Source organism: Nannobrachium achirus (genome assembly GCF_963921795.1).
Source record: "Nannobrachium achirus genome assembly, chromosome: 2".
Lineage (NCBI taxonomy): Eukaryota > Metazoa > Chordata > Actinopteri > Myctophiformes > Myctophidae > Nannobrachium > Nannobrachium achirus.
In genome coordinates, this window is record NC_137811.1 from 32,619,990 (window position 1) to 32,680,167 (window position 60,178).

Genomic DNA, 60,178 nt, shown 5'->3' on the forward strand with positions numbered 1-60,178 from the left:
CGCCCGTCAGTCAACAGTGCCGTGTTATGGTGTTCCTCTCGCTCCGCAGAGCTGTAAAAGAATAAAGTCTTGGCACTTCAATAAAGCCGTACAAAAGGAAGCAAATATACACTCACCAAAGGCTTGCGTCTATTTATGCTTTCCTTTGTCCTTCACGGAAGCCAGAAAATCTAATCTGACACCTCAAAGTGTTATGACTTTGCAGAGAGGAGGAGGAAGGTCACAAAGCTGAATCTCTGTGAGATGTCTGAGTCCAGGCACGTGCACACATAGAGATCAAAGGGGGCTTGAGCCCCTGCCCTTTTATCCGTCTGTAAAAAGTGCCCTCACCAGACCATGAAAGCAGTTTTTACTATGATGAAAGAAATGCAAATGCCCTCTTTCCATGCCATAGAAGGCAGCGTTCAAGAGAATTGCCTTGTCCAAATTCTCCTGAACTTGAATGCAGCATCTTATGTTGAAAGAATTGTCCTCTCTGTTGATTATGCTTATAGTTCAGTGTTGTATCACGCACAGAAAATAGCCGACCTCCAAGCTCACAACGCGTCGCGAACGCGACGCGTTGTGAGCTTGGAGGTCGGCTATTTTCGATATTTCCACCAAAAGGCCCTTTTAGAAATGTCAGCCCCTGCCTCTCTAACATTCTCTGAGTCCTCAAAGCCCGCAGTGTGCACTGTGTGCTGCTGTTGAAGCAGACAGCATTTCGGTCTGCCTTGGGCCCTGGTCTGTCCTAAGACAGAGGCCTCTGTGAAGTCTTCTGTTGAGGTCTAGGCTAAAAAACCCTTGTGTGGTTATAGGCTTTGACAAATCAGCAGTGTTGATAGTTCAGTCTCTTTGAAAAAGACATGTCACTATATTTGTATAACCCTAGTGTCTGGAAGGAATCAAAGGACCCTGTGCATTTCATCATGCCCTCTAGTCAATATTTTGAACATCCTTGTCATTTGCAGAATGTATTTAAGGCAGCTAAGTGACATATTTTTGACTCGATAATTATGCAACTATCAAATAATACACAACGGAGGCCACAAGAACGTTAACATCAGGGAATTCCAATTAAGGGAAGCCGTACTTGAGCACCACAACGTGGCGTGGGAAAGGTCCCCACTACCATGAACATCATAGATGGGGGTAAGACTGTAATTTGTGGTTCTCTGGCTGATCTGGGAAAACACCACTTCATAAATAATTATAGCTACATTCAACCACTGCACTGGTCTCCCCCTTTAAAATGTACACCCAACAACATGGAATTCTGTTGACTAATGTAAGGGCCAAATATGCAATTAAACCCAAACTGGAATTATAAAATGGCACCATCCAACATGAGTTCGAGTTTGGGTATTGAAAACAAGGAACCCCGGGGTGCCCACTGGCCTACTGGTCCAGGCCCATACCACTTAGGCCACATAGGCATAGGCATGGATGCCTGACGGTGTCGCCGGTTCAATTCCCGATCCGGACGACCTTTGCCGCATGTCACTCCCCATCTCTCCCCCTGTTTCCCGTCAGTCTACTATCCTATCAATAAAGGCATGCCCAAAAAACAAATCTTTAAAAAAGAAAACAAGGATCCCCATTTGCTCGCTGAGAGTGACCTGGACTCAACCAAAGGTGAACCTTTAGTTTAATCTTCCGCCCAACCAAGGGAGATATGCCTCTTCACATGAACCCTAACGTCCCAATTCTGGGAAGCATCCCTATTCTGGTGTGAACATTCAGCAAAAATAGCATATCTAGATCAGCTATTTTCGGCAAAGATATTTACCAATTAGCATAGAAAGGGGGGAAAATTAGCAGACTTAGTATAGAGTCCTTGAGGACTCAGCTAAATATAGGGTTTAAGTGCTTCATTTATACTCTATTGTACAATGTAGTATATCGTTGCTGCCGGGTGGAAACCTTGTATGTCTAAAACCGTTAGTTTTGTATTTATAATTTAAAAAATGATTTAAACTAGTGAAAATAGCTGATCTACAAGCGTGCAGTCTTGTATGATGAAGCAGGGCTTTACTTTATGAAAAAAGGTACAAATTTGAAACTTGGAGCTTCTACCCGATAGTGACGATATACTGTACCAGCAGTGGCCTTGTGGACTACAAAAATGGTATTGATGACGTTATTCTGGTGTAATACTGACCATGACACTGACACAATACTGACCATGAAACTGACATGATACCATGATATTGATATGAATATGATACTGACATGATACATGGAGTACAAATTAGACTTTACTAGTCTTTCCAGAGATACCTGTACAGACCCTAGACCCCATTCAACAGTAACAAATCCAGCCAATGTTCAAAAAATTGCGTACCTAGTCCCTGTGGGACTAAACTATGGGTTTAAGTGCTTAATTTATACTGTTGTACAATGAACTATAGCAGCTCACTGTGGTTAGTGTCTACCATGCACATTGGGAGGTCGGAGTTCAATACCCCCAGCCAAGTGATGACTATAAAATGGTACCCAATTCCTTGCTGTTTGCTCCCTGTGACATGCTAGCATCATGTCCAGGGAATGTACTTGTACATCAAGCTGCCTAATGCTATACAGACACAGGAGATAGGCTCCTTACTTATGGACTACATAGCTCAGATGAAGTATAAATCAAGCTTTGAGCTTCCAAGTTTCAGGAGAGGGCACTCTGCTACAATAGCACACCAACCATTGAAAGTCTTAAAGGCCCCTTATCAGTGTGGCATGATATTAAATTATAGATAAGTTTTCATTTCGGTCAAAGGTCAACCATGCAATCTAACTTTGCATCTCCACCCATTTTCCAAGACAGAAGACTGTTCTGTTCTCATTATTTCTATTTTTGGCTATTTCGTACAGCAATCTGACCTCTCACTTCCTACATCCTTCATTTTTTGGCTCCCTGCCCTCCCTAAAGGGCCGATCCACTTCTTTTAAATTCCTCCTCTGTCACAGTGCTCTTGTATCTGCTCTGCTGTCCTCCCAACAAAGAATAAGTCAAAAACGACAGGTTGAACAATGCATTGAAAGCAACTGTGACCATCAATGTGATTAAAAACCAGCTCAAATGTAAAAAGAAAAATACCGGTAAGTGAAATGCTCTCTTGTTCGCAGAGCCTTCAGGATAAAGCATGACTTTTTAATGTGACTTTCAAAAAGTGCTGAATGTGCTACAATGTCAACTGACTGTGTTTACTTACTTTCATTTATTTCACCTCACTGCTGTCAAAGAGGAAATATGCCCTCCATAAGGCATAGTCCATGCAGTTTTTAAAAATAGCATGTTCCCATGGCAGTTTCAGAAGCCCCCCAACTCTAATGAGCTCCAGATGTTGTCCAGATGTGTTCTACAGCGTGCAGCGCTGGTATAGGGCAAGACAGAATGTCACCAACCTTTGCACCAGCAAAGAAATCTATAGGCAACAGGCTTTGGAGAATGCAGGGTCCAACATTTCTAAAATAAAAAGGTTTTATGGAGGGCGGAATCTCTCATTAATTTCCTTCCCACATTCTCTATTTCCATCGAGGTGAGTCACGATGTTTTCAGTTTCATAATGAGTCATATTTTTTTCCAGTGTCACAAGAATCCTGTTTCTTTCTACTTCAGTTAACCACAGACTATGGTACCTTACAGGGTGTGGATTTAAATATGGGTTTCAAAGTTTGAAACAGCAGCGTCTTTGTGCATTTTGCAATACATATTAAATACATTTCCCCCTATTTGCAAGTTCTGCAAGTTGACCCCCAACTTTTTTTTCTGAGCTAGAGATAACAAAGAGATAAGTATCATCAATCTAGACCAGCATGTGCAGTCAATGGCAAACAGGTTGTTGCGTCAACCATTCACATTTGTAGACATACAATGCCCCCTAGTGGATCAATGGAACATTGCCAATTAGTCTAGTGAACTTGAACTTGAATAATACTTAACACACAGCTATTTCCATTTTAATTGTAGGTAAAACCTCTTGATTAGAGCTCCTAAAATCATATTTATCTATTTTATTTGAAAAAGTTACATCAAAATATTTCTGGCTATGTACAATTGCATATTATATATATTATCCTTGAACCTTGGCTCTTCATATACATAACTCATCATAAAATATCATGGCATAAAAATAAGACAGGCAAAAAAACACAATCCCTTGAATAGAAGTACAACAAGACAAAATACATACAACCCACTTAACCCCAAATATTGTGACCAGCATTCAAATAATGTACAACCGTATAAGTGCAAGTTGTTGAATCTAAAATTCTATGATTATGCTGTTCCATCCTGTGCATGGTTAGCTTGCTGCGCTGTCCCGTTGTTCTAATGCAGCCCTTGGTTCTGTGTCCGCAGCAGGAGGGAGGGGTCACTGTCTGCCCCCCTCCAAGGGCGTCACAAGGGGGGGGGGGGGGGGGAGTGGGACTGAGTCACTAGGGCCCAAGGTGGAGGGGCCCTAATTATTTTATACTTTAGCTAGAGCTGACATAGAAACACAGGTTTTCCAAAAAAAAACCTTAGAAGGATTTGAAATATTCAAAGACTTGCACAAACGTTCACGATTTTTCTAAAATAGCAGATCTACAAGCTCGCAGCGCGGCACTCGGTGCCGCGCCGTGAGCTTGTATATCTGCTATTTTTCAATAGTTAAAGCACAAAATAATGCGTTCCCAGTCTAAATGGGTTAAACCCCCTCCCCCTATGAAGAACATTCATGGGGGGGCCCGCAGTGAATCCTTGTACCCGGGGCCCAGAATTTGGTGCGACACCCCTGGGCCCCTCCCCCAGCTGCACTCATGTCAGGAAAATGTTCTTCATAGATCTGTAGAGAAGCCTTCGTCGCTGCTCCGAGGAGACCCAGCACCATCTCAGACAAGCAGCCACGGTGTCAGAACGGATTAATGTTTCGTCCTCAGACTCTCTACCTCCTCCTATGCAGGAAGGAAGGAACATTTTTTATTGATGGTTAAAAACTGTGCAGTCTCCAAAACCCACAGCTTCTTGCATGCTTTGTTGTGGCAGATGAGGCAGGGCCCCAAAGCAGAAGTTTTGGAAAACACAAAAACAAAAATACCAAAGTCGCTTCACTGACCTGCAATGCCATCCGTTTGTTTCTCTCCTCTCTCAGTTCTTCTTTCATTTCCTGCATGTCTCGCCTGAATGGAAAGAACGAAAACAACAACATCATAAACAGTCAGTTTATATAATGGCAGTTTTAGTCCAAGTATTTCTCACAATAAAATATCAGTTCACGATATAGGAAGTCATTATGGAATGCTTCTGAAGTAGCTAATTATCGTAACTTTCATTTAAACAACACACATTTATGTGGCGTTTATACAGAGCCCAAGCCCTAAAGCAGTGTTTCTCAACCCTTTTTATGGCCAGTGCCCCATATCCAATATCCAGAACCCTCAGGCCCTTTCCCAGCCATGTGACATAATACTGACCATGACACAAACATGATATTGACCATGATACTGACCATGATACAAACATGATAGTGACATGATACTGACCATGATACAAACATGATAGTGACATGATACTGACCATGATACAAACATGATAGTGACATGATACTGACCATGACACTGACATGGTATTTACCATGGTGACATGATATTGACCATGATACTGACCATGATACAAACATGATAGTGACATGATACTGACCATGACACAAACATGATATTGACCATGATACTGACCATGATACAAACATGATAGTGACATGATACTGACCATGATACTGACCATGATATTGACCATGATACTGACCATGATACAAACATGATAGTGACATGATACTGACCATGATACTGACCATGATACAAACATGATAGTGACATGATACTGACCATGACACAAACATGATATTGACCATGATACTGACCATGATACAAACATGATAGTGACATGATACTGACCATGACACAAACATGATATTGACCATGATACTGACCATGATACAAACATGATAGTGACATGATACTGACCATGACACAAACATGATATTGACCATGATACTGACCATGATACAAACATGATAGTGACATGATACTGACCATGACACTGACATGGTATTTACCACGATGACATGATATTGACCATGACACTGACATGGTATTTACCACAATGACATGATATTGACCATGATACTGAGCATGATACTACTGAGTACTAACCATGATACTACTGTACTGACCATGATTCTACTGACCATGACAATGACACGTCTCAGCTAATCACAACAATGAGGCCGGGTTTAAAACACACCAGAGAGCTTCTCCAGAGATTTATGTTTGTGCCTTAAAGATAAATAAATGAATAAATGCATTTTAGACTCAACTGGTCTCTCTTTGGAGAACAATGCTATGCTATACTCACTCCTAGGGCTGTCACGATATGACATTTTACATGACGATTTATTGTCACTCAAGTAATTGCGATTAACGATTTAATTGTGTTTTTGTCGTTGACAATTACATTTCTGTTTGGCTTTTAGGCTTTGAAGTTGCACATGGCAGATACGACAAATAACCTAAATATACAAAGAAATTATGGACATATTTGACGACTTACTACTTAAAAAACCAGTAAGACTCCCTAATCGGGAGATAAGCGACCGTAGGTGGCTTATCTCCACAAAGAGGGCAAAAATGTGTTTTTCCAAAATCTTCCTGATCCATCTTGATGACATGAGTGTAGACATGCTGTGTAGTGATATTCGTGATTTTAGGGCAAAAACTGTAGGAGCAGTGTCCAAAAATGTGTTTTAAAAATTGGCCTGAAGGTGGCGCTAGAATAGGGCCATGTGAGAAATGAGGGGTGGGGTCTCCGCGTTGCCTTGGCGGACGAATAGGTACCGGCCCCGGCTCTCCCGGATGCTCCTAGCCCGAGTTACGGCATTTTATGTGCACTGCAGTGGCAGGGGGTCCTCCACTGGGGGCGCCACCACTTTTGCATCCGTTCTGGAGCACCAGGAGTCGGTGGTCCCCGGGAATTCCCCGTGAGCAGGCCCGTTGGGGTGGTCATTTGGTCATTTTTGCACATTTGGTCATTTTTTACATCTGGGGGTCCCCCAGGGACCCCAGGCCGGGGGTCCTTGGAGGTTGTAGTTTGGCAGGCAAGGAGTGTGTGTGCAAAATCTGGCATGGATCGGGTCAACGGTTGCGGAGATATGAGCAGGGAAAAAGTGTGACGTGTGACGTGTGACCACATTTGGTCATTTTTTACATCTGGGGGTCCCCCAGGGACCTGGGGGTCCCTGGGGCTCCGGGGGTCCTTGGAGGTTGTAGTTTGGCAGTCAAGGAGTGTGTGTGCAAAATCTGGCATGGATCGGGTCAACGGTTGCGGAGATATGAGCAGGGAAAAAGTGTGACGGACTCACCCACGGACAGCCGGTGGAGGTTTTGGTAGTAAATGCGACCTACGGTCGCAATAACATTGATAGTGGAAATAGCCGATCTACAAGCTCACAACGCGTCGCGATGCGACGCGTTGTGAGCTTGTAGATCGGCTATTTCCACTATTTTTTACTTAAAAAAAATATATATGAAACATTTTCAACATTCACGATTATGACGATTATGAAAAAAGAATCGCGATTATGTAAAATAATTGCGATTAGACGATTATGTAATAATTGTGACAGCCCTACTCACTCCTGCCGTGTCTGAAGGAGCTCCAGAGCCACTCTCAGCTCCTTGATCTCAGCCTGCAGGCTGTCCAAGGAAGCCTCTTCTCTCTGCGAGGCAGATCTTCCCTGCAGCGCTGGTCTCGTAGGCGGAGAGCTCTTGGATGGATGCTCAGGTTTAGCGGGAGAAGGTGTAACATTTTCTGCAACCTGAAATGGGGTAAAGAATGGTAATCATTTCTCAGTCATACAAAAATAAAAAATCACACCCGTGTGAAGTGGAGCTGTGTGTGTGTGTGTGTGTGTGTGTGTGTGTGTGTGTGTGTGTGTGTGTGTGTGTGTGTGTGTGTGTGTGTGTGTGGATCATGTGTAATCACACCCGTGTGAAGTGGAGCTGTGTGTGTGTGTGTGTGTGTGTGTGTGTGTGTGTGTGTGTGTGTGTGTGTGTGTGTGTGTGTGTGTGTGGATCATGTGTACCGTTTTTTGTGACATTTGAAGAAAATATGTAGGAAAAGGAGCAAAAAGTGTGTTTTGGAGAAAATTCAAGATGGCGGAAAATCTATCATGGCGCAAATGGGCGTGGCCTATATGGGGAGATGCGTCATGACCCAAGGAATCCAGGGAAAAAATATTTTTAATTTTCCGACCTACGGTTCAAGAGTTACAGGCCAAAACGTAAAGTGGGGTGTTATGGCGCCACCATGCGGCCAAATGACACAATTATTTTTTATTTAATCCTTGAAATCATTATGAACCTCCTCTCCAAGTCTTGAAACTCTAGCCCCTATGGTTTGCGAGAGACAAATAATTGAATGTGAGTTTTTGCGATTCCCATTATAAGTCAATGGGGAAAATGAATTCACTAATAAATTAATATCAATTAAACTATAGAACCTTTATCTTAGAAAAGTAATAGCCCACGATTCCCGAGTAAGCCGGTCGATTTGACATATGGCGCGAGTGTGTGGTGGCAAAACTGTGGGACTAGTGGCGTGCCGAAGTTTAGGAAGTTCAGGCTACATACAGACACACAGACAGACAGACACACAGACAGACAGACAGACCCACACGGCCACGTATAGGGAGCCTGTGCTTCACACAGCTCCAAAAATCACACCCGTGTGAAGTGGAGCTGTGTGTGTGTGTGTGTGTGTGTGTGTGTGTGTGTGTGTGTGTGTGTGTGTGTGTGTGTGTGTGTGTGTGTGTGTGTGTGGATCATGTGTACCGATTTTTGTGACATTTGAAGAAAATATGTAGGAAAAGGAGCAAAAAGTGTGTTTTGGAGAAAATTCAAGATGGCGGAAAATCTATCATGGCGCAAATGGGCGTGGCCTATATGGGGAGATGCGTCATGACCCAAGGAATCCAGGGAAAAAATATTTTTAATTTTCCGACCTACGGTTCAAGAGTTACAGGCCAAAACGTAAAGTGGGGTGTTATGGCGCCACCATGCGGCCAAATGACACAATTATTTTTTATTTAATCCTTGAAATCATTATGAACCTCCTCTCCAAGTCTTGAAACTCTAGCCCCTATGGTTTGCGAGAGACAAATAATTGAATGTGAGTTTTTGCGATTCCCATTATAAGTCAATGGGGAAAATTAATTCACTAATAAATTAATATCAATTAAACTATAGAACCTTTCTCTTAGAAAAGTAATAGCCCACGATTCCCGAGTAAGCCGTTCGATTTGACATATGGCGCGAGTGTGTGGTGGCAAAACTGTGGGACTAGTGGCGTGCCGAAGTTTAGGAAGTTCAGGCTACATACAGACACACACACAGACAGACACACAGACAGACCCACACGGCCACGTATAGGGAGCCTGTGCTTCACACAGCTCCAAAAATTAAAAGACTTTGTTATTGCAATAACCTGGTTCCATAAGCACGAAATACATACACATTAAATATCGTCGTTGTCGGGTGAAAACCTTGTAAGTCCAAAACCGTCAGTTTTGCATTTATCATTTTAAAAATGATTTAAACTAGCGCCGCGAGGCGTTGTGTGCTTGTAGATCTGCTGTTTTCACTACTTTTGTGCGACGGCCTTGTATGATGAAGCAGGGCTTTACTTCGCGAAAGAACGTACACATTTGCAAGGTTACGAGGTTTCCACCCGACAACGACGATATATTTTATTTGATATGGCTATTCTGTAGAATTAAACATTGTGGGCGAAATAATGTAAAATAAATATTATAACCATTTTAAAAGGTTTAGCTATTCAAATAAATCCACATTGCTTTTCAGCTTGCTGTTTGGATATTAAAATGGTCACAGCCGTTAATTGATCCCTTAAAACTTCAAAGGGATTATAAAGGCTATAAAGGTGTTAAACTGATTTAGTGGAGCCTTGACTACCCGGCCAACCTTCACAGAAAGGTACCATAATTTATTATTTTGCTAAACCTACAAGTAAATGTAAAGCTGTTTTCTGTTAAATATATTTAAAATGTTGTAAATCTGTGTTTTTTTATTCTCTACATGTTACATTCTCCAAAACTACATTGAAACCTCATACTTCCACACTTATCAAATAAGTGTGGAACAAATATCAAGAGCAAACATATACCTTAAAAAATTAAACCTCTGTTCGAAGTGAAGCGGTGAATTTTTATTCTATGTGTACTAGAGCTTTGAAATCAGTGTTCCAGATCTATACATTCTGTGTTCTAGATCTATACTTTCTATGTGCTTTAGTTCTATACTTTTATGAATTCTGAATGAATGAATGATTTTGTCTGGAGGGCCAAATTGTCATGTGAAGCTTGACCAATCCTCAATTCTGCATGCACGGGACAGGTACAGGACATGTACGGGACAGACATTCTCACTCCTTGAGAATCTATGGGAATCCTAAAAAAAAAACAGGTACGGGACAGACAAAGCCACTCCTTGGAAGCGGCTTTCACCGCTTCAAAAATAAATAAATAAAAAGGTTATCACTAACCTTTGCCAATACAGAAGGTTTGTCTTCCTCTGACTTTTTTGGCGATGACTCTGGCTCAGTCTGCTCGGTGCCACTTGGACTCTGTGGATGAAAAACACCAGCCGTGAAGTTAATGATGATCCCTGTTACTTAAAGGATGACTCACATTCCAGGGAAATCCTGGTGCATGTAATCTAAGAAGGAGCATGATGGGGACCCTGACACAGTATGCTGACACAATATCAATCATCAGCAGCATGGACAGGATCTGTGTCTCACTGCAGTTATTCCCCTAGTTTCCCCGGTCTGCCTGTTACTCCCAAAGTAAAGGCTTTTCAGCACCTCATTTATGGCCAACTCATCAATCAACTGCTTGTGGATGTGCAGGAAAAGAAGGTGGTTGAGTTGTTAAACCATTATGATAATGGCTGTTTATGATTAGATGAAAAGATTAGCCCCAAACAATAGTCATAGGCTTTACTGTACAGTAGATGTTATCGCCAACATTCTATAACTGTAATACACTGGCATAGACATCTTCCATAATTATGATCCCCAGTTTCCAGCACTCGGAGGAGACAAACATAGAGGGTAGCTTTCATATTTGCTTTGCTCTGATAGTTTCATCTCACCAGATAAACCGGTTTGTGATGGTTATCTACGACCTTTACTTTTGGATCAAATGCTAACTTACTCTGCCTGTCTGTGAGTGAGGCTCATCTGGTTGATGTAGGCTACTTGGGTCTCAAAACCACAAACAATTGTATAAATATGAGATAGCAGAAACGGACAGACCTAGATCAAGATATTGGTTTGCACCCCTAGTTGCATTGTTGTCTCCGCCGTCCGTCCGTGCGTCCATGTGTCCAATTAGTTTGTTATTACCAGCTAATCTCCGGTGCCGTTGGCCCGGTCGCAGCCATACTTTGCACACATATACACATACTTTGCATTGGATGCCAATTCAGAACCTCTGTTCCACATTTCTCACATGGCCCTGTTCTAGCGCCACCATGAGGCCGATTTCTGTACACTACTCCTACAGATTTTGTCCACAAATCATGCAAATTGGTAGACAGTATCTCTACAGTCATGTGATCAATATGGATCTGTCTGATTTTCCATATTCCATCCTGATTGGCTACAATTCGATTCCAAAGTTTGCAGGATTGCTCTGTTTTGGACAAAATGCATCAAATCATGAATACAGCGTGCAATCTTGGTGAAATTGGGCTGGCGGAGACCTGTGCTCAGAGGAGCACTGCTTCTAGTTTTTTAATATTCTTGATGTGTGTTCTTCATGGGTGGTGTGGGTACACAGACAACAATGTGTACTCTCTGAATCACTGGACACAAAGTGTCATGTTCTGGTGCTGTACTGTTACTGTAACTGACTGGTTCCCAAACCTTTTAGCTCGAGACCCAAAAGAAATGTGATTTCTCCCTGGGACCCAAACTAGTGAAAATAGCCTGACTTGTAGCTTGTAGATCTGCTATTTTCACTTGTTTCTTTTTAGTTTTCACTTCTAATTTAAATACATTTTTGATTTATTTATTTTTATTTTTGACATTTCTTTGAAAATCTTTTGAAACTAGAATTGACATATTGTCAATAATTGATCTGTGTTGAATCCAGATATTATTATTGTTATTATTTTATTATTAAGACGATTGTTATTGTTTTTATGTTATTATAAATTATTGTTAGGCCTAGTGATGCAACTCATACAGACTCCGGAGATCTATATCTTTATGTATCTATCTATGTAAATATATACTGTATATATGTCTTTCTCTCTATTGATAGATTTATCTCTTTCTCTCTCTTCTCTCTCTCTCTCTCTCTCTCTCTCTCTCTCTCTCTCTCTCTCCGTGCTTCTCTTCTGCCCACAACTAGCCATTCTACCACTTTTTGTGGCCACATGTTCAGATACTGGATTCTGATTGGCAATGATAAAAAAGGAGGGGCTGCTAGAAGCTAGAAAACGACTAGAGTCCCCCAAAAGAGGAGGAGCGCTGGAATTCACATCCTCTGTAACGCCGACGGGCGCGTTCAATTGAAACGAACGTGCTGTGAGCCTAGCTCTGCCTTAGCCTCCGCATTCTGTCTAATTTATCAAGCGCTCCACGATCACGTGACTTTTAGGGCAGTTTCGCGAGCTCATATTGGATCTGTGTTTCACAACACAGATCAAAAATAATAATGAATGAAAACTAAAAGTAGGAAATTAAAAATAAAGGGACTTGCGACCCATGTTTCCCAAACAGTACGGTTTGGGAATTCTGAATCAGTGCACTAACTCTCTAAATTGTAATGCCCATGACATTATTTGTGTGAAAGTGGACTGACTTACTGCGGGTGTAACCAGGCCAGAAGGCGGTCTCCGCTGTGGGGGCTTGGCTCTGTTTGCAGTGGGATGGTTCAGCTTCTCTGTGTTCACATCCACTCCGTCAAACTGGCCACATTCATTCTCCTTTTTTGGCGAGACAGGGGCAGCATCACCATTGATTCTGAACAAAAATACACTCTCAGTATGGAAAATCACTTCAACTAAAGTCACATTAGTCTCAAAGTCACAAACTAGCGCAACACTGGCCTCTACAGGTTAAAGACGACATCAACCTTTTGGGGAGCTTCCCAACCTCTAGACACCGGCTGTGTACATCTTTCTACCTGGCTGGTATCACTTGCTATGCATTCTGTGTTTATTATGAATTATATACAACACATCTAGAACTATAAATTAGGCAAATCTACGTCTGTGTGTGTGTCTGTCTGTCTGTGTGTCTGTCTGTGCTTACGTCATCCAATGGGAAAACCCTTGAAAACGGGGTGATGACGTCAACATCATCACCATCAACAGGCTGTTGATACAGCCAATGAGGGACCAGCATTCTTGGTGACGTCGCCATCAACAAGTGCAACCTGATATAAATAACAAGGCACGCTCTGCTGGCGCACAATTAGGCCTTACAGGCCATATATAGATTTGACTATGTCTGTGTGTGTGTCTGTGTAGGCTGCTGTGTCTATGCCATGGGCCCCATAGCCAATCAGAGAGGGACAAAGGGTGACGTCATAACATCAAGGCATATAAGGGCCCGAAAAATAGTGAAACTTTGTGCAAGTCTTTGAAGGTTTTTTGAAAAACCTATGTTTCAATGTCAGTGGTGCTCAAACTGTTTCATGTGAAGGACCCGCAAAGTGATATGTATTTGGCCACGCGGACACCCATCTCAATATATTTAGTTCCGGGGACCCCCCAGAAGCAAAATTTGAGTTACAAATGTTCGCTTAAAAAATACATATATTCAACGATTTGCACACGTTTTCATGACTTTTCAAAAATAGCAGATCTACAAGCTCGCAGCCGCGCTGTGAGCTTGTATATCTGCTATTTTTCAATAGCTAAAATATAAATTAATGAAGGCCCCTCCACCTTGGGCCCTAGTAACTCAGTCCCACTATTCCCCACCTTGTGGCGACCCTGGGGAGTGGCACGCAGCAATTCCACTGCCCGGCTCAGGAGCCAAACCTGGGACACACAGTCACTCACACTGGCATCAAAGCCTCATAATACACACTTTAACCACTTGGCCATAAGCGCTGCCCCCCCCCCCCCCCCCCCCCCCCTCCTCTCTGTATGTTTATTTAATCTCTCACAAATAATCAACCCAGAGTCGAACGCCTCGAAGACAGCAGCCTTAGTAAATACTGCGGAATGACTCTTTAAGAAGTTGGAAAATTAGCCCCTCCTAAGCATTTCCCTTTGGAAAGAACTGTTAGAAAAGCATTTTCTCCATGAGTACTCCTTTAAAGACGGGGCGTGTTTTATGTTTTCTTATTTGTGTGTGTGCGTGTGTGTGTGTGTGTGTGTGTGTGTGTGTGTGTGTGTGCGTGCGTGCGTGCGTACGCGTGTGCGTGTGCGTGTGCGTGTGTGTGTGTGTGTGTGTGTGTGTGTGCGTGCGTGCGTGCGTGCGTGCGTGTGTGTGTGTGTTCAGGAAACAGGAAATGGGCTGCTCTCGTCTGTTTAAGCCTGATCTGACTCATCCTGGAGTTTCCACTGCTTCACTAAAGGTTGCCCATCCTGGCATTCACATTGGAGTGCCATGGAAACCTGCTCCATAAAACCACAGCCACGGTGGACTCACTCCAGCGCCAGTAGACACACAGGAGCAAAGTGCTCTTGACATTTTCTACAGAGCTTCTGCCTTTATCATTTAGGACTTAGAGGGGTTAAATGAGTAACTAGTAAAGTTTCTCTTTGAGTGCCCTATTTGTCGGTTTTGATTATTATAGTCCACTTGCCAGAATCTGAACCCTGGCATATTGAGTACACCAAGGTTTTATGTTAGAAATGTTGAGTATGGGTCCCCAGCATGTAGAAACTGCCGGATGCTAACTTGCATATGTTGAGCAATTTTCATAATTTGCATAATTCGATTTATTTAGCATAATCCCCCATAATAATGGATAATATGTCAAAAACTGATTGGCCGATTTGAAGTGGTTTTGGGGGTTATTGAGGATGCTGAATCCATTTCTGACATTTTCTAAATTAAAAATGGCCGTTTTAAACCGGAAATGGCCATATACCAACTGGAAAATCAACAAAAAAGTATCAAAATCACCCCACTTTAAGTTGGTATAAGGCCATTTCCGGTTTAAAACGGCCATTTTGAATTTAGAAAATGGATTCAGCATCCTCAATAACACCCAAAACCACTCTAATATTGTTCAAATCGGCCAATCAGGTTTTGAAATATTATCCATTATTATGGGGGATTATGCTAAATAAATCGAATTTTGCAAATTATGAAAATTGCTCAACAAATGCAAGTTAGCATCCGGCAGTTTCTACATGCTGGGGATCCATACTCAACATTTCTAACATAAAACATTGGTGTACTTAATATGTCCGGGTTCACAATGGGGCTCTATGGCCTGGCAAGTAGACTATTATGGAGACTTGAGCAAATATCCCAACAAGAACAAAAATAACAGGGACTAAATTATTAAACTAAAATATTCCTTTAGATTGTTGAAGATTTTGCAGTGCTGATGCACTTGGTGACTAATAACAATGTCTGGGTGATTTTGGTGTCACTCACTTAGGCAGAACCTTATTTGGTTTGTGCTTTATTGGTGGAGGTGGGCCGGGCTTGTTGATGGACGGTAGTTTGACCTTGGTTGGAGGATTGCTTCGCAGGTCCTTACCCTCTGGTTTTTCGTCTGAAAAGCATTATTGACTATTACTAGATGAGGGGTGTAGAGTAATAGTGTCATAAATCTAATGAAAGCCTCTATTATAAATACCTTTTGTCTTTGGTGGACCAGCCTTTTCCATTGCAGATGCGTCTGGCTTCACTGAAAAAGAGTAAACTGTATGAGAAGCTCTCATAATATTGACTTGTTTAAATATGTACCCCAACAATATTTTGTCTAGCGAGTATATTTTACAATGCGTGCGGCCTCTGACCGCAATGTTGTCAAACTCCTGGGAGAAATTGGGCATGATCTGTGAATAAGCACCACTCCTCCCTCAGTAAATCCTTTGCCATTGAGCAAGGCACTTCACTCTCAATTACTACCGTGCAGCTTCTTAGTTACAAACAGCAAAACATCTCATGTGTTGTTGTTTTTATGTGAGAGCATGGAGCGTCCCCCAGGGGTCTATACAGGCCCATCCTTTTTTCCCCAAATAGCTCCAGAAACAGCCGATCTCGTGAGCTTGTTTTCGTTGAATGTTTGCCACAGAATATGGACGCTAGGCTTCAAGTGGTTAATACACTGAATACATTGATACAGATTGAAAAGATATAACAAATTGTGCATTACTCAGACAGGATTGACTCAATTGTGTATGAATGTTGATACACTTTATCCATTGACACCTAATAAGCTACTGTATAACCAACAAACTAAATGTTACCAAGAATTCCATGAAGTTGATATTATTACTTTCAGATGAATCATATACTGTACGTTGTTTACTTCGATCTGACTTGTGCAAACAAAGCATGTTGTGTGCAGGAACGATACAGTTCCTTAAAGCCACACAACAAAACATCCCATTTTACAATTAGAGGAATTGTGCATTTCCCCTTGTTTCACCCTTGTAAGCATTATTGTTTAATGTGGTTCACTGAGAAGTGCTTACAATCCTTGAACTGAACTCCAAACTGAGAACTGCGGCATGGGAATTGGGAAGGCAATGATGATCTGCTCTTCAGTGGAGCAGACCAGGTCACAGCTGTATCCAACAGAACTGCAGCTAGCATTCCCGTGGGTCCCAGCAGGCTTCGTCTAGGACTAAGTCCCTGGCTAAAATGATAGGCTATACATTGAGAGACGCTGCCCGTTAGAGGGCCTTTGACACGGGAATAGATGCTTGAATTATGAAGCTTCACTGAACTGAGGTAATGGAGGGAGCTATTGTAACCACTCAAGTCAAGTGCTTATTTCAGCTGGAGGACATTTGAGCAACCTGCCCAGTGCCCACAAGCCTACTAGTTCAATACAAACACCATACTTCTCAATAATTGAAAGCGTTAGACCTAGGTTTAACCTCACCCATGTTCTAGAGATAATCTACAAATGAAAATAGAAGCAGCCTACCTTCTCTGATCAGAGCATTATGCAATAATCCTTTTCAAGGAAAACCATCCACACTGTGCGCACTGTAGTAATTATAGTGCTGCTTCTTGGGTTGGCTGGGAAAAATCTCTGTGACAGAACTCTGCTCAGTCGCCCGGCCCCCCCACCCCCTCTGCCCCTGGCTTCCTCCAAGACGTCTGAACGATGTCACATGACCGACCCCACCACCATCCCCCCATTCCACCATAGTCTGAGACTTCCTGTGACATTCTGTAACTCATGAGTGATACTGTGAGAAAAATCACTGCTGGTGGACCAGAGGAGTGGCAGAGCTGAGATTTCCTTCAGCCAGCCAATAATAGATGAAAGGCATGCTTTTGTATTATGCTCCTTGTCACTGTTCATAATGTATAGTATATGTCAATATGTCAAATTGCCATTTTGAACTATAGCTATTTGAGTCGAAATGTCTCCTGATGTTGTGTTTAAGTCAACATATCCGCTGACCTAAATTTTAGTGGAAACACTGATGTTGGCAACCTCATCAAGAGGAAGATATCTAAGAAGTGAGAAAGAACGAGAAACTGAAAAAGAAAAGCCTGAGACAGCAGATGGGGATGAGCTGATAACGTTGGACCACATCCTGTTGTGTTCTGTCCTGTGTCTCTGACAGAGTGAAGCTCAAACGTTCGCATGCTTTCGTCTGAAAAGTGGTTCTCAAACGTGTTAACTTCAAGGACCCCCAGTTTGAAATAAATGACTCCACAAACCCCATAACTCAAGGGAACCCCCTCAAGGACATTTGGTTCCATTTGTGAACTCTCAGAGTTACAGGCCTGTAAGGAAGGGCTTGTTTGTTTCCTCACTATCAATAATTTAGCTGGGGACCCCCTAGAACCCCCACCAGGACCCATGGGGGTCCCTCAGTCCCACTTTGAAAACTTTTGTCCCAAGATAGTTAAAATTCCATGTGCTCTAACTCCAATCCAGGTACGTATTTTGAAAAGTCATCAAATCTAAGAATGATATGCCTTGTGTCTGAAAGTATGTATCACATTATTTGCATAAATAATTAAACACATTAACATTTAAGTATGTTATAGACGTGCAAAGCAACCTCACTTTTACCATCTTAGGCAAAGTAGGCTACCGTAGACGTTGGTAAAATATTACAGACTGATATTAAGTAATTGAGTTCAAATGAGAGTTTATGATGGAAGGATATGACCTCATAACGTCTTAACCAATAGGTGATTCAACCTTCTGATACTGTGAATTAGCCACATTAACACACATTTTCGTGCGAATCAGTACACATAATCTAATTATTAATTTACCAAATGTCTGTCCGCTGTCCGCCATCTGACCGTCTGTCTGCATGCTGACATCACTGATACTAAACAGTGTCACCAACATGGTAACAATGCCCAACTGACATCAACAAAGCCCAACTGACATCACTGACTGACATCACTACAGTGCCCGATTTTGGAGATTACATCACAGACTGGCCTGGACACGGAACACCATATATAGGCATAAAACAGTGCCAGCGAGAGAGACGGATACAACGTGTATTGCACAACTGGACATGGGTCTGAGTTCTGCCCAACGGCCACAGGTCTGAGTTCTCCAACATTACTTCTGAGACGCCTACATTCAATCCCTCATCGCACATCCCCGGGCACAGGACTAGTGTATAGAATCATCTGATCAAAATGTATCAGTCATATTCTTTAGATTCCATTCCGATTGTATTGGCTATGATTGGCTTCCATATTTTGCAGGAGGAGCCCGTTTTGGTAAAAGAAATGCCACAAATATTTAGGCTTACTCTACTCTGTTACAGTATATGCATCCTGAGGTACTTTGGATAACAGCATGAGACTAGAAAAAGCAATCCTCGGAGCACAGGTTTCCGCCAGGTCAGGTAGTTTATACAAGGCAGATGTGAAAACCTCGGTTCGAAGTGGAGCGGTGAATCTGAGCAGCTATACCCTGTGTGTGTGTGTGTGTGTGTGTGTGTGTGTGTGTGTGTGTGTGTGTGTGTGTGTGTGTGTGTGTGTGTGTGTGTGTGTGTGTGTGTGTGTGTGTGTGTGTGTGTGTGTGTGTGTGTGTGTTTCACCGCTCCAAATGCAGGGCAAAGACTTTTCTTTGGGGGAGTGACGGAGTGTGCATATAAAGTTTCACGCACTCGTTGCCGTTATAGGTAAAAACACGAATGAGGCTGATTTGAAAAATATCAAGTGGCACTTCTTCTTCGGCCTAGTGGGAATGTGCGTGCAAAATTGGACGGAAATTGCACTTTTGTTCTTTGGAAGCCAATCTTAGCCAAACCCACACACATACAATGAAAAACTCCACATTGTATGTTTTCCTTTAAATTAGGGCCTGGTGAGGAATCAAGTGTTCAAGTCATTCTTAAAATCTTTTCCAAGACCACACTATAGGCGGCCCATAATATATACAGTATATATGTATATATTTTTTTATGAACACAAAAGACTGAACTTTCCCATTCAATAAATCTTGCAAGGTTGACCCACACATCGTGACATATTACAAATACACAATATTTGACACTGATCAGGATTGCCACCTTCCCTAAACCACACATGCCGCATGGAACACCACTAAAACATGATACTACTAATTATTAGAGCCACTTGAAACAACAGTCTATCAGTCCAAAATCCTCCACACTCTGCCAGACCAAACAAATACCACTACATGAAAGTTTGATGAACTTCCCAATGCTGGTCGTGTCATGATAGGCAAAGATAGGCAATCATTCGACGAAAATAGCAGATCGGCTATGTTTGCTATTTGACGTACATTGTTTGCAGGGTTTAAGTGGTTAAAACCTTTGAATCATGTACCAATACACTATCAAACAGAACTTGTTCTTGTCACAAATCTTGATGCACTTCTCTGATCGGATACAGGATAGGTGGACTGGGGGCATCTCAATGTAAAATTGGTTATGTTGTCCAAAATGTTACCAAAAAAGCGCACATCATTTTCTACTTATTCTTTATGCCCCAAAATGACTAGATTTACAGTATTTTCTGGACTATAAGGCGCACCTGACTATAAGGCGCACTGTCAATGAATGGTCTATTTTCAAACTGTTTTCATATATAAGGCGCACCTGACTATAAGGCGCACATAATAGACGCTACCGTTGTGTTATGCATCCAACAGATGGAGCTGTGCTAAAGGGAATGTCAATGTCAATGAATGATCCATATATAAGGCGCACTGGACTATAAGGCGCACTGTAGTTTTTTGAGAAAATTAAAGGCTTTTAAGTGCGCCTTATAGTCTGGAAAATACGGTACAGGTTTTGTAGCAATTTGCAGCAATAGTAGAAATATTAGACCTTAATTCTCGAGTTTAAGCACGTTCTAGTCATGTATACCGTACTTTACTTAAAAACATTTTCCAAATATTTTATTTCTTAACATTTTAGAAAAGAATAGCCAATTTAACACAGAGGTGCCCACTCTTCCTTAGTGCCCACCTATCCTGTACTCTCTGATCTGATCAATGCTGAAGTTCTCTTCTTACCTGCACGTCTCTCTGAGCCCTGGCGAGCAGGCGGCTGGCTCGTCGTCCCAGACTGGAGGAGGACAACAGTCAGTTTAGCACATGTTGGCAAAAATGTGTCCCTGGTACTCCAGAGACATTGCTATGCTATACACACTTTCCACTCAGGAAGTTTTCAGTGAGTAACTCCAAAACGGAGGACATTGATTGAAGACAACCCTGACTCATATAGCCCGTTATAGAAGCAAATAACATGGAGGAACTTGTGTCACTCAAAAAAAAAGGAGGAAAAACTAAACATGCCAAAGGAGACAGAGAAGTCTTATGTCAGCCAACTACAGATAAAGGGGCTTTGTGTTTTGACCTATTAAGTAAAAAAAAAAGAAGTATAGCCAATATCAATTACTTTAAGACGTGTCCAAAGTCTCATGGCAGCTCAGTGCATTTACCAAACCCCAGTGGAATGTGGGGAAGTTCCAGCGTTAGAGGGATACGGCCAGGCTGTTCTTGAGAACGTCTAGAGGGGCAAACTGAACTCACTTGCAGATCCGTCGGTGGGATCACCATGACAAAGTTGTCGGGGAAGAAACCACGTCGCCCGTTCACCTCTCCCTCCCACCAGCCTTCATCTTCTGTTTCCTTCAGAAGAAGATTACAACAAAATTAGAACCTACAAAGACTGCAAAGCAATGTCCACTGGGAACTTAAAATTGCTGTATATACAGTAAGGGGTTATGAAAGGGTCAGAATGCCTGGCCCAGAGTGATGAATATCATTTAATCTTAAAAAGGGGGAAAGTATTTGTTTTCCCATGGTGCCATACTATAATCTTATGAACTGGAAAGGGTATGCTGTATGTCAGTGGTTCTCAACCTTTTCAGGCCGCAACCCCCCAAATAATCATATTTTAACTGGGGACCCCCCCCACCGTGATGAGCACTAAGAGTTGATGCATTACATTTTGTATAACATGGTTCTATTGTGAAAATAGCAGATCTGCTATTTTCACAAAATTGTCTCTAATATTTGACAATTTGGCCAATGTTTAATATAAGTCAATTAAAAAGTCCTTAAATTGTCACTTTAGAAATGTGCAGATACCCTCTATACACTTCAACTTTATGTTGGTTACTTTGTTTACTGTTGAGTGAGAAAACAATGTTGCCCATTAAGTTAATCATCTGGGGACCCCCCAAAATTATTTGGGGACCCCGACCCACAGGTTGAGAACCACTGCTGTATGTGACACAACACGTTTAGCTGGTTGAAATATATACTGTATTTCCATGACAGACTTGTCACTGGTACTTTGAGAAAGGTAACCTGTTGGTTTGTTTGGCCTTAGGGTGGTGAAGATGAGATGGACTTCTCAAGTAATTCAACAGCATGACATCATAGTAGCTAACAGAAACAGAAAACATGGGGCAGGAAACAAATATAGAGTACAATACATGCACATGATCAAGACCCAAACCTTGCTGATTATTGAAACAACGTCTCCTTTCCTCAGACTCAGCTCATCATCTGTGCAGGCTGTGTAGTCAAACATGACTTGGCAACATTCTGACACTACAGTAGGAGGAAATGCATGGGAAGAAAGACACATTTGTAATTACACAATCGTGACCGGAATAAATGGTTTAAACTTTTATGGTATGATGACACATGATTATCATCATAACATTACAATGGAAGTATGACCTACATGCAACTGTTGTGCGTCTATGGAAGCCAAGAAATAGTCACAGCAGTGACTGAAAGCCCTTATCACAAAAAGGGTGTGCTGAGAAAGATTGCAAAAAGAAATATTCTGCTCCGCTCTATGATGTCAATCTTACCTAACATAACTATTTGTCTGGACCGCACCCACTGAGCTTTTAAGGTTAGGTGACAGGAATATCTACATGTCTCTTGCCAATGATGAGTCTATTGTGTAAACTAAATTGCTAGTGATGTCCTAAAAATAGAACCTCCTATTAAAACAGCACATAGAGTTCATGAATTTGTAAGGGATTTAATGTCAGTATTGAATTGCTTCCTTGATTGCTTCTTTGATTGAAGGACACTGGTACAAGGAAGTCTTTGTGGTATCTCGTGTACGGTATAACCAGAAAGGTGGGCTCAGTAGAGCGCAAATCTCCACCAGGAGGCATGCCATAATAATAGCCTAACCTACATCATTTGATTGCCAGTTGCACATAATTTCTGATTAGATTAGACACGCACACACGCACATGGGCCAAAGAATGATGTACTCCTGGCGCAGATAATCAGAATGCAGAAACAGAATATTTTTAGCATACCATTGCACTTGTCTTTGTTCCTCACAATGGTTCCTTTTGGTTGCTTTTTATGGACGAAAACAAAATATAATCAAACATATTTTCAAATGATCGACCGCAGACAAACTGCAAAACATTTCTGAATGCCATACTGTACCTCCTTTTTGAATACTGCATCTGCTAGTTTCGGTCTTGCCTTACCCTCATTGTTATCTGTTGAATATAACAAGCAGTTAACTTGTTGAGCGCTGTTCTATCAATTTATGTCCAGGTCCTTTACAAACAGGGAAAATGGTAATCTCTGTGTCTCAGTATTCACTCACCTTTGGGAGTGACAAATATTTCTTTGACGAAATTTGACGGAAATGCTCCCACTTTACCCCCTTTTATCCCCATCCACCATCCATCTTCAATCTATCCAAAAGAAGAAAATAAGTAGTGATATGGTGGGATTATATACCGGTTAAAGTTACTTTCCATCCCTCATATACTGTGTGCACAGTGCACATCCCATAACCCACACACTGACTGCACATCATTTCAGAGCTCATATCTTTGAACGGGTAAGGGCTAGTATGAGATGGAAAAGGGTGCAATGGTGTTGAGCCTAATTTATATTTTGTCATACAACCGTATCACTTGCTAGAAATAGCAGATTTTAAATTGAATAGTCATGTTTTTCAGCTCAGTTAGCCCTTAGTGTAGCTCATCAGTTAGTTTTTACCATTAGACTCATGCTGCAAATAAATCTTTATACAACTGTACTAAATACCAGTACGATAAGAATAACATTCACAAAGTAGTGTCCACGTGGTATTAAGGTTATTTCCGTTGCTTGCATGGCACAGACATTCAGGGAAATCTCATGAACAAGTTGGACCACTTCTCGTGAATCACAGTGTACAGTAGCTGGAATGTGTGTGAGGAACATGCTTTGTCAGCCTGGCAGGCACATAAAAGACATGTCAAGCAACCTAAACCAAACAACGCAATGGCACGTTATGTAACCTAAAGAACTCCATTGCTGTCTGGCTGTTTGACTATAATAGTGGTAGAAAGTATTGACCTGAATAGGCCTATTGTAGACACTAATATTGAGGTTAACAGTGTCAACGACATGAGCAGCACTCTACCTCTCTCAGGATCTCAACGGTCTCCCCTGCAACCAGGTCCAGTTCGTCAGGATTCCCGGCGGTGTAGGAAAACGCAACCTCACATTTCCTCTTCAGCTTCATCATCCTCGCTGTACAGACAAAGCATCACAACATCACATTCAGTGCATTCACAGACTCAGTATTCAAAGGCAAAACATGTTTCAAAACTAAATGTGGATACGAGATAACATTAATGCAGTGCGTTTAACCAGCTGGAAGGCAGGCGGTAAGCTAGTCTCAACAGGAAAGCTCTCTAAGACGGCAAAGCACTGGAAGTTCCTTTATGTTTGTAGCACATCTAATCCCTCAAAGGGACTAGGGTTGTTTTTATCTGGTCCATATTCATACGTTGTAATTAAGCTTAGTGTGGAAAGGATGTGGTCAAGATATATATTTACATTGAGCCTGTGATTGCTTGTTACACTGTCTGGCTGACAAAATGTATCCATCATGATGACCACAATCTCAGATATTTCTCCTTTTTGTGTGCAATAAACAGGATTCATATTTGACAGACATCAGCAGAAAATTTGCAGACATGGGCAAGTAGCATTTGTGAAATACTTGTTGTGATTTGTTTCAGTTTACTTTGGTGTCCTTGTGTGTTCAATTATTACAGTAAACTACACAGCATAAAGATTTTACCTGTAAGGGTAAAGTTTTACACTTTCAGAGTTAAATTAACTCTAGGTTGAACTGGTATAAATGTACCATTCACTTCTGCTTTTGGTTGTTGAAATACATAATTATTATGAACTATATAGGCAATAAGAAGTTGTGGAAAAAACATTGCTGAGATCAGAAAACAACATACATTTTCTAATACTTCTTGGTTCCGGTTTGTTGTCCCTTATCAAAAACACTGGTACTTCCTGTGAAGAAAGCCCGGGCAAAGCATTTTAGAGGTACAAACACACAGTAAGAAATGTCAACAATGAGATACACTGTACAATCACCTCCTTTGAAAACAAACATCATGTGTGTAGCCTACTAAACAACACACATGCATAAAAAACTGTGATACTGGCAGCATTGGGACATGGGTAAGGATGGGACGATACGCGATATTATTGTTTATCGTGATAAAAAACACTCACAATAATCGTATCGTGGAGATTAAATTTATTGTGAAATGATCCTCCGTCAATCATGCACTGGGATCAATTCACCTTTTATTTGCTGAGCTGCATATCCAGTACCATTTAAACCCTCTGTTGGTAAAACGTACTTATAATATACGTACTTGATACAGCATTTTTTCACTCTCTACAAAATCTCTTTGCCAAAAAATAGCAGATCAACAAGCTCACAACGCGTCTCAACGCGATGTGTTGTGAGCTTGTGGATCTGCAATTTGTTGGCAAACGTTCCGCCCCAGGATAATGGATGTTGGGCATATTTTGATTATCACAATAATATCGTACATTTCTTTTGTGACAATAATCTCGTGATATGTAATGTTCATAGCGTCCCATCCCTGGACATGGGATGAACAGACCTTGACAAAGTTGGCAGGGAAGATGCCTCTCTTGCCCCTCAGCTCGCCCTCCAGCCATCCTTCCTCGCTGGCCTTGGTGACGTTCTTCACAATGTCACCTGTCCTCACCGTCATCTCGTCCTTCATGGTGCCCTCAAAGTCCATCAGCACCAGCACCTCTGAGGTATTCATTGATGCATGCAGAGTACATCGCCGTATCATTTAACAACTGCTGCTTATAAGTGCTGTCATCTCGATTACTTAAAGGACCAGGTCACCTCTGGGACAACCAGATCTTATTTTATTGTTGTGTGGGACACGATCAACACAATCCTGAGTTATTTTTTGTGTTCAATCTGTGTTTTTAGATATTTTAGTATTTCAGCCGATTTCAGCATGCTACAACTGGTCATATGATGCAAAATGCATCATATGACCAGTTGTAGCATGCTGAAATACTAACATATCTAAAAACACAGATTGAACACAAAAAATAATTCAGGATTGTGTTGATCGTGTCCCACACAACAATAAAATAAGATCTTGTTGTCCCAGAGGTGACCTGGTCCTTTAAACTTATAGAAATATGCCTTGTTTTTACAGGTTGTGTGATGGTGTTGCTATAGTGGAGAGATTTAAGTACTGTAAGGAAGTTGGGAGTCAAAGCCTAAACATTGTTGCCGGGGAAGGACATGTGTTTTGATTCCCTGCTTGTCTGAACATAGTCTTTCACTACACACACAAGAGTCAAGACTCAACTTGATAGACCTAATGACACTGAGGTAACAATACAACCATAGTTAAGGGTAAATACATTGAGCATGAACTACTCATTCATAAATTAAGAAAATACTAAGCACTCAGAAGGTATGGACTGGTACACTGGGTAGTTCCAGTGGGGACAAACAACGGCTAGCACAAATATAATAAAATAAAACAACCAGTCTTTGCAGATGCAAGGTCTATGACCTATACTCCTTGAACCGGGACATTAGCATTAGAACCTGCAGTCCTTGCATATCTAAATCTGACCAAATTATAGAAATATTCCCTTAAGAAGTCAGTTTCTGAATGAGTGTGGTGATAAGGACTTACCCATGGCTCCTTGTGATCCTTGTAAAAACTATACTCTCTGCTTCAGATATGTGTAATCCTCTTCTTCCCAGTGCAGACAAAGAAGCTCTTTAAGGAGAACTGAAAGTTCAGTAACGTTGTCTAAGACTTTGCAGATATGGCAGCCAAGGCACTTCTTCCTACTACTTGTGAAACATTAACATTGAGCAACTTTTCCCGCAGCGAGTCATGGCAAGTCACAAGCACAGAGTAGGATGGGTCAACGAGAAGGAGGTTCAGACACTCGTAAGAGGAGACGTGAGAGAAAACAGGTGAGACAGGTTTCAATGGAAGGAGAGAGAGAGCTCACGATATGGTTGAAGTGAACCAAAACGTGTGTGTGTGTGTGTGTGTGTGTGTGTGTGTGTGTGTGTGCGTGCGTGCGTGCGTGCGTGCGTGCGTGCGTGCGTGCGTGCGTGCGAGCGAGAGAGAATGGAGGGCCAGACCTCCACAAAGGGTTAATCCTGCCCTGCCCTACAAAGCCAAAGTGCAGTAGCTCAGCAAATCGTTTTACTGATAAAAGGTGTTAAACATGTTTCAATTGGTCAGCCAAATGGGTTATCGCCATAGACTATAACTAAGTTATATATTACACTAATTAATGAACTAAGTAATTGTTTATCCTCAAAACTCACAGAGGCCAATTTGACATTTGGGATGCACAACACAAATAAGTCAGTGTGTCCAAAAACATTATTGCACTTTGGCTTTGTAGGGCAGCGGTCTCTCTTGGTGTACAACACCACACATTCGCCCACTTGTGAAGAATATGGTGAAAGAAGACTCAACTCACTATATTAGCCTACTTTTTCTGCATCTCTGGCTATAGCTGCCGTGTAGCTGTGGTGTCGGCACACAGCCGCATATAGGTGCCACTTGACAGTAGTCAGTACCATAGTCTTTCAAAGTAAGTACCATAGTCATATTCATAGTAAGTACCATAGTCATATTCATAGTAAGTACCATAGTCATATTCATAGTAAGTACCATAGTCATATTCATAGTAAGTACCATAGTCATATTCATAGTAAGTACCATAGTCATGGTAAGTACTAGCCTAGTACTAGGCCTGTTACAGTACCTGACTAAGATTTTATATATTAAAATCTGATTGGCCAAATGTTGATAGTCGACTGGTAGTCGAATCAAGCAAAAATACAATTTTCCTCTATTGGATACATTTTTTGTTCTTTTGCATGATTCGACTGACTGGCAGTCTAATCAGTCTGATTCCACTGCCAATCTCAATTGTGTGTGTGTGTGTGTGTGTGTGTGTGTGTGTGTGTGTGTGTGTGTGTGTGTGTGTGTGTGTGTGTGTGTGTGTGTGTGTGTGTGTGTGTGTGTGTGTGTGTGTGTGTGCGTGCGTGCATCTCTGTGTGTATGTCTTTGTGTGTGTGTGAGAGAGAGAGATAGAGAGAGGGAAAGAGAGTGAGAGAGAGGAAGAGAGAGAGAGAGACAGAGGGAAAGAGAGTGAGAGAGAGGAAGAGAGAGAGAGAGAGAGAGAGAGAGAGAGAGAGAGAGAGAGAGAGAGAGAGAGAGAGGTGACTGTTTGTATACAGTATGTATGCATTGTGGTGCAGCCTGAGCCTACAGTATTATGCTCTTTCAGGCTAAAATGCAGACATGTCTATTACAGCCACTTCGGTTTAAGTGAAAAGAACATTACACCATAAGGAATTGCATAATTCTTTTTTATAGGACAAAAGTCCTATAAAAAAAAGTCCATACTTTAGTCTCCCACCCTCTGTTGTCAAGGTTACTGTGTTGGTCATCAAACCTAGAAGATCAAATCAAAGACTTGTTAATCCTCCTTGTAAATCAATCATGATCACAATAAACAAATTGTATTATTTAATGATTACTAAACTTGGATAATGTGTACTGTAGATGAATATGAAGTTATGTTTTAGACATCTTATTTAACTGGGCAAATTGACAATTTTTCTTCAGCCAGCGAACCTGAAAGAGCAGTTTCACAGGACAATTACATTTATATATATGCACCCACACCCTGTAATCTCTTTCACAGCACGAACAGTGTGTTCCACTCATTCAAAAATAGCTGATATACAGGATCACAACACATCACATTGTGATGCACTCTGAGCTTGTAGACCAGCTATTTTTGAAAAAGGTTTAAAGTGGTTAAAATATTATAAGGCTGGCCGATATAGTATATCAGCCAGAACGATGTATATCAGACATTATTTGATGATATCAGCAATTGTGCAGCTGTCTAACTCAGAACTGCTGAGAACAACTATGATATAAGCAGTGGTGGAAAAAACGTAAGTAAAAGTACCAATGCAATGTAGAAATACTGGGTTTGTTATGTAATACTATTAAAGTAACTAGCAGCTAAAGTTTTCAAATAATTGTAGTGGAGTGAAAGTACAATATTTGCCTCTGAGATGTAGTCGAGTAGAAGTAAAAGTGCTGAAAATTGGAAATACTCAAGTAAAGTAAAAAATACCTCAAAATTGTGGTTAAGTACAGTACTTGAGTAAATGTACTTCGTTACTTTACACTGTAAGTGGCTACAGAGAGAGAGAGAGAGAGAGAGAGAGAGAGAGAGAGACAGACAGACAGACAGACAGACAGACAGACAGACAGACGGACAGAGAAAGACAGAAAACAGCTCTTAATACTTTTCTTTTCTGACTCAGATTTTCCCAAGAATTCCATAGACTCGAACCAGCAGCCACCTGGTCTCAAAGTAGCTGCTACTATTAGTCTATTCGCCTTCCCTAACACGGGCTGATTTTGGTCTAGAGGGGGCGGATTCACCGGCTGAAAACAGCCGGTGGATCCTATTGGTTCACGATCTGCGCCATGGCCCGCCTCCAACTTCCTATGCCAGAAATTGCAGCAGGTTACCCCAGGCTTTTATTTTTCTTCCTATCGCCAAAATAAAAGCCTGGGTTTCCGAGGCTAATTCGCCAGTGACCTTCATGTCACCAACAGGCGATTGTGCAAAAACAAATTAATATAAAAAAGGAAATCAGACCAAAAATCCTAGTAACCATGGTTTCTTTAATTTACAACCTCTAAGAAAAAGAAAAACAGTGATGAGAACCATTTAAAAAAGCAATTATCCTCTGCCAAGTGTATTTTAAGCACAATAGTCACAACCTATTATCCTATACTGTACAATAAACAGCAGTGCACCCACACAGCAAGGTCTACAAATCACATAGTGCAACATAATAGCATTATTTTTTAAACAGCTACACAATCTCTAACCACCTCCAAGAACTCTAGACATTTAACCCTCTCTTCCTATAATTTTGTCACGCATTTGCATCCCATTCCCATGTCCATAATTCATTAAAAAAAGAAAAGTAATTACACACAGTAAAGTTCCCAAGAGCAATTAAAATATTACATCTAAAATTGCTTGCATATAGATCAGTCTCCCTTTACATAATATAGTCAAAACCATGAATATGATGTAACATTGAATTTCATCGCTGTCGGGCAGCAACCTTGTACCTCCTTAGTTTTTCCCCCCATAAACAAATGCCCTATGACAGAGGTGGGCAACTTTGATGATGACGAGAGCCACTATATTTCCACCTTCACTCCAGAGGGCCACATTACATATTGATATTGCTACATCCTACTTTGTCATTCTAGTATCTCATACAAAAGAAGTGAAAATAGCAGATCTACAAGTTCAAAACGCATCGCGCTGCGATGCGTTTTGAGTTTGTAGATCGGCTATTTTTGCTTCTTTTGAATTGGAATCCTGAATAATTTTTTGCTCTTTTTTTAATTGGAATCCTGAAATGTAACATTTTGATTTAATTTCAAACACATTTAGTTATATACTCCTGTTAACTGTATGAACCTAAATACAAATATACTAGTCATTAAGCTACTAATATAGACGGAATTAAAGCAGGTCATGTTTGGAATTGTAACAGCTGATATCAATAATATATCAGTATTCCGGTATTGACCTGCGGGCCGCATTAAGTGAAGGTGGGGGCCGCATGTGGCCCCCGGGCCGCCAGTTGCCCATGTATGCCCTATGAGTATCTCATACTTTGTCGTATGACAGTGTTGCACAAAAGTAGCAAAAATAGTGATCTACAAGTTCACAATTTGTTGTTTCACGACACATTGTGAGCTTGTATATCTTCTATTTCTGCTATGTTTGAAAGATTTGTAAAGATTTGTAAATGTTTTTCTTTTCTGCTTACATTTATTAGAATAATGACGACGAAAATTGGGACACCAGGTTGAAAGTCTGTTTGTGGGTTTTATACATATTCAGACAATTAAAAGCCAATATTAAAGGTAGGGTAAGTGATATTTTCGTGTTAAAATAAGTGTTCGATTTCTCTATTCTGATAGTACTTGTTGCTATAGTGTATGTTCAGTAACAGGGGTCTCCATGTCTCTCCAGCTCTTTATTAAACAGAAAATAAAGAGCTGGAGGGAGAGAGATCTGGAGAGAGAACTCATACAGGATACTGTAAACATTTGTTTAAACTGAAACTGATAAATCGGTACTCTCTCCTGATTGGCAGAAAATTGTCCATCCTACCTGAAAATGTATTTTCTGTTTATTAAAGAGCAGGAGGGACAGAGGGGACCCCTGTTACTGAACACTATAGCAATGAGTCATTCATAGTAATCAAAATATAGACCTTTTAGAATATCACCTTTAATAAGAGCTTGAGACTGAATATTAACTTCATTGGATCCATAGGAAGTGGAACACAGGTTATTTTCTTCTATTTCCTGAATATTTCTTGACCTACAAGGTTTCTACCCGACAGTGATGATACGTTAATAATCTGGCCAAATGTAACAATAATGATCTATGCTAAAAGAATGAAATAAAATAAAACATACTTCCAAATTGCACCCTTGCAAGTATTATCATCACACATAGGTAGTAGGTAAGAACCAGCTAAGAGCTCTAATTAAGTGAAATGTATGAAATCCAACAGGCTGAAGAACACAATGGAAGTCCATGTAGATGATACATGGTAAAAAGCACTTTGGTTAACAGTCTATTAGCCAGACACTGTAACTAATGAGCCTTTACAGTTTGGTCCCATTGTCAGATAGGGGTTGTCAAATGGCTTGGCTGAACTCAACTCGGTGTGTTCATTGTGAAAAATGCATTCATGCACTACTCCAACTATAATCCACTTAATGGCCCAAGGCCTTCTTCAGTTCTGGATGTTTTGTGTGGTATTTTTTAGGCCCACCATTACATTAACTGTTTATTTGGTAGCCTGCTTATAATGATGCTCTCTAAAGGCACAAACTCCTTCCTTTTGCTAGTTCAAACTACACAAAAGTACAGAGGGTTTATTCACCAACTCACTGAGGACAAAACAGAGGAAAGTTACCACATAGGCCTACTGTAATCCCTGCACAGTGAAAATAGTCTACTGCTTACTGTATGTTGCATTTAGAATCCTTCAAAAAATGTTTACTGTTTAAAACAGTGTTTCTTCTACTACCTAAGATTTGTTGTCCTTTGACATATATGAATCTGTTCTATATCTTGTCTTGAGAGAGAGTGAGAGAATGAGAGAGAGAGAGAGAATGAGAGAGAGAGAGAGAATGAGAGAGAGAGAGAGAGAGAGAGAGAGAGAGAGAGAGAGAGAGAGAGAGAGAGAGAGAGAGAGAGAGAGGGAGGGAGGACAGAGCAAGCCATCATGAAACCAACAGAGGAGTCTAGAGCTCCGTAAATGTCCATCTGTGCTGTGTGTGTGTACCACCCAAATGGTTATTCCAGTGAAGAAAAGTCACTGTACCAATCCAAGAATTCTCAGCTGGTGCCCGTGAAATGTGAGTGTTCTCAAGTGTTCTCAACGCCTCTGTCCTTGCCTCCCTGTTTGTGGTCTGGCTTTGTGTTACCGTCCTCCTCCTCCTCCTCCTCCTGTCCGTCTTTCTCCCCGTTGAGCTGGAACTTATCGTGGGCCCATTTGGGGCTGTTGTTGTGGCTGCTGCTGTTGTTGAGGCCCCCGGAGCCTTTGCGGATAATGAACCATGCTCTGCCTCGTGTAACGCTTCCCCGGCCTCGTCCTCGGGCGTCCAACACCTTGCCGCCTGCCTCCCCGTCCCTGTCATCGTGCTAGTGGAGGAACAAAGATGAAAGCCAAGATGGAGAAATGTTAGTTTGTCATATTATTATGATGTGTGAAGACATGACCAGAGAAAGAAGCACATTGTGGCTCTGAGTGGTGCTTCCATTCACCACTATGATGTACATTAGTGGTTCTCAAAGGGGGTGTTCAGAGTGCACATTTTCGTCATTTTGTCATCAGACTTCCTTTCATTATCTAAAAATGCAGTTAAGTGAGTCTGATATGCTGGCCAGTTCCAGTGTCAAGCTGCAGCATGCTCATCCATAGTATCCATTAGTCATATCAGGTTGACAATGTCCTAGCAGTGCTGGGCAAAAACACCCCATGTCAAAATTGCATAATAATAACAAGCAGAATTTACATGTTACAAGGAATACACTGTGGCTGACTAGACTAGACTTTGTAAAACACAGCTCACATGAACGCATCATCGGGTGGAAACCTTGTATGCCCAAAAGCAAAACAGTAATTTTTCAGTAACTGGAAAAAATAACCTGTGTTCCAGTGGATCATGTATTCAGTATTTAGTTACAAGCTCTTGTTTAAACCGTTCATTGGTTAAATATTTATAAAACTCACAGACAGACTTAAAAAATGAAAAAAAAAAAAAAAAAAAATCTGGATTAAAGGCAGGGTGCCCCTGAAACATGATCATAAGGTATCATGATTATACTTGGAGGAAGATTTAGAAAGTGTTTTTATGTGGGCACACCAACCTGGTCATTAAGTATATCTGGTTTTCAGGTGGGTGGTGACCCAGCTGAAGTTAGCCACACCCACTGCTGTTGCTGAATGGAAAAGGGGGAGGGGGGGATTTTATGATGTTGTTAAATCAGTGTTTGGGCCTTTTGACTCAGAGGCTGATCAGCTTTCAGGAAGAAACCAAAAATACACAGCGAAGATTTGCATATTACAACCACACCTGGGGGTCTATTAGACTCTAGTTAACATTACTCTAATAATTAGATTAATGTTAACTCCATAGACACATGCAAAACAAGTTAAATAACTATGGCACCACCTCTTTAAAACAACAGGGGTCTCCCTGTCTCTCCAGCTCTTTGATAAACAGAAAATATCAGCCAATCAGGAGAGTGTACCCTATCAGATTCCAATTTTGTCTGCTAATTTCTTTGTGTCATCAATTCCAATTTCACTTGTTGAATCTGTATCCTTTTTGAGTTCTCTATCCTGACTGGATAAAATTGGGATCCTGTCCTGAAAATGAAATGCAATATGGCTGCAAATTTCTGTTTACTAAAGAGCTGAGATACATGGAGACTCCTGTTACTGAATCAACACTCTATAGCAATGAGTGCTATCAGAATATAGAGCTATTTAACAGTTATTTAAGTCAAAGAAAATCACTTACCCTACCTTTAAACACAAACTTAACTTTCAATGATTTCAAAACTAGTAAAGATAGCAGCCGGCTACAAGCTCACAGCACGTCGAATCGTGACCCGTTGTGAACTATTTTTGCTACCTTTTGGTGACACTATGCAATATGAAATAGGTCCTTAATTTACATGAAAAAATATGGAGACACAAGGTTTCTGCCCGACAGCTTTCTAGTGTATTTTGTGGTGGAACCATTGATAAGAATGCTTCTTACAAAGTGTTATTTCTGTCCCAAAAAAGGTGGAGAAACACTGATAGAGCTAAAGCAGTGGTTGTCAAAGTGAGGTCCCAAGGTTCTTTGAGCGGGTTCCAGATGGACCCTTAGATCTGTAACTCTGAGAGTTGTGGGTATCCATGAAATTAGAAAGGTTTGAGAAACACTGAGCTAAAGAACGAGACAGTATGTCATCCTACCAAGTAGTATTTCTTGCTCTTGGGGGTGTATTCCGGGTCCCAGTCTTCATTCTTAGGCTGAACTTGTACGTTCAAAGGGTTACTGTTTCCCTGTATTGCATTGTTTCCCTGGTAATTTCCCCTGTTCCAGCCCCTTCCTCGAATCCTGAATTGCTGTAATGCGTCAACAATACATTGGGTGGGTCTTTAAAATGGAGCAGCACAGTCATGCAAATATACCTACACATACAGTCAGTCATACAAGTTATATACACATACTGCACTAGCAGCGGTTGACACTAACGGTTGCCCGACTGCACGTGGCAAGTTGCTTTCAGGTTGCCCGACAGGCAAGTGCATTTGGTCTTCATTATATTATTGGCAATTCATGAAGGAGAATGTTTTTCCCAACTAGCATGCACTCATTCTGTTTTGTCTCGTTTTCAAAGTGAATGTCACCACTCTGTAGTTATCAATTGGATTTTAAATTAATTTGTTAAATAGTTTGTTAGTGTCAACCTCTGACAAGCCATGGATCCAAGACGGTCATCTGTCATGATTCTTCATGGATGAACTTCAGCATAGTGTACATACAGTAAATGTTCAGATTTCTAATTTTACTGTTTACGTTTACAGTCTGTAGATGTACAGGCCAAAAAGGGAGAAAAGCAAACATGTTGAAGTCCATAACAGGGGTAATACCGCACATGCTTCAAGAAAATCAAAAACAAACTCGCGACTTACAAATCCTCCACGTGACATTCCTCTGTCAACATGGCCGCCGCCACGGTCTTGTGGTCCCAGTCGAGCCTTGTTGCTAAAACCTTCCTCTGTGGGTTCTGGCTCATCGTGGTGGGGGACGTCGTCTCCCCTGTGCGAGGATGAAGAGGAGGAGGAAGAGCTGGAGCGAGAACGCTTCTTCTTGCTTTTTCTAAAGGGAGGGTTAGGGTGGGGTTAGAAGGTTTATAGTGCAGTTAAAAAAAAGCATTAAGTGTTATCTTCAAAGTAGGGATGGGCAATTAGTCCATGGGCCATACGAGATGACGGTATCGGAAAGGTGGCAAAGGTTATCATGCATTTTTGAAAAGCTCTATATCTGTAGATTATAATTTGGTATGATAACCCTTTCTGAGACACAGCTAAATTGGTGTTATCAGCCGCTAGAGTTGGTGTCCCATTAACTTTACATTACAGGGGGAAAAAAGCAAAAAAGAATCTGCTTTCAGTAGCAAATGAGGGGTCAAACTAGGGTTTTTTCATGATAACACCAATTTAGCTGTGTCTCAGAAAGGGTTATCATACCAAATTATAATCTACAGATATAGAGCTTTTCAAAAATGCATGATAACCTTTTCCACCTTTCCGATACCGACATCTCGTATGGCCCATGGACTAAATTGATCATATCAGTATTGGCCGATGTTGACCTTAATATGTAATATCAGTATCGAACCGATATCAAAATAATACATTGGTTTTAGCCGATATTTTATTTTATAATAATTATGTTGAAAAATAAATTAAAAAACCTGGGGGGGAGAAAAAGGGTCAACAAGTGGAACATTATTTAAAAAAAATACTACATTCAGGGCTGTTTATGTTGGGATATGGGCCAACTTTTCAATACCGGTGCATCCCTAGTTTTTGAGCGGTGGTCACACCGTTTCCTTAGAGTGACTTTGTCCGTATGTATGTTACTATGTCCGTAGCATAAGCTGCAATACCGCTGGTGACCAAGTGGTGCTGTTGAGACACACACACACACACACACACACACACACACACACACACACACACACACACACACACACACACACACACACACACACACACACACACACACACACACACACACACACACACACACACACACACACACACACACACACACACACCCCCACATGCTCAACCCTGAAATGAACTGCTACACACACACGGCCACGACTCACTCACACACGCAAGCACCACCGCTCATTTTTTTCTTTCAGAATGGACAAAATTATTATTCTTATTTATTTTATCGGTTTATACTGGTTATCGGCCATAACAGCAATGAATTTACAATATATTACATATCGATATCGGCCAGAAATGTCATGTCACCCATCCCTACTTCAAAGTGTATGTGGATGATTGGAAAAAGAATATTGAACAGTTGCACATACTTTGATTTCTTGTGGTGCTTGGAGGACTTCTCCATAGACTTCTCTTTACTAGAATCTGGGGCTTCTCTTAAATCTCTCGCCCCATCCTGATTAAAATCTCCCTCGTGCGCCAAGTACTTTTTGCGGCGCTCAATATCCAAGCGAAGGTCCATTGATTCACCCTTTGTTTTTTGCGTGCCGTCCTGAGCAAATTCAAAAACAGAACACAAGGTCGTGGACAGATTTGGGATTAGCACAGGGATGTCGTCATGTGCCTGCCATGGTCGTTTGCATGAACATTAGAGGAGGGAACTAAACAAAACCTCAAAAACAAAACAAAGTGATGGATAAGCAGCATGATTATTGGATATGGTAAGGATTTTGGATCCATTAAGAAAAATAATGTTTATATATAATTCATTACATCATATTGCTGCCTTTTTTCTATTTTGTATGTTATAATTGTGAAATGATGCCTTGGTATACCCAAAACTCCAATAAAAAGGAGAAAGAATGTTCTAGAAAAAGACTTCCAAGGGTGCACCAACACACATTGTTATAGTTGTGAAGTACAGTAGTAGTTGCCCTTTCTGTGGAGAGACGTGTACAGTATATCTGATTCCATGCGCAACCATGACTGAAATACAGTGAGATTCACTCCAAACAAAATAAGCATATGAACATGAGCACAGCTAGTATGCTGTGGATTATTTCCGTTCCTTATTTTTCAAAGAAGAATACTTACTATGACAGTCCTTTGTACAGCTTGGACACAGGAGCTTCCATTTCATACCCCTCATTCATTATTAGACTCAATGGCCCCGGGCAGGCTCATACCCACTGTTTAATCAATGCACCGTACGTGGAGTGGGTATTTAACAAACAACAAATTCAATGTGCCACATTCTGCATTTTGCTTTCTTAGACTTTATGCAGCTCCCTTCAAAGGAAGCCACCAGGCTCACATAGAGGGTGCAGTCTAAAGGCGGCTGGCTTCATTGTGCTTGCTGTTGTCTGTCTCTGTTCCCAATACACTTCATATTGCAAAATGTTCGGTCACCTTGTAACTGGCATCCTCAGAGCCTTTCATCGCCTCAAAAAGGTGAGCGTGTTTCTTAAAAGCACTTGGAGAAACATCAATTCTCCTACAAGAGAGAAACACATTCAAGACAAAACGTTTAAAATGTACAGTACACAGTGAATCGTCATAAAGCAGATGCCAGGTCACAATGGCAAGACAGGATTGGAGCTAAATTGAGAAACAAAACAAAATGAATACAAACAAACAAAACACTATTAAAGCAGATATCCATAACTTTTACAGTATGTCCTACCCGAGATTTGAACCCATGTCTACTGTTCAGCCAATAGGCAATTCCACTGTGGTTCAAATGCTATAGTATTTACAGACAAATACTACAGAATCTGCTGTCGAACCACTGCAGATGCAGATGCAGTACTAGTTATATTGTATTAACATACAGTACTATACTGTACTATACAGTATGATTGGTTAAAATAACCTTCTATACAAGAAAATAAGTTCTGGATTGCAGCTTTAACAAACAAACAAGAAAAAAAGAACGCTTATGAACATCAAGCATTGAACATTTCAAGACATTATTTCACCACCACTGGAGCACATTGTAGCATGACAATTATTGACAAACACGAATAAGTCAAGATTAGCCTGCTGATTTTCAGGTGGGACAGGTGAGAGAAATACCTGAAAGGCGTTATAAGAGGCTGAAGCCACAGCACACTGAGTGGGGGAGAGGGTCACTCAATAGGCGACTCTACCTGTGTATCTCTGGGCTTTTTCGTGGCTTCATCATTTCCTTTTCAGCTGCTCTTCTTTGGTACATGGCGAAACGCTCATTTAAAGTCATCACAGAGGGCGGAAAGTGCTGAGCTGTAGAGACAGATAAGAATGGTATTTGAGATAAATGTTCACTATGTCTATGTGCGTGCATGCGTGCGTGTGTGCGTGCGTGCATGCATGCATGTGTGCGTGCATCAACTTAAACTTAAACAACTGTCCATCCAACACAAATGCTATTCATTGCATATCAAGTCTTATACAGTATTTGGGTAGGAATTCACATGAAGTGTTACATGTTAGTCATTGAATAATAGCACTACAGGTACATACATTATAATAAAGAGATATTTAAGAAATAGTGTATGCTGCACTTGATTCTACGCAATGATATGCACAATTAATGTACAATTAATACAGTAGCACTATCATAATTGCTAGTCAATTCAAGCTAATTGGATGTTCTCATGCTACCTCACAGTAATTCAAACGTTATCAGAGTTTGTCACAGTATGACCTCTGCTGTGCGACTCTTGAAAAAAAAAAAAAAAAAAAAAAAGAACATACCGCAGCTGTCGGAGACAAACCACTGAACTTGCAATTATGGTGTTTTTCTTGCTTCAACTGAAAACTTAGGCACTCATTCCCTCACATGAAGTATGCATTTGCTGTTTGTTTCTCGCTTGAAACCAGTAAGTGCATACTCTATAATGTCATTTCAAAGGCATGAGATAAGGGGCATTCTGTCCTTATTCCTGAAATATGCACTTTTTTGGGGGCCAATTCATTGGCTTATGTTCAACACAACAAAGGCAGATATTGGTCAATGAAGCTTCTCAGTCCTGATTTCCAAAGGAAAAAATATATATAAATCAGAAAAAAGAGAGAGATAAAGGTCACCTTTTGAGTGATGGACGATGGTCACAATGTGTTGAGCAAAAAGCTCAGAGGGGTCCCTCTGTGACTGAGTGGCCTTAACATGCTGAAAGATAGAGCGAAACTCCTGCTCCTTTTTTGAAGCCTGCACAAGATCCTGAGACAACTGGCGCTCCTCTGCCAAAATATCAGATGAGCTGCAAATGAGACAAAGGTAACAATTATGGTATGGCTGAACTCTTGACGTCTTGTTTTCACTGTAAAGCAACAAAGAAGCCACAAGGAAAGAAAGTAAAAAGACAGACATAAAGAACAGCCCTATCATGAGATGATAAAATATTTGAAATTATTATTTCTACAAACTCCCAATTTCATTTTGGTTGCATTATCATATTCATTCTCACCAAACGTTACATAGGTTGTTCAAACAGCTGCTTGCTGTTTGAACAATGATGAAGACTATAGCTAGAAAATTGTTTCTGCCCAATTAAGGAGAAACAATAAGGGCTCTATTTTTGATCGTCTTAAGTACCAGCTCTTATGCCTTAACTTAAAGGCCTGTCCATATTGTCTCCGAACACCAAACATTTTGTCTGAAAAATCTGGTTCAATTACAAAATGACATCACTCGCATCTTCTGAGCAGCATCAACCCGAATTAGAGTTTGAAAAGCTGCATGTCGGAAAAGTTGGAACGAAAAGTCCAGTGGTCGGAGACAGTATGGACAGGCCTTTAAGTTAAGGCATAAGAGCTGGTACTTAAGACAATCAAAATACAGCCCTGAGTTCCATACAGAGATTAGAGACTTTTACCAGTGCATAGTGCTCACCTCAACAGGCCATCACCCAGGAAATCCATTCGGACATTGCATTTTGCCTCTCTTTTCCTCCAGGCCCTGGGGGGCGAGTCATCTCCCCTCACCATGAACATCTCCTTCTCAGAGTTTCTCCTGGAGGATGGAGGTGAGGGAGTCAGGCTGGAGATTGATTTCTCCATCCTCCTGCCTTTGAAGCAGCCTCTCTCTGGAGAGAGCTCTCTGAGCATGTTTACGATCTCCCTCTTGGTGAGGGCTGCCGCGATGGCGGCCGCTTTGTCCTGCTTTCGACTGCGGTATATCTCCTCCGCCACAGCGTCGAGGTCAAGGTCGTCATCTTTGGCTACCTGCACATAGGCCAGGTTCTGACACTTGCCAAAGCGCTCTTCAAACAGCCCACGGGTTGAGCGGGTGATCGTGATCTTGGGTTTAGAATACTCATCGCCATTGTCCCACTCCTTACGAGGTGTCCTTGTGTAAGGCTTGGCTGTCACCTCACCTTCCTCTTCCTCAAAGTGAGGGGCTTTCGAGAAGCTGGTCAAAGACACATCAGTGTCCTCCTTGTACTTTTTTGACACTGAGTCAAAGATGCCTCCATTTGTTTTCTCTTCCTCCCTATCCATATGATTTGCCATATCATTTTCCCTGGAAGATTTGGATTTCTTATTGTTTTGCTCCTCCAAGAACCTAAACAATGGAAAATAAATTAATAAAAGTTGCAAAAACAGTGTTGAATTCGCAAAGCTCAATGAGTACAACTTTATGTTAAGTAATTTGTTTTTTTGCAATATCTGTTAACAATTATGTGTACAGGTCTACTGTATGTAATTCAAAATACTTTATTGGCACTTATTTTTCCAAAGAAAGGTACAGAAAATATACTGTATGTTTTTCTGCCTATAATGCCATAAGATCTGCCATGGCAAAGCTTTGCAGATGAACAAAAACACATCTGAATGTAAAAGTTCCACACAAAAAAGAGAGCTCTATAAGCCCTTTCATCTTATTTTGGTTTGTTATGACTACCGCTATTTCCTGAGGGGGCGTTAAAGCCAAGGAAAAATACCAAGGGCAATTATTGTGTGGTATACGTTAAAAAAACGGACTTCTGAAAGAATAACAGACCCACTGAGGACTGCATTAGAATGAATTCATTCAAAACTTCATCAAAACAACAACAACATCGTAGAATTGAGACATTGGAGTAATGTAAGTCTCATACCTTTTGAAGGCAGAGGAGATTGCTGATGACGTATCCCCATCTAGGTCGTCCTCTTTGGAGAAGGGCTGAAACATAGACGTGGGGCTTTTCTTTGAGGGGTTTTTACCAACCACCTTCCAAGAGGAAGCACCGTTGCTGGTGGCATGTGTGCTTTTGGGTGACAGACCAGACTGGTTAGGAGGTGTTGGGGTGATCTGGCCAGCAAAGTCAGCTGAGCCGGTCAGAAGGCCGGGCCTTATGGGGCTGCTGTTGTTGTAGTCTGTTACGCTCTGCCAGGCACCCGCAGGTTTTCCAACAGCAGCTGAGCCATCATCTCCTCCTGCCAGGACCCCTGCAGGTTCTACTGGCTCCTCATCTCCACCTCCTCCTCCTCGCTCTCCCCCTCCTCCTCCTCCTCCTCCTCCTCCTCCTTCTCCTTCTCCTTCTCCCTGGACCTCCTTGGAGGTTAAATGCTCCAGGTTCACATCCTTGGAACTCTGCCTGGCCAACCCCACGGCTGACTTGTATTTGGGAGTGGGGGAGTGCGAGGAGGAGGAGGATTGGTGAGAGTGTCTGGACCGGGGTGAGGAAGACCGGTCAGACTGGTGCGAGTGACTGGTGTGAGGGCTTCCAGAGCGTTTCTTGGGGGAGTGCGAGCGGCCCCGCGAGTGGTTCTGCTGCTGCTGCTGCTGCTGCTTCTGCTTCTGTTGATATTGTTGGTGTTGGTGTTGTTGTTGCTGTTGCTGTTGGGGGTACTGTCGGTAGTTCTTCCAGTTGTGGCGGAAGAAGTTATTGTTATTGTTGTATCCACCGCGCTGGTATCGGCCCCGCTGCTGGAAGTAGCCGCGCCCCCGGCCCCTGAACTGGTAGGGCCTCCGGAAGCCGCGGTGGTAGCCCCGGAACTCACGGTTGTTCTGGTAGCTCCGTGGGTATTTCTTCTCCCGGCTGTGAGACGGAGAATGGGACCTGGATCGTGACCTTGAGCGAGACCTAGAGCTGTGGGGGCAGAGAGGAAGGCCATGTCTAATTACTTTAGATAAAAGTATGTACCGTATGTATGAATGCAATACCATCATTATTATTAGTAAATGGTGCATTCATATACTGTAGCTCCTTTATCCAAGGCGCTTTACAGAGATTGCATTGCATTACATTCACCCATTCACACACACGGTGGAGGAAACCATGCAAGGCACCAACCTGCTCAACGGGAGCAACTAGGGGTTCAGAGTCACTAACACTGTGGGAGCCCTGGATCAAACTGGGAACCCTCTGTGTTCTAAGACGGCAACTCTACCCCTGAGCCACTGCTGCTCACTAGTAGTAGTAGTAGCAGTATAGTAGTATTAAATATTGTATTATTACTAGTAATATTAATTGTTGTATCAATATACTTACATCACTTACATATTACTTACATTACAAACATTACAGTATGTATGAATTTGTATTCATGTTATATGTGACATTAACTCATAGTAATAGTAGCTATTTTTTCAATACTTTCTTTTGTGCAGTGTATGGGGAGATGTAATAGTATCAGTCACCTATTTCCATTCATTATTTCGATATAAAACAAGGAAGAAGCAACGTGGGGTAACAGCTGGCAAAGAAATATCATAATAGCCTAAAGCGCAGCTGGTTCTGACAAATACATCATGGCAAGTATGAAAACACATGTTAATATTTTACTGCTGCAGTGAGAGGTGTCCGCAAAGGAGCAATGTTGGAAAACAGACATTTCACAATGTGTGTTGGCTCTGAATGAAGCTGTGAGACGCAAAGTGACCACATGGGGGCTGTAGTGCACCACTGACACAACGCCACAGACAGAAGACAGAGGTGCTGTGAAAGTCTCTAAAACAGAACATATTTCTACATGATGTTTTATATTCAGCTTCAACTTTTGCAGCATTCAATAATAGACTCACTACATTCTATTACATTTGTAAAAGTATCAACTAATAACTTAGGGGCTCAAGCCATGCACATTTTTCTTTTCTTTTGCCTAATAATAAGACAGACAGACAATGTTCAGCAAATGCTCACAGTTTTATACCTCCACGTTGTAGATAAAGTCTAATACTAGACTGAAAAAGTCTAATTAAGTTATAACATTCAGAGAAACACACAAACCCCACATTTTTTTTAAAAGCACACAAAAATACAATTTAAAAGAACTATCCAGCTACACGATGCAAGGAAAAACAATCCTGGAAAAACCTATTAAAATACACATAAACAGAAAGGACTCACCTAGTGCGCTTTTTCATTGGAATACAGAGTTAGTTAAAGAAGGCAGTGCATCGAGCAGCCCCGCACAATCACTGTGTGAGCTAACAGACTCCGCATCTCTTATGCCCAGCCCTTGTGGAGTGAGAGGGTAGTCACATGGCCATATGGGAAAAAATTCTCTTCTAATCCTTCAAAGCTACGCTTGCCAATTACACTGGCTGGCCAGCCAGCAAAGAGACCTTGGTTAAAAATGGCATTTCAGACAGACAACTGCTACTACTTATTTCATATTAAGCAATACTTGATCAACATTCTAAACTAGCCAACTTGATAGCTTATGTAACTACACACAAAAAAATGTACATTGTTGAACACTCAATTTTACAATTAATGTCAACAATCTAAACAGTGGTTTGTAGATATTGTTGTCTTATTCTGTTGTTGACAAAGTTTTTCTAATTTCTTCTTCTTCTTCTTCCTTTTTTTGTTTTTCTTTTTCAAACAAATGACATGCCCAAATTTGGAATGCCAGGGTTTACAGTGGTTAAAAGCTTTCAAGTGGGGTACACTGAAACTTCTACCCCTGTGTTAAATCACGGCGAGAGAGAGACAGAGACAGAGACAGAGAGGGAGAGGGAGAGAAGTTAATGTTTTGCTCATTTCTGACTCGGTTGGACCCCTTGGGGAGAGAGTGGTTAAGGCTGGAGCTAGATGGGGAACGGGAAGCCAGGGCATATCTCCTTCTCATACTGTAGGTCCCCTGTGTCCTCTCACTTTTCCACCACTGGATCTGCCCAAATGTGGCAAAGAAAGCTGCTACTATTAGTCAGCTCCAGGGATATCTCAACAGTAGATACAAATAAACCGCGAGCGTGTGAAATAGTGGGCACGTGTTCACGCATGTACGTGCCGTGCCGTGTACATGCATACAAAGCGAGTTCTGGAGGCGCGGGCATGCATTTCATGTTGTTGTCTTTATTTTTCTTCTTTCAAATACTAGCCCCACAGACTGTGTATCTGCCAGGAAACGAGTTGCCATGCCTCTTGTCATTTTTGCCAGTAGTGGGAGTGGCGTCACATTTAAACCACACTCTGTCTCCCTCACAAGTGCACAGTATCACAGCCAGCACATGACCCCACGACCAAGGAATTTCCCTTTGGCCTCTCCTCCAAACAATACAACAAATGCATTGACAGAAGGATATTTCCATGAAGCCACTGTGGTGTGTTAATGTGTGATAAACAATTGGTCAAAATACACACAATCCTATGCAAAATGACTTGTGTCACACATCCTGCAGCTGGCAGTGACAACGCTGACCAAGACAAACAAGGTCGAAACGTGTACGTTGCCCCTGTCCAGTGAGGTAAATAAAATCATGTGAAAAGGAGATTCCTTGAGTGCTGGCGACTTCCTCTTTGTCTCATGTTATTTTGAGCCGTGCACCAAAAAGACTTTATCTAATTTGGAGTGTTGCGGGCTTTCTGCTCTGTTGCAGATATCTTTCTCTACTAGAGCTGGCAGTAGCCAATAGCAAGTTTTTCATACACATTCATTTCCTTTGGATAAAGGGCCGCAGTCCCAAAGCCATTAGCATGCTGCTACAGCCATGTCGGTTTATATGAGCATCAACCTCATAAAGCACAGGAAATACATGATTTTGGAGTATAAGAAATCAAAGAATGCGTGTGCCTCGGCAAGACAATAGGCACTCTCTCCAGTCACTGTCATGCAATTCAACACTGAGCTGAAAACTGACCAGCACACTGGCAAAGCACCACAGTCTTGGTATTTGAGTCTACCATAGCACAACATGAAAGCACAAGTCAAATAATGTGAATAGAGAAGTGTGAAATGTGAATTTCTATTCTGTGAGACAACTTTTAGTGTTATCAGACACTTAAATTGGAGGGAACATTGCTCATCATGACATGGTCTTTACATTCAATACAGTTCCCCTTTTCCACATGGCAACAACCTTTGCTGGGTCTTTTATACTTTGGACCTTTGTTGTGCCGGAGGTATTCTTCTACAGTACTTGTGGCATACCTGTCAGGACTCTGTTAGCGACCCTTATCTTGTTTCAATTTGCGAGGTCTGGCAGAGCAATGTGCCGAGCATTTATTGCTTTCCATACACCATACCAGCACCAGCTTCGGGACAGAAATAGCAAAACTAAAATAGATGGTGTTGCCTCTACCATTCACAGGAAATACTGTTTGTCTCAAAGTCTAGGTTTACTTTCTTTGTGGAAACACAGTACACAATTAAGCAACTAATAAAAGTCAGCTTGGCATTTCTATATTAAACTATAACACTGTCGCTTTTCATGCCTGAACAACACTGCTGCGCCATAAAGTACTTCATTGTGTGAAATGTACCTGTAGCGATGCTTCCTCGACCGGGATCTGGAACGACTTCTGGAATGAGAGCTTGAGCTGGATCTATACCTGGATCTTGAGTGGGTCCGGGACCGAGACCGGGACCGGGAGGTGGATTTGATGGATTTGGGCATCACTGTAGATAATCACTGTGAACACTGTGAGACAAACAGTTGAATGTCAGGGTTAGGTGAGGCTTTTGGAGAGACACAGCAATGGAAACAGTAGCAGAATTACAATGAATTGCTGAATAAATCACCGTTATCAAGCAAGGGCAGGAAACCAGAAGCGAAAACCCACATTGATCATTTGCAGTCAAACCTAATCTACAGCGGCAGCAACCAAAAGGGAAGAGGGCAATTTGTCACTCCACCACAGGTGCATCCTTAGAAACTGTTTTACTCGCTTAAATGATTTGCATAGAACACAGTCCCATTTCAATCAACACACTTAAGGTTTGGCCCGACCACTGTGTTTTAAAACCATGTGAAGTACCGGTAGATCAGGCAAGGTCTTCAACGTTTTCTTCCCGGCGTAAGACCCCTGTCTCAGATAGATAGTAAGAGAGAGAGAGCTAAAGAGTGTACTCCCCTATTATATGTATAAAATAGTGTTATTTTTCTATTTTTTTTAGAAAGCCTTCCATGTAACTTGATAAGACGCTCACTATATAGCTCACTATATTTAGCTGATTGTCTCATCAACGTCTGTTTACTGTTGAGATTTGAGACTAGCTTGGAAGTATTCCACAGGTTTAGCTGATTGTCTCATCAATGTCTGTTGACTGTTGAGATTTGAGACTAGCTTGGAAGTATTCCACAGGTTTTTCTTTTAAATTACTAGCATGGGTTGAGAGAGTTCAGACTAGCTTGGAAGTGGGTTGCTTCCAATTGATGCTGCAGCTTTGATAGCTTCATAGATTTGTTGGACAGCACTATCATTAGTGTTGTGTAAATTATGTTTTTTATATACATTTACACACTTTGCCACTTTGCATTTGAGACAATACATGGATGGAGTAAATGTACTACACTCCCAATAACAAGCTCTACTATGACTGTCTTAAAAATACAAAGAAAGACAATGACAGTTTTGACCAACAGACACAAATACTGGTTCATTCTAGTACACTTTCTTTAGTCTACAGTTCATCATTGAATGTCTGCAAATGTATGCATATACTGTAGAATTAGTAATCACACATTCCTTTAGAATTAAAGATCAGAAAGAAATAATAGAAAAGAAACAGGTGTTTATTTCTCAAAATACCTGATTTATTATACGTGTCTGTAAAATATAAAACAGTCCTCATCGCAGTTGAACATGTACTGTAATAACAGGTATAGTTTACACAAGGTCTTTTTTCCACCATAGTAAACACATTCACTATACTTAACTGAAGCTTAAAGACACAGTAACTGGTGCTGCTTTTAAACTAAATGTTTATGGCCCTCCTTAAAGGCAATGTCATGCCAATCATGTTTACTGTATTATTATTTTTTTTACGATGGGGGGGGGGGGGGGAACATAGATCCTACAGTATATATATTTTTGATCAAAGCTACTTTATGCTTAACAACATGAACCCTATAACCTCTATTCTGGGAATGTCATACTCATAATAGGTGAACATTCGGCAAAAAACTGAAAATCAACGAGTTGTGACGTATTGTGAGCTTGTAGGTCAGTTATTTTCTGCAAAGAGATTTGGTGTAGATGGAAAAAAAAGTACGGGACCATGAACTGTAGGCTAGACCCCTGGGTGACCCCAGTGACTGAAGCATTCGTATACTGTAGGGTTTAAGTGGTTAATGCAACATGCACCCATCATATAGAGAGACCTAATCAGTGCCAACTGCCAAGCATCTCAGTGTATTTCTTGCGTCAGAGGAGGCGAGAGCCTTTTCCTCAAGGGCTTAACTAGTGGACTTAAAACATTTTCATATGATACTGCAGAAGCATCTCTAGCCCATTCCAGTGTCCTCCAGACACTCTATGTGACGTATAACCCTTGGCCCAAAGTAAATGCCAGGGATCAAATCATTGATTTTTCATTTCAGGAGGAATCTGCAGGGGGACGTTATGAAAAGGAAATTGCTGACTAAACATCATAGGGATTTGGGAAAACAGCGTACGCTAGCACCCTGGTGGTCCCAGTCTGTATCCTTGCTACTATTTTGGAGAGTGGTGAAATGGATCTGTGTTCTCCGCCTCCACCTCTGTCTGCTCTGTGAAGTTCCCGCTCTGCTCATTCCAAGTGGCTTGTTGTTTTTGGCTTTCAGAGTACAATTTCCTGAGGCTACTGCCTGAAGAGACAGATGGACTGTGCTTACGGAGCGCATTTCAAGAATGGTACTCAAACGTGCCCCCTTTTTGCCACATGTGGGCGAAAAATCCCTAAAGTAAATAAATGCCAGTGTTATGACATCTCTTTCAGCTTTATGCTACATGCAACAACGGACCTGGTATTTAAAAAAAAATTAAAAAAATAAAGGGAAGCTCAACCTCTTAATTTGAAAAAGCTGTAAATGCACACATCTGCTCTGGTTTATTTTTTTCCTTTTTCTTTTTTAACAATCTGAAAATACGGTCCTCTGAACTCTTAAATGGTTGGTTAGCAGTGGATGCTTTAATCAGTATACAAAACAAAATTATACACAACCACAGGGGAAAGGGCAAGGGTAGCTATTACTAAGATTACTACTGTATGCTGATTGCTTTACTAACAGCCTCTGTATTATTTAGTAAGACCGCCGTCCACCTGAGAGAGAGTTTGGTTTATTTCTTAGCTAACCGCTCCTACATCTGGCTTTGTCTGTATGTACATATGTCCCATGTCTGTATGTTTGTCCCGCCCCATCCCACATTGGTATGTCATTAGGTCGAACACCCTTTGGATCGACCACCAAACTCTAACCCAAACCCTAAACCTAACCTCAGTAAAACTATGCCTAACTCTAACCCTAACCCTAAACCTAACCTCAGTAACCGTGACGCGGGTGATTATCTAACCTGCCGACGCTCGAGGGTGATTATCTAACCTGCCGACGCTGTTCGACCCAACGGGAGCTCGACCTATGGGGCAGTCCCCCCTACATTGGCCAAGCTTCGCGGGACGCTTAATGAAATTAACTCATGAATAGCACCGCTCACTTCAGACTGGGTGTGTTTTTAAATCTGTGAAACAGATTACATTAAACAGATTACATTGTCCTGAGACATTCAGGGGACCTAGGCGACCTATTTGCCGATTGGCTGTCGCATGTCACATGGTAACCAAGCTAGTTTCATGATTGGGAGCGGCCAGAGCAGTATAATCAGAGAGTGGTGTCACCGCGGACACGCAACTCTCCATTCTAGGGCTCTGGGAGCGGCCTTGCGCTGTTCTTCTTCTCGAGTTTGGAAAAAAAGGATCCGTTCCGTTTGTCACATTGTCATGATCGTAAAACTATCTAGTTTTAACGTTCAGAACGTTTTCTTTTTGAACAATAAAAACATTGACAGCCAGGGGGAAAAAAATCCATGAAGGACACGGAATGCAATCGTTCACTCGCCGTTGGAAAATTGACTTATATTAGACTATTCTGGATGTGTGGCTAACGGCTAACGCTAACGTTAGCTAGCGCTAGCTGCAGGCTAACGCACGAGTCACGGTGTGTAATAAATTCACTTCAACCTCGTGTTGAGCAGTTAAACCTATTTGCTACGTACGTCTACAAAAACGTTCATATTTCAAAGATAAAGTGCTTACTGAAGTCTCACAGATGTCACAGTATGGTACGCTCAAGCAGAATTACCTGTATCTTTCGTATTGTTTAATAAACAGCATTTTAATCCGATCAGACGCCATTTTCTGTTGTTTTTCAGCCATGCGACCCCATCGGTTGCGAGGTGTACTGCACTTAGATACATTAATACCTTTTGAAGGAAACGACGACCGATCGGATTAAAATGCTCCTCTTTAAATAATACGATCATTACGGGACATTCTGCTGGAGCGTACCCTATGGTGACATCCGTGAGCCTTCACTAAGCAATTTATCTTTGTAATCTGACCGTTTGTGTAGACGTACGTAGCAAATTGGTTAAACTGCTCAACAGCAGATTGTGTTGAATTCACGGTTGGCGCAGCGTAGCGTCTTTACATTTAGCCCAATAATGCTAATCTACATCAATAACTAAAGTTTAAAACATACATAAACAGCCGCAGACTTTTTGAAGAAGAACCAGGGGCAGAACGAGGGGACATCGCCTTCAACTTCGACCGCATCGGTTTGAGAAGGGACTGTAGAAGTACATTGTACTGGCTTGCTTGGCCAGCTAACACATGCTAACATGCTATATATCCTCCAGTAATTGTTTATTTATTTATTTTTCTACTTTTTTATTTTTATACACACATATATGGTCGATCTCTCGTACTCCACAGTTGATACTACAGTATTAAGTAAATGTTTAGATGGGGTTGACTTGTGTTATTTGCTACGCCACTTTTTATTTATTTGTATTGTTTTACAGTAGCTTGTGGAATGGTCGATAGTGTGTGGGGTTGGCTAGCTAGCTATTACATGCTAACAGGGGGGTTTTTCTTTCTTTAATTTTCCTATTTCCTTTTCTAACGTAAATATGCAACCTTTTTCTGACTGATATTATATGATCAAACGGCGTATGTAGACATGTCCGTTCCAATGGTTAATGCGAACCACTTGTTTACTCAATTAGGTATTTTGTTTACGGCGAATTCTATTGTGCCTGTGGTATGCTAATATGCGCTGTTTCTTTCTCTCCGTACATGACGATTACGTTACGGCGGTTTAGTTAAGTGTTAGAGAGCGATCGAATGCTTTGCACTTTATGATGACATGATTGTAGTCGAGACTTCTCGACATGTTTTCGTTGTTTTTATACTTCATCTTCCTACTATGTGGCTTTAATATGCTGATAGCCTGAGTTGGTTGTTTGTTTTTGGTCAGTGGCCGCCATTGTGGCGCCTCTGACAGGATGGACCAAACTGTGAACTCTGAACTCTGAACCTCGCTCGACAATGGCTCTACACTGCCTCTGCCGGTTGGGAGGTGGTATCACTACTACTTTTGTTACTTTTTCTTTTTGGTTATAACAGCAGCCTCTCTCTATTTTACAACTGACTCATGGACATTATTATTATTTCTTTTAACCTTTTGGATAGATATGTCGACACATAGCACCTTCCCTCTGGGATTATATAACCTATTATGTTTATGTGTTTTTTTTTTCTTTTAATTTCTGATGTCTGGGGGCTGCCTTTTGGGACCCGGTGGCAGTCCAGTATTGGGGCGTCTGGGTGGGCAGGTTAAACTTCCTGTCCACCACCATGGAACGCTACTTTCATGGTGCATTCGGCTTGGCCAGGCGCTCCAACGAACACAATTGGCTGTGTTCGTGGGAGGGAAGTCGATTGGGGAGGAGAGACGGATTTTGTCTCTGCATTAACGGTTCCCACAGTGGTCAGGGCGCCTGTTCAGAGGGGGTGGAACCGGGGAGGATAGCGTGTACCTCCACATGCGTTACGCCCCCCTGGTGAAGCTCCTTAATGTCAGGTGAAAAGAAGATGGTGGCATGACGGATCGGGTATCGGAGTAGACCCGTTGTTGTCTTCACCCTCCCAATGGCTACTGTGGGGATTAGCAGGGATAGGTCAAACGTAGAGTAAGGGGATGGGGGAATTGGCTTGACACTAAATTGGGTATATGGGGAAAAAATGTTTTCTTTTATTATCTCTTATGGGCAGGGTTTCTCTTCCTTACAACTGAATGTGTACGTACCGTGATCGCCTCAGATCCTGTGCTATTTTGTACCAATGATTGTTGTGATTGGAATGTGATTTGGGGTGCCATCACTATACCTGCCTCATTGTGACATTGTACCTTAATAAAAAAGATTTGAAAAGAAAACATACATAAACCACTTTAGCCCTATGTTATACCAAGGCTATTTGAAAATAGCCGATCTACAAGCTCACAACGCATTGCGGTGCGACGCGTTGTGAGCTTGTAGATCTGCTATTTTCAAACATTTTGTACTTTTACTTTTGGTACTTTAAGTACATTTGGATACCAATACTTTTGTACTTTTACTCAAGTACATTTTTAATTCTGGACTTTTACTTGTAACAGAGTGATTCTAAATTGCAGAATTGATACTTTTACTTAATTATAAAAATGTAGGTACTTTTTCCACCACTGTGTAAACGTTTGTGTTCTCATGCCAATAAAGCTTCTTTGAATTGAAGATTGAATTGAAGATTGCTCCCCATGTGGCGGAGTACACAATAATGGTAAATAAAGTAGCTTACTCTAAAATAATCCATCCATCCATCCATCCATCTTCAACCGCTTATCCAGCATCGGGTCACTGGGGTAACAGTTCCAACTGAGATTTCTAGAGTTCCTTAATAATAATAATTAAAATAAACAATACTAATGATTATAATTGCGACCGTCAGGTCGCAGTTACTATGAAAACCTCCACCGCCTGTCTGTCCGTCAGTCTGTCTGTCTGTCACGTCACATCACACTTTTTTGCCCCTATCCATGTGAAATTTTCCACACACAATCCTTGTCTGCCAATCCACAACCTCCACCCTTCCAGGGACCCCCGCAGCTCCAGGGACCCCCGCCAAATTTTTTAAAACACATTTTTGAATACTGCTCCTACAGTTTTTGCCCTAAAATCACACAAATCGCTACACAGTATGTCTACACTTATCTCATCGACATGGATCTGTCCCATATAGCGCCACCATCAGGTCGATTTTTTAACACATTTTTGGACCTAAACTTTTTTTTTTCTAAATTTCTTTTTCAAACTTTTTTTTTTTTTTCAAAAAAATTTTTTTTTCAAACTTTTTTTACACTAACGTCAACACACCAATCCACAGATTTTATATTGACTGTGTGTCAATTCTTGTTTACTAAGGAAGAGGAAAGCATAAGCACTGGCCCTTTTGCCTCTACACAGTAAAATCCTCAATGTTCATTTACAGGTCCATTTGATAACATTCATTTTAGTACCTCTGGTAGCTCTGATGTAATCAAATGTTCAATAGTGCTGTATGGTCAAATCCGCCCGCAGCCTTCACCCATTTGACGCTAGCCTGGAAACCAGACTGTCATTGCAGAACAAAAATTGCCCTCGCAGATTTGGTCACTCCCTCTGAAGTTGTGAGGGACCAATCACGGCCCAGTATGCAAATATGGTAAAAAATTAAGATTATTCACCCCATGGAAATGCAGGTTCCACACAGATATTCCAGACTAATATCTACACAGTGATATTAGTCTGGCCATTCCAGGCTAGTTTGACATCACAGGTATGAGATTGGATTACTAAAGTTTTGCTATGCCAGGCTGCCAGCCGTCAGTTTCAGTGACTTGGGAGAGCGATACAGAGTGCATCAAACGATACCTCCATGGAATCAATCATGGATTCCTTGTTCGTTGAGGTGAAAATGTGACATTAATTGTCGGCTGCTACATAGCTGCTAGATTCCATTGTGGAACAGCCTATAACTGGCATGTACTTAGAACGGCTTAGGTATAATGAATCTCATGGGTCCATCCAGGTTTGGGTGCTTTTCAGAACCAATCAGGTCTCGGAACAAAATGTGCGGATCCCTTAGGGCAGGGGTCTTCAACATTTACAGGCCAGGGACCCCCAAACTGATGGGGAGATGGAGCAGAGACCCCCTACCTCGTAGGGTGGGGGTGGGGCTATAACATGTATTCTATATGTATAAAATTGTGTTTCATGTGTATAAACATACCATGTTCATCGTACAATATGCATGTACAAGTGGCCGTACCACTGCCATTTATAAACATACCTTATGCTGAGAAAGATATAATACTATCAATCTATCACTAACAATCTGTCAATTGCACAATAATCATGTAAGCTATTCAAAAGAGACAAAATCTTTTTTTTTATATATTTTTTTCTTCTTTTTTAAACAAAAATAAAAAGACAATCGTTGTCAATCAGAACAAAATCAGAATCTGACTGATATTGCTCCAGCCAAAATTCTGTTTTTGACCTACAGATCAAGAGTAGGCCAAAATGTGAAGTGGCCTATTATAGCACCACCAATGAGGCCATTGGCCTACTGGGAGTGTGCATGCAAAGTTTCACAGTTTAGCTGTACACAAACCCAAAGCAGACAGTGGCAAAAACATAATCTCCCTGCCCTTCAGCCTGGTGGAGATAATGAACACTCTAGATCTGACTGTTTGTGGGATCCATTTCAACACACACTCCCAAGACCCTCCATTGATAACCAGCTGCAGCTGTCAGAGAGTGTTCCTCAACCTAATCACTGGGATTTTAGATTCTAAAAAAGACTGTGACAAGCTTGTTCTTTAATCACTCACCCCTCAAGGAGCACACACGCAGGCAGTCAATTACTCAGTCACAGATGGAAACACACACGACACACACACACATGTACACACAGGATTGAGTCCCCATGGACTCAGGGGAGCAACAGTTGTCAATCCTCATCACCTGTTTATTTCATGCAACCTAATGGCAAAAGCGTCTACGATCAACAATGGCGCCCAGCAACCTGATACGTGCCAAACAAGAACAGACACATTCCACTCCATCAACTTCACCACCATTAGGATGCCATTTGTGGCAACTGGAATCAGAGTCATCAAATGCACACATTGAGACAACCCCCTCGTCTCCATTGTCCTTAGAAAAGCCACAGCAACTGTCGTTTGCATGGGTTCTGATCACTGAAACGGGGAACAAATGTGGACATCATTGTCAGGGAGTTCCCTCAAGATGTTCCGCATACTGTACAGCCGGCTGTTCACGCGTGGCTAAGTCTCTGACAATGTTGTGGAGGGCAAGATAAACTCCATGGCTTCCTCCCTCAGTGGATCATCAAATAGCATTTCCTGCTTCACTGTCAATTATATGTAAATGCTCCTTCCTTCTAATAGTTTATCTGGGCGAGGATCCAACCCCAGTTCTTGAGTCAAAGTCAAATAATAGTAATAGGCCTACTCAACTACATTATGTAAAAGTTGCTCTGTAAGAAATCACATGCTATTAAATGCTTGAGTATGCAATAGGGATGGGACGATATGAACATTTCATATCACGATTATTGTGACAAAAGAAATCACGTTTTACGATATGATCGCGATAATCAAAATATTCCCAAACATCCATTTTTCTGGGGCAGAACATTTGCCAAAAAAATTACCGATCTACAAGCTCACAACGTGTCGCAACACGACGCGTTGTGAGCTTGTACAGTAGATCGGCTATTTTTTGGAAAAGAGATTTGGTAGAGAGTGAAAAAAAGACTATCAAGTACGAATATCATAAGTACGTTTTACCAATAGAGGGTTTAAAAGATACTGCATATGTAGCTTGGCAATTAAAAGGTGAATTGATCCCAGTGCATGACGGAGGACGATATCATGATAAATGAAATCTCCACGATAATATCGCTTATAGTCCCATCCCTAGTATGCAAAGGTACAAGTACATTTTATTTGTAAAAATCAATGCATTGCTGTATTGCCTTCACATGCATTTACATAAACTTGAAACTGACCATGATACTGACATGTAACTGACCATGACACTGACCATGCTACTGCATTATACTGACGTGACCATGATACTGACCATGACACTGACCATGATACTGACCTGACACTGACCATGATACTGACCTGACACTGACCATGATACTGACCATGACACTGACCATGATACTGACCATGATACTGACCATGACACTGACCATGATACTGACCATGACACTGACCATGATACTGACCTGACACTGACCATGATACTGACCTGACACTGACCATGATACTGACCTGACACTGACCATGATACTGACCTGACACTGACCATGATACTGACCTGACACTGACCATGATACTGACCTGACACTGACGTGATACTGACCTGACACTTACCTGATACTGACAATGATACTGAAATGATACTGACAATGATACTGAAATGATACTGACATGATACTGACTCAGTATCATGTCAGTTCATGGTCAGTATATTACTGACCAATAGTGATACTGACATATAGTGACATGATAGTGACCATGATGCTGATTGACAAGATACTGTCATGATACTGACTATACTGACCATGATACTGAAACACATTATTACGATGTACCTGTATCAACAATAGGAGGAGTTATTAAGTTATGAACTGTTAGTACATCATGAGTGGCTACGTAAGGTTCTTGTAACACATTATGAAATTATACATTATGCTAAAATCTGCAGTTATATGCACTCATGATTTTATTACATTATGAGCTTATTATTAGGCTACATAATTATGAGTGTATTACATTATGATCTTATTATTACATTATGAGATTGTATTACATTTAGGTTACATTATGAACCTGTACTACATTATGAGCTATTATCACATTATGAGTTGCTTAATCTCTCAAGAACAGATGTAGTGCTACCCTTTTCTTTGACGATGGCTAGCCAGATTGAGAGTTACATATACCGTAAGTGTTTTTATTTTAATTTAAACTGTAACATTAATTGTAAGCCATTATGACATTATGAGTTGCTACATAATATTTTTAATTTAAACTGTAACATTAGTTGTAACATTAGGCAAATTTATTTTATTTGGGTGACGGGTCTGAAACCCAGCCAACTTCTTGTGCGATGTTAACACACATTTGGTTAACCATAACATACAAAAATGTACTAGAGTCAAAAGCACAATATTTGTCTTTGAAATATAGTGGAGTGAAAGTCATGCGTTTCCATAAAAACAAAATACCGTACTCAATTAAACTACAGTAATCAAGTAAATGTTCTTTGTTACTGTCCACCACTGGGTGTGTCTCAGAACTATTGCATCATATTTGTACCAGATAAACCAGTTGGGCCATTTCCTCATAAAGGCCTGTGGTAGTGAAATCATCATACAGCGACAGATGAGCATACAAACCAATTCAATATTTATGTTGGCCACTGGCTTAACAGTTAAAGTGACTCGTGCAGCAACTAACTAACTATTTGTTCAATCAAACTAAAGAACCTTCCCTTAGAAGTGTCCTCCCGTTGATATTTGTAAAGAATAGATACCTGTGCAGATAAATGTTTCCTATTTCAGCTCCATCACAAAAGCACATCTTGTTAAAGCATTAAACCTAGCTAAGAAAGGCGTTGTGTAAATAAAGATTATGTTGATGATTATTATTTATTACTCATTATTCCATACAGTCTTCCTGCTAGGCCTTTGGCCTGTCGCACCTCCAACGGTGCCCATGGAGGACCATGCAGGCATAGGTGTCCTCTTCCTTGAGCCAGGACAGACAACATCAGTACTTTGTGGAAAATATGCTTTATTTCACATTAGGCTATTATAACAGTGAAATAATGGATGGAATAATAAGGGATTTAATTTCCACACTTCCAAACTCCATCCCATTCCCATCTACACAGACACCCCATTAATAGTGTGTAAAGAAATGTGCATTAATTTAGACATGACAAAATGTATAAAGTAAAAATTTATAAAATAAGCTGTTTATTTTTGTTTTGGTCAGTCCCCTTCTTTGTTTTTCTTCATTAAGGTAGACCGTAGTAAAGGGAAGTGAATGGCGAGATTAATTAACCACTTAAACCCCAGCATTGGTATTGTGAGGAAAGCATCCACTTACAATAGCTGATCGACAAGCTCACAATGCGACGCAGCGCGTTGCATTTTGAGCTTCTTTCCCCGCAATAACAGAAAACTGAAACGACACTAGCATTGAGGGATACCCATATGGGGTTCATGTAGTTAAATCCACCAGGGCTTTAGAATGTATGGCTTTAAGGGCCATTGGCAGGCATGAATTTAGACCTACCGGCTATCTTGTTTATGAGGGCTACATTCTGCTGGAAATGGGCAACCGTAAAGTGTCGCAGAAGAACTCTCTCACTGACATGCCTCTCAACTTTCTGTCAACACTGCGTTCGTGGAGCTCTCCAGCTATCAAGAGGGAACTCATCAGCTAAAGTTCCTCTCTATTTTGGTCCTGGTCTCGCCTGGCAAATGGCAGGCTATACGTAGGTCTGTACTTCCATGCACACTGTCTACAATGGACAAACAGTACGTGGTTGGTATCAAGCCAGTCATCTCTGAGAATAAGGTTGAGGGTGCAGCTTTAATTATTTATTGATTGTATTTGTTTTTCCGTAATACTCTTGACATAGAGATTGGTAATACACTACAGTGACCCCTTTCCCACACATTAGAATAAATATTAACTTGTGAAACAAAAGTGCACAATACTGTTGTTGAAGCACTCAATCAAATGTAATATGATAATGTCATAGAATGTGTACTTTCCACAGGTTAATATTAACTGGTTCAACACTTGTCTTGAATGCATCCATCATAGTCAACTCAACGCAACTCAACGCAACTGTTACTTGGTCTCTGGAGAAAACAGGTTTTAAATTTGGCAAGAGTTCCTACTATGTGAAGCTGAGCTTAAGGTTGGAATTATGTAAAATATTTAAATGTAACATTGTCATATTTAATCATAACTTGTACATTTGGTACAAAATGCCCTCTAAAACTTACATAAAACAAGCTTAGTACAGTATTAGTAGGCTATATCATGAATCATAATATGTGGACATAAATAATAATAATAATTAAATAATACTCTAATTTATTTTGTATTACTAAGAATTTACCAAATGTGTAGCCTAATTATTCATGCTCAATATATAGGCACAGTCAAGTGACACATCACATAATGAACAAACAAACGTGACAATTCCAAATGCGCTGTGCCATAGTACCTGTAGTAAGCCCTGTAGTAAGGTCACACCTGTGTGTACTTTTGGGAAGCAGGTGTTTGTAAAAGGGGAGGATAGGACCATGAAAACAAGATCCTGCCTGGTGATAAGATGCATTCTCTCCTGACCAGGATACAAGTGATATAGACCTACTATTGATATGTGTTAGCCAACTTGATTGATATAAGACTGTATGACTGATGATAGTCTTGATCCAATAAAGGCTAAGATGTCATGTGTCATCATTGATGATGTTGATCTAAAGTAGGCTAAGCAAGTGGTTCTCAAACTTTTTCATGTAAGGACCCCCAAATTGGCACATATTAGCCCGCGGACCCCCATTTGAAAAGATATGCCAGGGATCCCCATGCAACCAATATGGAACCAAATGGACGCGTTAGGTATTTGGTTCATTCCATTTGCACTATCTACAGACCCATAAGGGTCCATTTGGTTCCTAACTAGGGACCCCCTGGAACTCCCTCAAAGACTCCTGGGGGTCCCCAGACCCCACTTTGAGAACCAATGGGCTAGGCTATGTCACTGTCATTCAGCGTGGACAATTTAACAGATTTTGCATTAGATAGACAACATTTACGCACGTGACGCACCATATAGCTGTATTTTGCTGTAGATTGGATAGGTGTTTACCTTTTGAGTGCCCAAAAGTGTCGCTCTTCTGAAGGGTTTGAACCACCCGGCTTCTTCCCTGGGTGACAGTCGGCAAGAATCCTTCGTTGCTGAATTATGGTAGCCTATTTCGGTTTCTCTTTTCGCATCCAAAAATCCAAGTTTGAGCTGTAGTTATCGCTTCAGCAATTCTGTCTATGTTTCTGTCAGCACGCGTCCATCTATTTCGCAATGCACTGATATGGTCACCGTTCGCAATGTATTACGAAACGACTTCGTAAATGATCCAAAGTATAAAATAATGAAACGTGGAGTCCGCTTGCTGCTGCGCTCTGCTCCTCAGTGACACAGGGAGGGGTGTGTCTGTTCACTGTACGCAGAGAGGACAATTATCTCTCTTCTTTGCCACTGTCAAAACACGTTTTGGATGGAGGATGGGAGATGCGCATTTGTTATGATATAGACCCTTATTCCCCAAACAGTAGGCTATTTCAATTATAGAACACAAACAGATGCCAAACAAATTACATCATTTGTGGAAGATAATTTCAGCTCCTTAACTCTGTAAAACTGAAATCAAGGTGTTG

The 60,178-nt window shown here is 41.2% G+C and overlaps 2 protein-coding genes across 5 annotated transcripts; both read right to left on the bottom strand.

Moving 5' to 3' along the window:
- Positions 1-4,875: 4,875 nt before the first annotated feature.
- sh3d21 (SH3 domain containing 21) lies at positions 4,876-25,801 on the bottom strand (the record flags this gene model as incomplete). The annotated part of the gene is made up of 16 exons (XM_080741322.1): positions 4,876-4,908; positions 5,070-5,133; positions 7,645-7,826; positions 10,571-10,651; positions 12,904-13,060; positions 15,662-15,782; positions 15,867-15,917; positions 20,718-20,769; positions 21,237-21,335; positions 22,171-22,265; positions 23,000-23,042; positions 23,136-23,191; positions 23,302-23,392; positions 24,112-24,221; positions 24,947-25,004; positions 25,631-25,801. 16 exons carry the CDS (start codon positions 25,799-25,801, stop codon positions 4,876-4,878), a joined length of 1,464 nt encoding a protein of 487 aa, XP_080597448.1.
- Positions 25,802-29,735: 3,934 nt separating this feature from the next.
- thrap3a (thyroid hormone receptor associated protein 3a) lies at positions 29,736-59,940 on the bottom strand. 4 transcript variants are annotated; one of them, XM_080720949.1, is made up of 12 exons: positions 59,613-59,940; positions 46,101-46,258; positions 41,505-42,479; positions 40,298-40,969; positions 39,493-39,665; positions 38,574-38,685; positions 37,834-37,918; positions 36,795-36,976; positions 35,374-35,560; positions 34,651-34,803; positions 33,552-33,623; positions 32,684-32,822 (listed from the first exon to the last, which is right to left on the bottom strand). In XM_080720949.1, the coding sequence occupies exons 2-11, from the start codon at positions 46,232-46,234 to the stop codon at positions 33,576-33,578; spliced, it is 2,721 nt and encodes a 906-aa protein (XP_080577075.1). In that variant the 5' UTR covers positions 46,235-46,258; positions 59,613-59,940; the 3' UTR covers positions 32,684-32,822; positions 33,552-33,575. The 4 variants fall into 4 exon arrangements, with proteins under 4 accessions (XP_080577072.1, XP_080577074.1, XP_080577073.1 ...); XM_080720946.1 differs by lacking the exon at positions 33,552-33,623 and having other exon boundaries at positions 29,736-32,822; XM_080720948.1 differs by lacking the exons at positions 33,552-33,623; positions 34,651-34,803 and having other exon boundaries at positions 29,736-32,822.
- Between the last annotated feature and the right edge of the window lie 238 nt (positions 59,941-60,178).

What these genes read in the sequence shown, in the direction of transcription:
- thrap3a (XM_080720946.1), bottom strand. Translation starts at nt 46,234, where the DNA reads ATGCCCAAATCCATCAAATCCACCTCCCGGTCCCGGTCTCGGTCCCGG. An exon ending in CTGAGGATGCCAGTTACAAG is followed by an intron (nt 36,977 to 37,833) that starts GTGACCGAACAT and finishes GAATTTGCTCAG; the next exon opens with GACGGCACGCAAAAAACAAA. An exon ending in AAGCACCACAAGAAATCAAA is followed by an intron (nt 35,561 to 36,794) that starts GTATGTGCAACT and finishes CCCTCCCTTTAG; the next exon opens with AAAAAGCAAGAAGAAGCGTT.